Genomic DNA, 72089 nt, shown 5'->3' with positions numbered 1-72089 from the left:
TACATTGCTAGGTGGCACAGTTAAGTGCCTCTGCTGCGGAGGATGAGCTCAGCATTACAGAACATGAACAGTGGCGCCTAAAAGAAGCAAAAAGGCCTGAGCCTGATGAGGTTCAGGTCATGAGTCGAATGGATGCCTCCTTCAGCCGAAGAGCCACGGCGCTGGCAGAACTCCCCTCCATAGCCACAGTGAAGGAGCGCTTCCCGTATCTCATGGATTCCGCAAGGGTAAGTGTTATTTAAAAAAGGCTTTAGAGACCGCAGAGGGTTGTTCAAGGTGAAAGCTTACAATCCAGGTAAAACAGTTACATACTTCTAGAAACTTCGCTGCAATCGGTTCTTGGTTTGGTGAAATGATGTGAAATCAGGTACATAAGGTGAAATGATGAAAGAGACCCATTGTGCAGATTTGTTTGTGGCTTTTAGTAAATATACCCTTCAAAGTGAATTGCGACGCATTATGACCGCCTCTGCCATAGGAAATAGGGTGGTATAGGACATTTATCATTTCTTGGAATGTGCGGCTTTTATTTTCCATCATTTACTGAGAAAACTGTCTAGGCTGAATATTTCCTTAAAAGATCTTTCGTGTCATCTTTTAAGCACCCAATGCACCATCGTGTGAAGTTCATATGTTCCGAGTGTCAGTATTAGAAGGCAGGATCTTTATTTGCGGGCCAGCATTTTTTATTTATATTTGTTTTAAATACTTGTGGGTCATGTTGTGAAGCAGCACAGAGCCTTCATGATGGTAGCATTGAATGGCAGTGATATATGGCGAATTGTGGTGCGTGAAGCAATGGGCCCCTTGCTTTGTTACATTTTCCTTTAAAGCTTTAGGCATAGCCGGGTAAGATTTTATTCGAATAAACCATGCTGACATCATGTTAATAAATTATGACAAAAATGCTTTATGGGTGTTCACAAAGCTGCTTCCGTTGCAATATTTCTTGATTGTTGTCTTGAAAATTGTTGGCACAAACAGCACTCTAAGCTCCATGATTTTGATGAGTTCCTTCCGACAATTTCTCCACATGCTGCAATCAGTTGCTACAATCCACTAAGTGCCCGCTGCAGCACTTAAGAGGATGGGCAACTATTGGGTCAACCCTAGAATTAGGAATTTGAGTTTGGGTGGGAGTAATGTGAGGTGTAAACCAAAAAGTAGGGCGCTCTTTATTGATAACTCGGCTTACAGCAGAGGCAAATACTGTATTGTTGCTCTTACATATGCAGTCCTCATATGTATACAGGGTTCGCACAGGGCCTTGAAAACCCCTGAATCCGAAAGTGCTAGTTTCAAGGCATTGTCAACCCTTGAGTTTTGACTGACCCTTGAAAACCCTTGAATTCTGTGAAAAAGTATTATTCGTTTGGCTTCTTTTCACGAGAACCTCTGTGAGATTCCATCATATCATTTGTATATACCGAAAATTTTGCGTTCTACACAACTGGTAGAACCTCACAAGGCGTAAACATCGTCTTCGCCCTTTGCACGAAACTTTTTGCGCGTCTCGTCTGGCCACACTGGGCGACAGAGCTCGCGCGTCCCGCGCGTTGTTTCATTTTCAACTTTGAGACGTCAGCTCCGAGACGCTTTGGTGCGTGTGAGTTGTTTAGTTGAAAAACGCACCAGGATGCCCGGGAAGTGTACCTTTCAAGCGTCGTGGCTACGCAGTGAGAAATATCAACAGTGGATCGCTTCAGACAAGACGCATCCAAGCCGTGCAAGATGCAAGTTGTGTGAAAAGACGATTGATTTGCGCACCATGGGGGAGTCGGCACTACGAAGTCATGCGAAAAGCGCAAGCACTGTGCAAATCTTCACGACAGTGTTCAGAACGCAGTGCTGCACTATGTTCCGCGTCAGGATAGTCAGCCGTCGACCAGCTCAAGCGCATCATCAGCCCGTGCGAGGGACATCAATACTGCCTGTAGGAGACATGAGATGGTGACAGATGCTGAAATTTTGTGGGTTTTGAAGGTCATCACGGCGCACTACTCCTATAATTCATCTTCGCAAATCGGTGACCTGTTCCAGCGCATGTTCCCAGACAGCGAAGTAGCAAAAGCATTCGCGTGTGGTGAAAAAAAAATGTGCGTATGTGACCTGCCACGGCCTGAGGCCATACTTTCTCTCTGATCTGCAGAAGGACGTTCAACAATGCGAATGCTACGTTATTCTGTTTGATGAATCACTCAATGAGGGACTGCAACAGAAGCAGATGGATGTGCATGTGAGGTACATGAATGATACCCACAAGGTTGTCACGCGTTACTTTACGTCGGTGTTCTTGGGTCATTCTACGGCTGAGGATATAAAGCAGAAGTTACTTGATGCACTAAAGCCGCTGTCACTTCAGAAAATAATACAGACCTCTATGGATGTAAACTGGAAGTTTTTTGAGAGCTTCAGGCACCATATGATAGATAACAAACTACCAAGTGCAGTGCTTGAACTTGGGCACCTGTGGCTTACACATTGTTCACAATGCCTACAAGGCTGGACTGGCAGCTTCCAAATGGGATGTGGATACGTTTTTGTCGAGCCTGGCTTCCCTGTTCCACGATGCCCCTGCACGACGCAAGGATTTCACAGCCATAACCAACAAGAGCACGTTCCCACTTAGGTACGTGCCGCATCGATGGCTCGAGAACATTCCTGTTATAGAACGATCACTTTTGATCTGGGGTGATGTCGTGGAGTACTTCGAAGCCACAAAGAAGCGGAAAGCTACTGTGCCCAAGTGCCGCAGTTATCAGAACCTGCTGGAATTTTCACGCGACCTTTTGCTGCCTGCGAAGTTGAACTTCGCTCTTAGCATGACCATGAATTTCCAGCTCTTCCTGACTGAGTACCAGACGGACAGACCGATGACGTTTTATTTAGCCAGAGACCTCGAAGCGATCCCGTGGAAGCTTTTGGCAAGGTTCGCAAGTGCTCTGCGCTATCAGATTCAGCCTCAGTCACAGCTCTGTTGGGCATTGATCAAGATGATCCTAATAACCACGTGTTATCAGAAAAACTCGACATTGGACATGGTGCTGAAAAAAGTGTCAAGGCGAGCAAGGCGAGCAGCAAAGATATATTTCAGTTCAGGATGCAGTGTAAGCAGTTTCTTGTGAAAGCCACACAGAAACTGGTGGAGAAAAGTCCCCTGCAGTTTGTTGTTGTCAGGGCTTTGTCCTCTGTAGATCCTCGACAAATATGCAGCAAGCCGGACAAGAGTGTTTCAAGACTAAAATCTGTACTGGATTGTCTCATTGCTACCAACCGAATGAGTGAGCACAAGCGAGAGGTTGTGCTCGGCCAGTACACTTGGTTCATCCAAAGTCAAATGCACAAGATACGCACATTTGAGAGAGCCAGTGACAACCTGGATGTCTGGTATGAAGACGTCATCGGGCATGATCGGGCATTTGCTGACCTGTGGAATGTCATTCGGCAGCTACTTGTATTGAGCCACGGACAGGCAACTGTTGAGTGAGGGTTCAGTGTCAACAGGCAAATCGCTGTAGAAAACCTAAAGGACCTCTCTTACGTTTCACAGAGGGTCATCTGCGACGCTGTTAGGTGCCATGGCGGAATTTTGAATATACCAATTACGAGAGGCCTGAGAGCTGCGGTCACAGGTGCTAGGCAGCGATACGGTGAGCATCTAGACAGCCTCAAAGCCGAGCAGGAGGAAAAGGCAGAAAATGACAGGAAGTGAGCCAACAAGACAGTACTTAATGAGATGAAAGCAAAACGGCGATAGCTCGAAATTGCAGTTGAGTCGTTGATGGAAGCTGCGGATAGCTATGCTGAGAAGGCAGAAGCAGCCGGCAATGTAACCCTGATCATTAAATCGAACAGCCTTCGAAAAACTGCCAAAAACAAGAAAGAAGAGCTCGCTCGAACAGATGAAGAAATACGGTGTATCGAGAGACTTTGCTGTAAGCATACTGAATTTCGGCAGGGAAAACAGTAACACCTACTGTTTTCCCTGCCGAAATTCAGTTCCCTGCCCAGTGTTCTTTCAGATTGTACGTATTACGGTTATATAAACAAATTTCTAACTAACGAAGAAATTTCTTTTGTAATTCTCCTGGTATGCTTACATCGATCCCATACATATAGCTGACGTCTAAATAGGGGCAAAGGAAGTTGAAATCTTGCCGTGTGCAGATCCGGCAGGTCCTTGAAAACCCTAGAAAATTTTTGAAATTTCTGTGTACCAACCCAGGTATGTTTTCTGTCATCTGTCAGTTTTGTAGGGAATACCAAAGACTTCAGGGTGAAGACCCTCTATGTGGTACATCATCTGTATTAAAGAAGACCAGGGAGCTTGCTGTGTCACGAAGAATAAAATGCAAAGAGGACCTCCTCCAGAAAATAGAGGAAGCACCACCCCTCTCATGCGGGGAAACACGTCGGAACCGTAAGTATACTTCCTACTGTTCAATTGTTATATCGTATGCTGAGTGTCTTGTTTTTACCAGCAATATATTAAGTCAACTAAAAATGGCAAGTTGCAGTAGCACAGGTTTACTTTACATAACAGTCGTTCTGCCTTGAAGCTGGTAGGAATAATGACACTTGTGCAATTAACCCTCTAACAAACAAAAATAGTCTTTCTATTATTTTTTTTTGGGGGGGGGATGGGGGAACACCAAGACAGTTGAATTGAAAGCAATCACTGTACAAGCATTTTTTATATCTTTGGTTCGTTTTCCGTGAAACACCGTGTATACTCTTATTCTCCTAATATTCAGTGCGTTGCGCAACGTGTTCAAATGAATGCTGTTTGCTAACGGGCTGAAACTACGGTGACATATCTACCATAATTGACTCAGTCATTTACTAAAAGAAGCAATATTGTTATTTCTGTTATATATATTTATTATATATTATATATATATATATTTCTGTTATATATATAAGCTTATTGCCTTGGTTATGCCATTGTAACTTGTGGAATTTTACTAAAAAGTGACATGTGGCACAGACATAAGCTGCTGCCTGTGGCTTAGTTTTCTTCGCATTATTGCGACCTTCAATCATTCCGACCTTCACCTTCGACCTCCAATCCTTCGTTCCGAGAAGGTGTGGGTGAAGAACACAAGAGGAGAGTCTCAGATGTGGTGGCCAGGACAAATCCTCTGTCGCACCGGTTCTGTAACGTGTGAAGTTCGTGTCTCCGGAACAATTAGGCACGTACATGCGGACCACCTCCGAGTCAGGTACAGTGTAGACGAGAATGGTGCATCGGAGCTGTTGGACAATGTGTCGCTTAGTGACACCGAATTTGTTTCTATGTCAGACGGAAGTACATCTTCAAGTGAAGAGGGTACAAATTCAAGTGATGAAGTTTACGTTGACGATCAGGGTGGTGGTCGCCACGCGAGTGATCAGTTGAGTGGCAGTGAAACTGATGAGGGTAATACAACGAGAGAGTGCTCATCTCGTGAGCGCCAGAAACCGCTCTGCTTACTTACGACCGTTTGGGTTGCCCACGTCGAAATTAAGTGGGGAGGAGTGTCGTATTTTGTACTGCAAGTTGTTCCTTCACCCACCACTTGGGGGTGTTTTGTTGAGTACAAAAGGCAAGAAACCTTGAAATAAAGTAGTTGGTGTTTTGGCTTCCCGCCTGTCTTGTTCTGCCTGCATGATAAGCAGTGGCGTAGCCACGGGGGGGCTAGGGGGGGCTCCAGCCCCCCCTACCTGCCACTGACCGACCCACACAAGTCGTGCAAATCCGAGAACATAATATAAGGGGGGGGGGGTACCAGTGTGACGACCGCGAAAGTTCTTGCAGTTCATGGCGTCTATCTAAGAAGCACTCCTGAATGGCTTTCAGAGTATGAGCTTTTCAAAATACTTCCAATCTCGTGACACGACCTCATTGGTCATGACAGCCTATACATGTAATCGTACTGTGAACGTCTAAATCAACTATTTTCGTTCCTTTTTTAATCATCAGTTTGCAGTGTGCACAAGTATGTGTGTGTTGTCGACACAGAATCAGCGGGGGGGGGGGAGTTTTCGTATCGAGCCCCCCCTACCTTGGAGGTCTGGCTACGCCACTGATGATAAGATACGACATACACAAAGACAGATCTAATGCCGAGAAAGATTGTGGAGCGGAATGTACATACGTAGGTGACCCTGTATTTAAAAGATAGGCGGAAGATGATAGCAAGACTTTTTCTAACATCTTTCCCCGACAGTCAGTCCTTGTACTATCCCAGAGTGGGTTGTACGCGTTAAAATCGCCTCAAAGAATGAAATGGTTTTGAAGTTGGCTGCATAGATCTTCTATGTCGTTTTGCGTGATGGATGCTGTTGGCGGCAGATAAACGGAGCAGACAGTGACTACTCTGTCCAAACACACCTGCACTGCTACAGCCTCCAACTGTGTATTGAGGTAACTGCCTTGGCTGGAACAGACGCTCGTGTGACGATTGCCACACCTCCAAATGAACGATTCGTGTCATTTCGATCTTTTCGGAATATGTTGTGTCTACGTAAAGGAGTTGGAGAGGTTGTATTCAAGTAAGTTTCTTGTAGACAAAAGCATGCTGCATTGTAGGTATCGAAAAGATCATTTACGTCATCTAGGTTTGAAAACAAACCGCGGCAATTCCATTGGAGGAAGTGGTTCATAATGGCGGCAATTCCAAGAAGAAAAAAAAAAAAACGAAGCTCAATACTTGGTTATGCCGACTGAGTAGCCCTTGTTTCATTTAGGAGGTTGGACCCTTCGCAAGGGTGTCTTCTGTGGTTCGCCTGTCTTTACTCCTCTTCCTATGCCCTTTTCTCGTTTTCCTTTTGCGTGCATTTCAGGGAGTGCAAGGAATAAGTTCATGGCATACTGCTGATTACTTCCTAATAATAAATGTGTCAATATTCCTCTAGCTTGACCATCATCTGTTCTTCGATTGTATATTTAGGGATTGATATCATTCAGCAGGTGGGCCTAGGAAACAGCGTGACGGTACTTCAGTCTACACTGACGTCTATAGTGTGTCTACACAACTTCAAGAAAAATATAAAGACTCACCATGCAAATTTGCACGGTCTCTCATGACAGTCCTGTTCACAGACGAAGAAATAGAGCACAGGTCCCTCTCTAGGAGGCGAGCAAATAGCCACAAGGACAGACAAGCGAAGCCTGCACTAGACAGCCGGCGAGTTAATGCTGAGTTTGGTATGTTAGACCTATTGTGTGTTACGTAGAGCACTGCGTCGCATATGGTTACGTCCCATAACTGATGTGCACTAACACATCCAAAAGGTTTGTCACAGTCCGATGCCGCCCTCCCCTCGCCCGGAATGCTGCCACTGACCCGATGTGATGATGGATGGTGATGGTGAGTGTTCACCATGCGCATCTAGGCTCCATCGCCTGCAGAGGAGCAATCTGCTTGGCAGCTTTGTTCCCTTTTCTCCAGTTGTCTCCAGCCATTATCCCCAACAGTGCAGTGACGCTTACGCAGTGACAACAGTGCGCTTCTGGCGATACCAAGGGGCGCCCGCAGCGCCCCCAAGTGTTGTACCCGACACAATGCCTAATCCTTCTGACATCAGAGAGAATCCGTCCATGGGGGCTGCATGAGAAAGAACACCTCCATATATGTTCGCAGGAGAAAATGGGTTGGTTAGTTGTCCAAGGTAAGGTAGATTGGTTCGTTGTCCATAACGTTGTGTCACTGGGTGTGTGTCCACCTCAGGTAGTGCTTTATAGTGAGCAACGTATGGTCAACTTTCAAACCACTGCCAGTAGTACTTTTTGCCTTAGGTAAAGTATGTCACTGTTATGGAGGAGTGGAACTTTGGATACCTCCACGCGAGGGAGCCGCAAATATGCCACGCGAAATAGTGGTGTAGTCTGACTGTTATGCGACGAAACACATGAAAAGACCCTTTCAGGTCAATGGTGCTGCTGTAGTGGACTACATGATTTATCAATTGGTAGGCAATATGACGAATGCTGACTTTTTATTTCAGAGCACATGCATCTGGGTAGAGTTATAAAGCAGACATTATTAGATGCATTATATCATATATTTAGTGTTCACTAAAATATTATATATATATATATCGGGAAGCATCACGTGCCACGTGACCTTCTGACGCCATCCACTCAAACGTTGCCTGCCTGCGTACTGCTGATGATGGCCCAACAAGGCCGAAACAGCTGTCCAGTACTGGCATGGCGACATTCGACTTTTTGTACGCCTTCCAAACCTTCTGGAAAGTAGAGATCAGGTCCCCCCTCAAGTCCTCCGAGCCCATTTTCATGCTCTGGTAGACGAGAAGTTTTCTACGTTTACGGCAGCATATACCGATGGCGCATCCCGAACAACAAGTCCGCCTCAGCATTCGTCATACCATCCGAAGGCGTAGTGCACGGAAGACGCCTTTCACATCCGACCTCCTCCACAGCTGCGGAACTCTATGCCATCTTTTTCTTTCTACAACACATCGCTGATTTTACACCGCGGGAATGGGCAGTCTTGACAGACTCCAAATCTGCACTTCAAGCAATTGAAAATTCCGGCATACGAGGCCCATCCGCACCCCTAGTCACAGATGTGTTAATGGCTTACCACACTATCTACGCAGCAGGCCACAGGCTAGTTCTCCGGTGGGTTCCAGCCCATTGTGTTGTCGTGGGGAACGAGCAGGCCGACAGCGCCGCAGAAGCAGCACTCTCGTATCGGAAACGGACCAGTATTGTTCTGCTGAGAGGAGACCGCCGTTCAATTCTCCGACGCCTAGTGACACCCCTGGCTTCCCGCCAATGGACAACCGACATTCTTCCCCCCTCTATGTTGAGCAGCGTTGATCTAACACTCGCTTTCCGCATGCCACGAAACACCTCTCGTCAAGATGCTGCATTAATCCACCTAATGCTCCTCGATGTGGCCTTTACAGCTCAGTGGCGTTACCGCTTGAGACAAGTTGACTCTCACACCTGCTGCCACTGTGGTGTTCCTTGAGGATCTGGAGCATATTCTTCTTCATTGCTCCCACTACCAACCTTCCCGAACCACACTCTCCGAGCCTCTTCGTCAGCTGGACTCTCGCCCCTTCTCCCTATCGAAATTGCTTGGTCCCTGGCCTAATCCAGCCCAGCAACGCTCTGCGCTCAAAGCTCTTCTGACATTTCTGGACACCATCGGACTTCGATCGTTATTGTGAACGGGCTTGTTATTTTATTCCCCACATTTCCACCAGCAATGGGGTAGAGTATCGCCTGTGGCGATGAACCTCCCCACTCTCCAAAGCCAAAATAAAGTTGTTGTTGTTGCGACGTTTGAATTACAAACATATGCTATACGTGCTATGTGCGTATTAGCTCCTGCTAATTTTTTCCCCCTTATACACTTGACTGGCTTTGCACTGGTCTTTCAGAGATGTCTTAGGACACCCTGACGGGAGGCATCGCGTGCCACGTGACCTTCTGACGCCATCCGCTCAAACGTTGCCTGCCTGCGTACTGCTGATGATGGCCCAACAAGGCCGAAACAGCTGTCCAGTACTGGCATGGCGACGTTTGAATTACAAACATAACTTAATGTTTAATAATATGGTTGTAATTCAAACGTCGCCATGCCAGTACTGGACAGCTGTTTCGGCCTTGTTGGGCCATCATCAGCAGTACGCAGGCAGGCAACGTTTATATATATATATATATATTCACTTGCAGAATGTGTACTGTCTTGTCTTGTTTGTTTTACAGACAGTGAAAGGTATTAGGCTGGATTTTTGTCTTTCACCTGATCGGCATTACAATTGGCACAATTCCCGGCACCGTTGGCATTAATAAACACATTTCGCTTGTACGTTAGTGTATGACTGTGCTTTGCATGTCTACACTAGCATGTTGGAAGCGCAGATGCTTATGCAACCTCGCAGGAGAGGGTCATCGCGATTTAACGCGCACCCTCCGCCGTGCAAGTGGGAGGTTGATTTGGGGGTAAATCGGACCATGTCTTTTGTCGGTGTTTGGACAGGTCGGAGCCCGGACGATATCTGATGCTACTCAAGGTAATACATTTTTTGTAAGGGAGCTAAGATCCGACCCAAAGACACCCATGCCCGACAAGTTTGTAGACCGGTGAGGGCCCGATAACAATGCAAAGCACTGTTGTAGGCTTGGCATCGATGTCCTGACGTGACAGCAGCAATACATATGGTGCTTTGCGTATACTGGGTCTTCAATATCCATTATGCGCCCTGAGTGAAAAACACATTGCCTGACTTAGAAAGAATGATTGGAGTGGAACACACGAAACTTGGCGCTCTGCCCCAACGCATTGGGTGATCACCCTGTTACCCTCTCATGCCAAAACTCCCCCGTCAACTGTATATATGTTCCTGTACCATGTTCATATTTTTGTAACCTGAAGAAGTGCAGTCTCGTGCACGAAAGTCTCGTTACCATGTGTAAATAAATAAGTTGCTCCTACCGTTTAATATCACTCACCACCGGCAGCCTGACATCGCCTATTTTTCTGCCTTCGTATCTATTTCTCTGCCTCCGTACCTAACTTTATCACATAAAATATAGGTTCAACTTTCTTGTGCACGTGGATATAGGCTTTTGGGTCCCGGTGGACGAAGTAATTTTGCACCGCACTGCACCTACAGCTGCGAACTGTCCAAAACGCTATGTATGCATCCTGCCGCTCAAATTCTTCCCGCTGGTTATCACATAGTTGCTCACAACAATTTGTTTGGCATGCACGCCTGTGCACTGATGTGAGTTGTGATCAGCCACGAAGAACTGTGCAGCGGGACACTCTCAGGAAGTGCCTGTAATGCCGAGAAAGATATCGAACGCAGGCCTGCGTTAATGGACAAGACTTGTCTCTGCTGTCCTTTTTATGTTACGCACCTTTTTGCATGTCACACTGTCTTTTTAGCCCTTTAAAGGAGCTCGGAAAGCCCTTTAATCGCTACCATTTTTTTGAACCAAGCGATTCGTAAGCTTATTGAAACGCACCATGCGAAGTAATTCTATCAACAGGTGCACAAATATCGCAGAATTCGATTTTGAAAATCGCGACCGTGCGCAACGGTGGCAATGCACGGAACGAGCCGTCGAGCCGCTTGCGTCATTTTGACGTCAGAAACGTGAAGCCGCTGATTGGTTTCGAGGAACGTCGTCTGCTATTTTTCACTCGGAATCCCGCCGCAACGCTGGAAGAGGTTTATTTTTGCTTTTTCTTTGGTTTATCAGATACGTAACATGAAAAACGGTTAGGAGCAACTAATATTTATTCGAACAAGAACTTTCGTGCAAGAGACTGCACTTCTTCAGGTTACACAACTGTTGTGTTACACATCAGTTGTGTAACCTGAAGAAGTGCAGTCTCTTGCACGAAAGTTCTTGTTCGAATAAATATTAGTTGCTCCTAACCGTTTTTCATGTTACGTGTGTGATTCCCTCTTCGCGGGCTCCTTGACAGTGTTTTATTTTTTCCCCTTTTCGTTTATCAGATACAGTAAACGAAGATTGGTCTACAGACACTGGCCATCGTCATTGAACTCCCCGAGCAAAGTCAACCAAAAATCGGTCAACCTCCTAAAGCGACCTTCCGGAGTAGGTGGATTATGAAAATAAACTTCAGGTGCCAGTTGAACGCTGTTCTGTCCGTGTCTGTGTTTTGTATGATGTTCGTTATCGTGGTGACTGTTTGCTGTTGTGTTGTTGGTGGCAATACGTACAAACACAGTGCAGCACTAAGCGCTGCTTCAGTTCACGCCTCAAAATGATTGCTGCATCGCTATGATTACTAATTCCGTTCGCTATGTCACTATATCAATATTCGCTATATCACTAATTCGCATGATCACTAGTGCCCGTCACTTCGACTAGCAACTTTGTTAGCCACTCAGTTAATTCCTTATTCAGCTGGAGCAGTGTTCTTGCCCATACGTTGTCAGATATAATCCAGTGAAATCTATCGCAATGTGCCGTCGCCGGCACATCGTGGTATCAGGGGTTGAACATTCATTGCCTGAGTTACACCCCAACATAGCCAAGCAGTGTCATAAGACCACCATAGTTTATGGTCAACTTACCAATCAGATACCAATTTCGAGAACGGGGGTTTCACGACCAGGACTATCGAGGTCCTCCCTTATTCATCGCTTGACAGGGAGAAAGCAGGGGGAAAGAAAACGGAAAGAAAGAAAAGAAAACCAGTCAGCACGGACCCGGATAGAAGCGCGGTCGCCGCTTTCAACTTTTATTACGTCACGAATGACGTTTTTTTTCATTCTCCTCCTGGTTTGACCCGGAGGAGCGAATCGAGTGGGAACGCGCGCGGCGATGTTCAAGTGTCTTTTTTTCTACGAAAAACATCGCGTACAGAGAAAATTTTCGTGTTAATCATCAAGGTAAGTTACCTGCCTCCACAACGCGTTCGGAACGGAAGATTTTTTAGATGGCTTTCAGAGCTCCTTCAAGTGCTACAATTGTTGATTGGTACTGGTACATTTTGCAATTATTATTTTTCACCAATAGTCGTTAACGCCAGTCCTCCTCAGGTACTCGAGGATACGGCTGTAGAATATGAACCGCTGCGCCAATCTACAACGTTGCAAGCTCATTGGCCGAGACTGTGTGCGCGCTCCGATTGGTCCACATGTTTTGAAATGCATTTGTACGCGCGCATGTGCGTCCCGGTGACCGTTTCAACATAGCTTCGAAATCGCACGTCTCGGCCTGCACGGCGTCCTCTTGTGTTCCGTGTTTCAGTGGTGTCGACAGAATAGTTTGTCGAAATATGTTCGCGTGTTTATTCATGCGTCAATGTGATTCTACACGTGTGCTGCTAGGTCCGTTCGATTCACTTTGTGAACAAACGCTCCTTTTAACCCTTTCTGTTAAGAGTGTCTGGCAACTATGTGCGCGGCCTTGTGTGTTCTCTGTCTAACCATGGCGCGTTGCCGTGTAAGCATCGTACCTTCTACAAAATAAAGTCATTCTCTCGTTATGTCACCCCGTCATCCAGCCAGCCAGCCAGCCTTCACATATGGCGCAGTCGACTCAGAGCCTGTTCAAGAACCCATAAGCCCTTCACCTCAGCCTTCAGCTTTGAGCAACTGACTAAGCCATCGCCACAGCTAAGCCTAATTTCTCTTCTCGCCAATATGCCACTTATCAACTGGTCGGAAGCATCGCCCGGTGAGCTAGTGGGCTTTACTGCGGACTTCCTCCGCGAAGAACTTGTCCGGCGTCAATTAGACAAGTCCGGGTCGAAAAAAGACCTCATCAATCGCCTTCTAACCAACACCGCGCAAACAAGTGCTGCGTCACAGAGCATGCAAGACGCACAACAGACTCTACCCGACTCATCAGCCCCGACCTCTGCTGTACCTGGGTTGTCAGTTCCGGTGCAAGTGACTACTCTGCCTGATCTATCGGCATGTCATTTCAGGCTCACTTCACAGGGATAGTGGGCCACAAATCACCAAACGAAGTTCCCCACACATCGTTGTGTACATTGTTGCTGACATAAATTACTGCAGCAAATAATCAAATACAAACACACGGGTAAAGGGGACGGTTTGGCAAAATTGTGATGCATACGCTTGCGTGCCTGAAAAAAAAAAGTTTAAAAAAAATAATTGAAATGTGTGAGTAAGCGGCATGTGTGGTTGCAATACTGAAACACAGTACCCCATTGGTTAATTTTACAGCGTGCTCTCTTGCCTCTGTCAGGGAAAAATAGAAATAAAGATACACTATTGCAAAACGTTCCAGAACGTAAACGCGAATGTGCAGCAGCAATTTGAACATCAACGTCAGACTGCCGTAACGACGCAAGGGCAGTGATCGCAGACTCACGCGATAATGACGTTGAAGCGAACGATTTCGTTCGAAGTTATACACAGTGGTTCCCATTAGTAACGCTGAGAGACTCGTTAGCATAAGTGCACTAAGCAAGCTCACGATATCTAAGTGCAGCATGAGTGTGATCACAATAATAGCGGTCCTTCGAATTTCCATGCCAATGCGATGGCAGTTTATTGCAGAGGTGGTGCCACACGGTGTGAGAACACATGAGACTGACACAATCGCAATTGTGATTGTGCTATCGTGAGTTATCGTAATCGCGAGTTATTTTGCCAACCCCTGGTTATATATGACTATTTCCGACGAAGTGCTGTGAGTATTAAATGCAGGTGTCTGTGAACTTCAATAGTTAATTATCCGACAGTGGATGTTTGTTAAAGACTCCCTGGTACGAAGTATGTATAGGGTGATTTTTTATACACTTTCAGGTTTGAACTTTGAAACCTTGAAATGGACACGTTCCCTAAATATTCAGCCTCCCTAATTTCACTGAAATGTACCGAAACTGCACGGAAAGCGGCTGGGACACAGTGCAAAGAATACATCTACCTGCTTAGTCATAGCCTCACATCTGCTATTGGCCACATACACATCAGATTGCCACAGCAAAAAAAAATTATCTGACAAACAGGAGATACCGCAACGTCGACTTATAATAACTTCATGTCCTAGCTATCCTAGAAAAAGCTGTAATTGAAACGTTCATACTTTGATTTTAATGAATTTCACAAATTACAATTTTAAAACATCCAGTACAAGTTCGCCAGGACGTTTTACTTCCCTGCAATAACTTCTTTCAGATACCTATCATAGATGTTATATAACAATTCGGTTAAAGGTATAATATGCCAGCATGCTAGCAACGTATCCAGCTATCAGCATGCTGTAGAACAGGGCATGCATTACATCTCTAGCAACCCAGTACCAGCAACTGTAATTTTGTGTGTGTATCTCGAACACGATAAGCTTTTCCGATTACAAACTTTTAGCTGTATCTCAGTTACTGTTTTCAGTACGTTTCACTCTTATTTTTGCAAGCACAATTTTCAGTGGTTTCAAAGGCTACTGTTTGTAAATATTGTTAATATGAGATAGCAATCACGAAGCTGGGAACTGTGTTGCAGTCGTCTCCACACACAATAATATATTTTGTGGGAAAGACAAAAAGAAGGAGAAGAAAAAAGAGAGAGAGAACACTTTTAGTACTTCAGTGGCTGCTTGTTCCAAATCTTTTCATTATTTTTTATCTTTTATCTTATTTTTCTTTTTATGTGTACTTATTTATCTTTTTCCTTCTTTTCTAAAAAAATCTACGATAGCTACCAAGATGCCGTTTTTGCAGTCTCGGCAAACAGCAATGGCGGGCAATTTGTCCAAGATATTTTGTAAATGTAGTTCAATTAGGCTTTGTCACATTTCATTTACCTATTTATTTCGTTTTAATTAACTTGGTTATTAATTTTGCAGGAAAGACAACTTTCTAGTTATGTCTTGGTAACAAGATAACAGCACTGCTTAAGTGGACATGATGCAAAAAGATACTACATATCGTGTGGAAGTATTCTAGAATGTGCTTATGATGCTGTATGACATGCTCACACAGCCTGCCTCAAGCTTGGTGGTATGAAAGGCTTCAGCTGACCTTGCCCATCAGGAATCTCATGTGACTCCCAATCTGCACACGCTATTCTATACAAGTGGTTTTTAGGAACCGAACATAAAAAAAAGATATCTGAAGCCTTCCGTACAGCTAGGCTAAGGAACCACTGTCACAGGACGCCATCCCTGAGATTGCTACCACATGAACTAGATTTTCTAGAATATTTTCGCACCTGTTATATGGTATGTATCTCTTGTTACCTGACATTCCCTCTAGCAGTGCTGATGCTACCCTTTTTTTCTTTTCTGTTTGATCCCGAGATCGCGGGTTCGAACCCGGCCGAGGACGCCAGCAACTTGGTGGCAGGGCACAAGTTGCTTAGACACGCCGTCTTCCGCGAGGGACGTTAAATACGGGGTGCCGTGTGATGAGCTTTCATCGCACGTTAAAGAACCCTCAGGTGGGCAAAAGCAATCCACAGACCGACCGCTGTGGCGTCGCTCATGATCTCAGTTGTCTCGCGACGTAAACACCCAATTATTATTAATCTTTTCTGTTTGCGTGTCGCAGATTTTATATTTACTGTGTTGATAGTGAGAAAAATTGAGCTGATAGTTGGCAGTTGTGTTTGTTCTCCCCTACTTGACATTGTGTATTTGTGTGGGTGCCGTTTCCGTCCCAACATCTGTATATCAACAAAATACAATCCTCTTCTATGCAGTCACAGTGTCCACTTCCTTTTTTGTCTGCCTTCTTGCTGCCACTGCATTTGCAGTGCTATTGCATGCTATTCAACTGTTGTCAGATTGGAGTCTTTTGTATTATTGTTAAACCGTAAGACTGAATTGGGTTCTTTAGACTGGTTTTAGGAGTAGGCCTTTGTGCTAAAACACATTCTCACTTGTTTACTGCTCGGCAGGATTCGTGGATTGTGATGATGATGATGATGATTAGTATTTTAATGGCGCAGCAGCAACGGAGGCCATAATGCGCCAGAACATTGTTAAAAATGTCACTAGTCAAAATTGGAATGATAAGGTTAAAACCAGTGCATAATACAAATTAGCTCAAGTACTGTGTTTTCAGAAAATATCGTTTAAATTACAAGGCGTTTAAAAAAACAGTGTCTCTAATAAAATTATAGACTCTACTAAACGGGAGCGTCATCACCCAGAAGTGGATTCGTGATTGTGGCTTTGAGAAATAAATTCAAGAACGAACGGCGCAAAATATTATCGGATAGTCAATGAGGCCAGGGAGCAATTCGCTCAATCAAGAAAGAGGGCAAGCAATGAGAAAGACACCTCTGTGGAAGAGCTTCAAAGAAAAACACTGAAGAGAACACCTCTAAGTTCCTGCATTTCAATAAGCAGTGATCTGATTTCATCTGGTTTTTAGTTACGTGCCTTTCGCTTATCGTTTACCAAAAAGAGATGGAGCAACTTTTAGGACTTACTGTGTCTGATTCTCACATTCTCTTGGTAGAGACCTTCAGCAGTTACTTTTTTTTTTCTTCAACAAATTAGTTGCGAAAGCTGCAGATGCGTTCAGTGGAATGTGCACATGCCTCAATAACGCACCTGGTAACATGGCACCTGTTTCCATGCATTTTTTATGCATAAACGTGCCACAGTAAAAGAAACCACGTTGTTTATAAGACCATAGGCACCCATCCATAAGCCGCTGACGTGTCAGCATGTTGACGAATGTTTGTTTTTCATTAAGATACATGATAGTCAACATAGCGAATATCTTTTGTTGTTCAAATAATGAATAGAGGGCTCAAGATGAACACTAGTTTTAATTCGTATGCATACAAATTATTGTTGTTTCTGTTTTGGAGTATCGGGTACCCTTATGCATCAGGACATTGGAATACCAGCTACCTCTGCTCCAGCTTTTAGAGATTGAGTTTTTGTAGTTGTGCTATCAAAAGCTTCTAAAAAATGAGGCCAGCATCACAGCCCACGAGCAATGGCTGATCAGGGAAGCAAAAAATCCAGACCCTGACGAGACACAAATAAAGGAACGAATGGACGCCACTTACAGCCTGCGAGCAGCAACAATGGCAGTGTGTTCAATTGCAACTGTGAAAGAGTACCCATACCTGCTGGATTGTGCAAGGGTACTTACAATTAAAGACAATATAGTACTAGGTCATGTAATGCAGGAACAGTATATTAGTGCATTTTAATACTTTTGTTTCACTGTTCGTTTTTGCTGCTTTCCAGTTCTGCCAGGAGTACAAGAGAATGTGTGGCAAAAACCCTTTACAAGAAGCATGTGGCATCCAAAAGGTCATTGATCTTGCTAAGGCACGCGCAGTAAAGTGTAGCAGTGGAGTCCTCCAGAGGATACAAGAAGTACCATACCTCGTTGCAGGGGACACTCGCGAAAAACGTGAACACAGTTTTTCTTTCTAATTTTTTTACTCTTCATTGTTTACTGCTGTGCCATGGACACGACCATCTCTATAATACACGACCATAACACTCGCCCGTTCGCCTATGGGACTTCCGTCCGCGCCTCGAGGAGCTGAAGTGCCGTATTTACGCGCGGAGCGCCCGCCAGGGGCGTCACTTGCGGGACCCAGAAGAGCGCCTGTTGTAGCTCAGCTGTGTGCAATATGAGTGGTCCTTGTGGTTAATTCTTCGTGCGAACATGTTTGAGTATTGTCGCAGGTTCTCTGTTCATGTAGAGCTAAAAGTTCTGAAACTAAATACTCAGAAATAGGATGTGCTCTGAAGAGGTGGCATGTAAAACTGTGAAACTCGCGCACTATGTGCCGTACATCGTACACATAAACTTGGCAGCAGCACCTTGTGTGTTGGGCCAGTTATCATGCGTTTATGATTGTCAGACGCAAGCGCGTTCAGACTTTACGTTTCACGTGAGAGGCGTTCCGTGTTAACATACAGGGCAGTTACAGAGATGGGTAGAAATCCAGCGAACCGGTAGAGATGTAGGAAGGGAGTTGCCTCAGGACAGAAGCCGCCGATATTTCGAACAGAGACTGTTCTTCTTCTGGGCAGTTACAGAGAATGGGTGAATAGGACCGTAAGAAGAAACTGTTCCTGGCAAAGAGATGACTGACACCTGTTGCGACGTCCAACAGAATTTTATTTATTTATTTGCTAATACTGCCGGCAGCCTGTTGACCGCCAAGGCAGGGATTACACACAAACTCAAACACAATAAAATCACTCAACAGGAATTCCAATATCAGATTGAGTTGCCTTTAAAAAAGAAGATACATTATCTAATTCCGTCACACTGGTAGGCAAGCAATTCCAATCCCGCACTGTGCGTGGAAAGAATTAAAAATTGAGAACGTTTTTCCTGGAACGAAGCTCCCGTATCAATTTACTGTGTTTTTGCCTTGTTGGCCGACTGGAATTGAATGTCAAATAGTCATCAAACTTTAACCCTGATCCGCCGTATATGATACTATGCAAAAATTTCAGTCGCCTGAGTTTCCTTCGAAGAGCCAGTGGGGGGAGTCGAGAAGTGTCGTACAGCTCTGTCACTGATGATTCCCTTACATACGCGTTGTAAATAAACCTTAAGCCCTTTTTCTGTACATTCTCTATGCGGTTTATGTCAATAGTCGTGTGGGGATCCCACACGATATCCGCGTACTCTAGCAATGGACGAACTAATGTTGTATAGGCAGTGAGCTTCGTTCGTGGAGTGCAATGTCTCATTGTCTTGCGTAGGTACCAGAGCTTACGAAGCGCTTTCGACACCATTGCTTCGATGTGAACAGACCAGTTCAAATTAGACGTGATAATGACTCCTAAATACTTGTATTCATGGACCTGTTTCAGTATTGCATTATTGATATTATACAAGAAATCGAGTGGTGTCTTCTTGGTAGTGATTCTCATTTGCACACATTTATCGATATTTAAAACCATTTGCCACTTCTTACACCAGGCAGATATCGTTTGCAATGAGTTATTCATGTTCGCTTGATCGCCCTCGACAAAAATTCTGGAGTACACTAGGCAGTCATCTGCAAAGAATCGGCACTGTATTGCTGTGTTATCTGTATGAAGATCATTTATAAAAATTAAAAAGAGTAACGGCCCTAGCACTGAACCCTGTGGGACGCCAGAAATCACAGGTAGCTGCGAGGAGTCACCGCTTGTAACACTCACAAACTGCTTCCGGTTGGTCAGATAGGAGTCCAACCAACGTAACATCCTGTCATTCTGAAGCAAGGTTTTCAGTTTGATTAACAGTTAGCGGTGTGAAACTCTATCAAAGGCCTTCGACCAGTCTAAGAACACCACGTCGACTTGACCATCGTCGTCGACAACGGTGGCAAAGTCATTAGTTATGTGCACAAGCTGAGTTATTGTTGAGAAACCCCGCCGAAAGCCGTGTTGCTCCTTTATAAAGAACGAGTTGGTCTCTAGGTCTCTAATTTGGTAACTCTTGGTCTCTAATTTGTTGTATAAGCAAGCACTCCAGTTTTAAATCAGCAGTTGATTGTTTGTTTTCCTACTTATTGGTCCCTTTTTATTTTACTTTTACACTTTTTTTTCTTCTTTTGCGGTTTGCCATTACAATGCTCTGCTAACCTTTATTATGCTGTTCGGATAGAAGCCACTCTGAGAATTTTTCTTGATGGTGGCTTTTCTGCGACGCTACCTTTTGGTGCCTTTTTTGTGTTCGTTTTGCACTTCTGGGAGATGCAAGGCTGTGTAAACTTCGTGATCACTAAACGCAGGTACCGTAGCCACGGTGCCACGTCTGAGAATTTTGCGCTTTGCGCCGATGCTAAAGTCTTCGGCCTTGAAATGCCGAGAACACGCAGGGTTCGAGCTAGCATGCAGGCGAAAAACGATTTTAGATGGAGAATTTTTCGCTGTTGTTGCAGACAATGGTCGCGGCTGATTACTTTTTTGTACGAATCATTTTCATCAAATTTAATGCAAGCCATTGCTCATCGGCACCAGTGAAGATGCTGTTCTCCTTTGCGAATCTGATTGTAGGGCCGAACACAAGAATCCTGAGTGATGCAGTCAAAAACTTCTAATATTAAAATTACCGTGATAATCTAACAAATAAATGCTATTTTTCCTTGCTGACTTGTTGTTACGTTCATCGTTATTTCTGTAATTCCAGATGACATCTTCATCACAGTATTTATGGTACTAGTTACGGCATTTAAATACTGTATATTTTATATTTAAATACTCCCATCGAAAAGTATTTATGAAGAGTATTTAAACACCCCTTTCAACAAAGTATTTTGTATTTACATTTAAATACTCAAAAAATGCATTTATGTCCACCCCTGGTCGGAGGCCACGGTTCATTATTCGTTTTTTTTTTTTTTCAGAGAGAGATGCGTAGAAGGTACTCAGCTATATTAGATAAAACTATTTATGGTACACACTGCCATCCAAAAAGTGCACCCTATATGAAGTGAAACAATCGCAATTCGCAATGAAGTTACTTGTGTCAAGACGCCGCGATATATTTCGAGCCACTTCTCCCGTAAGACAGCATTTGAGCGGCACTCGTGGTATGAAATACTTGTGTTCGACACTGCTTTCTTCGGCTTGCGAAGCGGGACGGTGAAGTACACCATCACGTCTGCACCATGCACAAACCATGCACTGGAGGCAAGCACTGTCCACCGCATGAAATATAGCAAAAACCAAACGCGAATGACGGCAGCAACGGTATTCACATAGCATGTGTCGTCTGCCGAGGGTCCCGTATTCAGCGCCACAAACGCGCGGCGGCCGCTTGGCGAAACTACATCAGTGGCACTGGGGCTAGGTGCGAGTGTGATGGTCGTGTATTATAGAGATGGTCGTGGCCATGGAGGTGTTTTCCCTACAAATTTACTATTTGCCTGCTGTTTCTGGCTTCCTTCCTTACCTGATATTAAAAACGAAGGAAATGCCTCGCATGTTATAGGCGAATGCTGGCACTCTATTCAAAACACAGATGTTTTGAATAGAGTGCCAGCATCCGCCTATGACATGCTCTGTGATGTGATGAGCCATTGGTGGATAGAAAACCACCATTCATTCACCTCTGCAGCTGATGTGGACACATATGCTGTACTGGATCGTAGCATATTCCTATCTTACAATATACCTGTTATGAGGTTTCTGAATCTGTAAGCGTGTGGAGCACAACCTCAAAATTGAACAGCATCCTGTTGTACCACCTTTACGAGGGAGATAAGCGGCAGTCAAACCAGTTCAAATGCGCTTTTGGAAGCAAGATGTTCACACTAAATTTTTTTACACCCTTACCAGTGTTAAAATGTTGTAATTTGCAAGGTACACCCAGTGAACACCCATCTTACCCCCCCCCCCCAAAAAAAAAAAACTTGTCTAAAGTTGTAGGTGTAAATAAGGCGTAGAAGGGAGGTACACCAACATAGGTCGAGGTGAGGGTGCAAAAAGAGTGTTCAGTGTACACCCTCCATGCCTTAGGATACTCATTCCAGTGATCATATCGAGCATAATTGGTGTTCCTAGGTTTACTTTCATAAGTACCATCCGTGTAAAAATGAGACATCTCGCAAAAGCATTGTAATAATTTTTCAGCAACAGAATTGGTTAAAAATGAGCTAAAAAGTCCAAAAAGAGTTAAATGACTAATGATTTCATTGTGGCAAGAATTTCGTCACTTTGTATTACAGCCCATGGACACACACATCCACGATCCTGTGATGTGTGCACACGCATACATGTCTGTGTAAGTGTACATCTTCTGAGACCTGTAGACGTGGAGAGATATCGTGAAATTTCTCAGTCATTTGTATTAGCGAAACATGGCACCAAAACTGTCCATTTGACAATACACATATTTTGCATTATTAGAGCACCTTCACACAACATAATATTATTAATGAAATAAATGCAATAATCAGATGCACTGTTAGAACAGAGTCATTCTCACTGAACAAACATCACTCAGGGTGGTAATGGGTTACATAATGCAGGACGAACATGCTAGCCACAAATCTTTTCGATGCTAAATTGTGACACGAAAAAAAGAAAAGAGAAAACGCTGGAGTCAAGCACCTTCCTGGTGGGAGGACGACATATTGAACCATTTACCGTAATTTTACGCATATAAGTGGCACCGCAGATAGCCACAGGACCCGTTTTTAGGAACATTTTGAAAATTTTCAGGCAGATAAGCCGCGGGCAGTACGACGAGACTAATTTGTGGGACAAAGGAGACCATAGAGAAGGCCATAAATCCTGTGGTCCATATTCCGGAGTGGCATGGTGTACAACAAAGGAGGTCACGGTCCTAGTGTTCTACCAAGATCGGATTGTGCCCTTGGTGCGTGCTTTTCATGGATCGACGGGTCAGTGGCCTTCCAGAAGACATGAATCACTGTCATCACTTTCGCTAAAGCTGCTTGGGAAAGGCACCAGGATGGTCAGCCTACTGGAATGTTGACGCGCCCCTGTTACGCATTGTTTGTGCATTGAAAGGCGGTGCTGTTCCAGAGACACTGTCAGCCCTTTCGTTAAAACTAGTGTATGGAGAAAACGCCAGGGAAAAATAGTCATCAGATAAGTCGCACCGGTGGATAAGCCGCAGAGAGCCCGTGAGAAAAAAAATCGTGTATAAGTGCGGCTAATACGCGTGAAACAACGATATGTGCATGAGCTTGCAAGAATGAGTCTGAAAGAGTCTAGTTATGTCATGCTCCGTATAGAGTTCAGCTTAAAACAATGCATGCCGTGGATTGATGACGTGTCGGTTTCCTTGCCGACGTAGAAATACTTGCTCAGCTTCCATATTTTCAAAATCTCGTACAACTGTGAATTGAGACGTATAGCGGACAACATACAGGTGAAAATGGTTGTCAAATTCCACTGTGTCAAGAACTGGTGCAACCCCGAGGATCATCCTATTCACGGCATAAATGTCACAGAGCAGTGCAAACACAGGCAGCTCACCATCGGTAATTTCATGAACAAGCACTGAACCTGATGTGTACTAAGCACCGTTAATTGTGGTGGAATTCACAAACAATGTCCTTACTGCTTATATACAGCTTCAAAACATCTGGAAGGTGCTCGAATAGACATTGCTTGTAGCCTGATGTCGCGAGCTTGTTTTCGGAGTTACTCTGTGCGAACAAATACATTTGAAAATATTGATGCCTTGTAGCCAAGCTCAGGGTTATACTTTTGAAGTTCTTGGTCTTGCGGGCAATGTCTTTAAAATATTGGTGTTTCGCCTCAAAACGCATGGCCCAAAGATTGACGAGTGGACCGTACTTATAGATGAATGAGGGCTAATGAATTAAATAGTGCATTTTGCTAGGGACTGACACATGTGGGAACAGGTCGTGGAGAATCCGCCATGAGAAAGTAAATAAGGCGCTGCAAATATGGGACGTGAGACACAGGGATCTTCCGGCTCATTATGAGGTCAACCACTTCTCTCAGCAAAACATAAAGCTTCCATACAGGTTCCTCAGAAGGTACTCGATCCCCAACGTAAAGAGTCAGATGTCTAAAAAAGCGGAAGATCTGAGTTGCACTTCCCTTAATGTTTCCTGTGCCATATACGAATTCTCTTGAGATTTGTTCTGGCTTGTTTTTCTTATCGTGTGGCGCGTATCCAAAATGAAGAAGCTATCTGTTTATGTCATCCAGGGAGAAGAAATCGGATGATATAAGGCTGGAAATTATGTGCTTCATAAGAAACGGGAGGATCCCTTCATGAATGTCATGCATGACGTCTGGTGGCAAATGGTGTGTTGGGTCGAATCCCGTGAATGTTAAAGCGCAATGATGCTTAACGCCATAGAGAGAAATTGTCGATGCACCAGCGTTCAGCATGTTCAGATGATGTTGGTAAGCCTGTAGAGTTCGGAGCACAAAATCTTGTTCAAGGTGTTTGAAGTAAATTTCATGGCGAACAGCCATACAAAATCTGCATATCCGCCCATTCGTGAAGCTGCACTTGAACCCACCCAGTCTGTGCTGGGACAAATTGCCCCCTGTAACAACAAATACACTTCCTCTGACTGCCTGTCCTTCTACATCGATGCCTTCACTTTCAAGACGGTCGATATCATTTAATAGTGAACGAAGTACCTTGTCACGCCCATATTTCCCCACATGCTTGTCTTTAACCAAAAGAGCCATGTATATACTTGAGAGAGACGATCTCAGCTTCTGTGGAATAATTAGAATAGAAAAGTAGACAGCCATCACTTTATGTGTTCCTCGTTTGCTTCCTAGTGGGTCGCACACCTCAAACTCGTCACTGTAGAGCTGTATACACAGCTTTGTTTTGTCCCCACGAAAGTATGAATGCTTTTGAAACGCTGTTCCATGAAACACCGAACTGAGGTAGTCCTGTTGTGTATTTGAGGTGCAGAAGTTTTCGCACAAGTCAGACCTCAACACATGCGTTAGCACGTCATAAACAGATACATAATGTAGCTCATCCGTTACACCTCTTTCATTTTGTCCCAAAACAATTGAACGTGGCTCCACAAATGGCAAAATTAGCTTCGAGTAAGATTCTCGAGCTTTCCTCGTTTTTAGTTGGCTCAAACCGTTATCCACAAGTGACGTCAATTTCTCATGCAGGGCTGCTGCTGGTCCCTCTTCCAACACACCTTGGATGTAAGAGATAATATCATTGAAATTTTCATTCACTGTTGAATCTGGAAGTCTTCTGCTCTCCTTCCACTTTAGTAGAAGTAACGCAAATTCTTTCACAGTGTCTGGTTCTGATACTGGAATGCCTTGCTGAGGCTCATCCAAACTACTGACACAGGGTTTGAAATGCTTGCTGAAGTATCGTCTGCTGACGCTGGCAGTGGGGCACTTGGCACTGCATCAGCTGCTTCACTGTTCCCTTTGAGTAAATCACTGTGTCGCAAAGTTACATGGCTTCGATAGGCAGCGTATCGTGGAAAGGTCCTCATGCAATGATTCAAGCCACAGACCCAGTTGTCTTCATGACCATGGCATGCACGGAAGTGTCGAAGTAGGCGTGTGAAAGTTAGCGTTTTCCAGTGACATCTTGGACAGAAGAAGTGGCGCATTCCAGGCATCTAGGGAATGCAGTATCAAAGCTTAACTTTAGAAATATGAAAAATACGAAATTCACAATTAAACTCACATGCACAGTAAACAATATCAGTTACATACATTTCACAACTACGGTTGGTCCGTCATATGAACATCGCTTGCACCCCTGTGGAACTTTTGACTCGAATGGTACGACGATGCGTAGTTGCGTAGTAGAACAGATACGCACGTCTATCACTCGCACTGCAGTATCACTGAGAACACCAAACAGGTTCGAACGAGTTTCTTGTTAACAAGCGCTGCTGTAAATACCCGCACCCGCTTATATCGGCGTTCAAATGTGACACTGTCGTCTGGATGCGTTATTCGGTTACAAATTTAATGTACTAATTCAGCACGATATTCATTGAAACAGAAAGACCACGTATACATCACTTTAGGGGAAACTGGACTATCCTTGACTTTGCTGACCAAGCGCGATGGAGGCTCCGCCTCCAAATGGCGCGCCAAAAGGAGGACTCCGGAGGCGGAGCGCTGCGGCCTCTGCTCTTGCCTAATAGATGGCGCATCGGTAGCGCTCGGCTCGGGATATGTGAGCCGCTGTCGTCTGCTTCTTCCGGTAGAGCTACGACCTTGAAGCCTCTGCTCTCGCGTAAAAGATGGCGCAACACTGGCGCTCGGTAAGGGCACGTGTGGTCGCCATAACTTTGAGCCTCGACCTTGAGGCTGGCCGGTAACCTAAATTCCGATGACGCGGCGATACCAAACCATAGTACGTAGTTTTGACGATTACGCTTCATGGATGTGTCATTACATTACGAAATTTTTGGCAAGTTCGACGTTTCGCTCCGCTCTTATGCGTGAACATTGCCTCAGCTCATGAAAAAGGAAAGAAATGTTGCTGATTTTGTTCTACTCCTCGCACTTAAATAAATCATTTAAAATAATTGTACTGTGTGTTTCTTTTTTCTTTTTGTAAGTAGTTACGCAAGTATACTGCGTAGTTTTTACGATTATGCTTCATGCATGTGTCATTACATTACCAAATTTTTGGCCAGTTCGACGTTTCGCTCCGCTCTTATGCGTGAACATTGTCTCAGCTCATGAAAAAGGAAATTGGTAGGGAATGGGAGTAGTTACGGAAGTACGTAAAAAGGAAAGAAATGTTGCTGCCTGTTCTACTCCTCACCCTGAACACTTGTCTTGTGGAAGTCATGCCTGGCGGCCTGAAACGAAAATGCATACTAGAAACGCCTTCATTCGCTGGACTCAAAAAGGCAATTGCGTCTTACGCCTCAACCTCATCCGCTGGTGACACGAGCAGGTACCAGGTGAGCTGCTCCTATGTAACGTATGGAAGTGTTCGTCTGATAAATTGCGTGTCATCTGTCCAGATAATCGATAAAGACTTCCAAGAGTACATAGAACTTTCAGAAACTGACGAGATTCCCCACATGTCTCGCATCCAAGTTTTTGAGAAGGCAGCAAATGGCCAAGACATCGTTTTCGTAACTGACGATACACCTGCGCAGCAGGTGTGACCGAATGATATATGTCCACTGTTCTTTCTTTGTGTGTGCTGTTTGGAAAATGAAACATGTGCTGTGAAATATAGACGCAGGAGCCGCATCAAGTTGAAATGCAATATGTGATCGCATCAGAAATCTCAACACGTGTGACGGGTTTGGGCACTAGCAATAATGCGTTTGTGGTAAAAACGTTTTATCACCCTCCCTTTTCTCGTGTGATTTAGACGTTAACCGTGTTTGGTGAAACGAGGCAGCAGCACTTTATGTGACGGTGTATTGTGTGTCAGTTTTTGCACTTTTGGCCATCCAATTGCAGGACCGCTGCGTCAGATGATGACGGGAATATGTTCTCTCTCCGAAATTTTGGTGCATTAGATAATGCTATCAGTATCGGGGAAGGCTTGAATTCATCAGTGCACAACAAGATAGTAGATCTTATCTACCATTCCATGAACAACTTCACCATGTGCGTTTCCTAAAAGAGCTTAGTGAGCACTTTGTGCAGTTGAAACTTATAAGAGCAAGGACGATTTAGAACACTCTTCCTTTTCTTTCAGTTACCCATCAAAGAAATTTTATTTCAAAGCTGTGAACCAGCTACTTCTGCGCTACCCTCAGCTTGCTGATGTCACTGGGACAGGATATGTATGTGTATTCCTTCCATAAGTTGGCATGTGGTCTTGTATACCTTATTAGTGTTAAATCATGATTCCTTCAATTCTAGTGCCAGTTTTGATAACAGTAAAATGTACCATTGATGGCGAAAAGCAATCTCTGCACCGTAATTTTGTGCAACGAATCCAGGTGTGAAACCTACTGAACAGATGTTTTCATGTATAGCAGACGATATTTCTTGAGGTGTCACGAGTGTTCCTCAAACAAGCAGAAGGGCCATTCCACGCCAATCTAGGGGTGCCACTCCTTCTCCCCCCTAGAATTTCATATTAACTTTTTTGTTGGTTCCTTAGGACTCCTAAAGCAACAAAACATTGGTCTTGAGGAGACGCCGAGCTCCTTAAAGATGTGGTGCTTGGCGAGAACTGTTTGTTGAACAGACATTATGGCAACATAAGGCACGGACCGCCTTAGCAAGCGTCTCATTCGATAGGAGAGAGTTGTTTTGGAGAATATCTGTGGCGTTGTACTTTAAGCACAAAAAGAAAATCCAGTGTTGAGGGTGTAAGCTGCAGTAAAGAATCAGGCAGTTTTGAAAATTTCACAAAATGCACATTTTTGTTCAAAAAATTCGGCGTGAGGAGGTCAGGATAGAAGTATGATCAAGGTGCAGTTCGATATATCATCTTCCCAGCAAGACGTAGAGAAAAAATCTCAGAGGTACTTTTTGATAAAACCAAATATTTTTTTAAGTACAGGTAACTTCGTAAACGGTTACGTATACGTACTGCGACACATCGTATCGAATGGACAACTGAGCGGGTAACTCGCAAAACACTAGATGGAAAGAGAATACTAAGCAGTCACATTATTGAACAGCAAATAACGATTGCAAATATGTGGTTCCCTCCTTCGAGACCTTATGGTTGTACTGTGAGCGCTCCTCAATCCGGCCATCTTGTGCTCAAACGAAACTTTTCGCCAGCTCGGGTGCGGTGCTGGTGTAAGTGAGAGATAAGGAAAGACATGAGACAAGGGTGCATTCAGGCTTTGTGGTGTTATGTGGGTGATTTTTGCTGTGTGGCATAGGACATCCGTTGCTTGAGCCGTTGACATCAGTAGAGTCACGACATGGACACTGATCAGGTACTGCATGAGCGAAACACACACTGATAATGCTTTCACCAGTTAAGTTCTTCGGGTTGTACAATTGCTACATTTTTTTCTATCTTTGCATGTGTGTGTTTTCAGCACTGGAAGCAGATTCGTTTACCTGTCTACTCCTCTTTCACATATATAAAACTTACTTAGTAGCTCGGATGTACGATGTGTTCGCTTTGCGCGCAAGCAGTTGAGATGTACGTATAAGAGAAAAATTTTGCCAGTCATGGGTGCTGTCACTCTCACTATCGAATAAGCATTTTCCGAGCATTTTTGTTGTGTACAAAGCTATGATACTGTGTTATTCAAGCCGTGTCTAACACCTTTTCCCTGCTCATCTTGCGTGCAGGGATAGTTACATCAAATAAACTTTTGCGGGCGTTAGAGGACAGATGCATTATTACTGCTCATCATGTGATCCTTTCCAGGAGATCCGGGCTTTTTCACCTTCTTCCTTTACCTAGATCTTGCCTTTCACAGTCCAACTGACTAAAAACTGGTAACTTGCCCCCTTGTGACCGCTGTTTCACTGGAGAAATCAGGTTACAAGCAACAATGTGAAAAGTCACAGGTCCTCCTGAACTGATGTTTAGGGATCATGTTTTGCACTAAGGTGTCTCCACATTGCTCATCGTCGCGGTTGCCTGCATCGCGCCCAAATAGAAGACGCCAGAGCGCCTAGGCTGCCGGAAGTTAACAACGCAGCCGCTCTCGCTCTTCTGCAAACAGAAAGGCCGGAACTTCTCCGAGCCCCCGAGGAAGTGGGAGATGTGCTCATTGACATCGACCCGGAAGAGCTCTGAACTACGTCATGCTTTGTGAATTGGACTGCAACAGTCTGTGCCTGGTGCACCAACCGAACTATTTTTCCTCGGAACACTTCTTGCTTATTTAAATTCCTTACACGCGTGCTGCGTCTGTGCCTTGTGTTTTAATGCATTTCTTGTTTGTTTAAGTTTTATCTACAGTATCTACTAGCATGCTTTCCCGGTTATTATATGAACTGTACATTGTTTTTGGGTGTGAAGAAATGTGAGGGAAAACGTGTGAACCATTATATCTAATCGCATGCACGACACGGTTATCTACGGGCTGTTCATTGCAGTGACGAAGGGTACGGATTCCAGTTAATATCGGTGACACGTGTTGGCACAGGGGGCGGTGCCTTACTGCTTAAGAACGATGCATTGTTAGGCAGAAGGCGCTAACTGTGTGTCCGTCGTCCTTGTGTTTTTAGCGCTTTTATTCCGCCATGCCTTACCAACAGGCCCAGTCCGAAGTCAGTGTCATTGCAGTGACGAAGGGTATGGATTCCAGTTAATATCGGTGACACGTGTTGGCACAGGGGGCGGTGCCTTACTGCTTAAGAACGATGCATTGTTAGGCAGAAGGCGCTAACTGTGTGTCCGTCGTCCTTGTGTTTTTAGCGCTTTTATTCCGCCATGCCTTACCAACAGGCCCAGTCCGAAGTTTTAAGGACGTTTTAAGGAGGCAGAAGGACTTTTTCCCTCGGATCGTCGACAGGAGCAGACTGCAGTCTGGCACGGAAAACTGCTTCTTCTTGTATCCGACATTCATGTTATCAAATGACTGTTAGTATAGTGTGTTAGTATGATCACAGTTTGGTTTACTTCCCCAGCAGACGGATTCCCACAGAACATGACACTATATCAGGGGAGTGGCAGCGCCATCTGGGGTCCTAGGTTTCAATCTTTTGGCTTTGAACTTGAGCTCCGACGCACGGAAAATGGGAAAAAGCAGTTCCCCCCCCCCCCTTGTTGACAAAACCAGTAAGCTTTAAACTGGAAATGTTACTGGCCTGACTGAAAATGCCACTGGTAAGACTTGAAAAGACTGGAGATCTGACTAGCAATGCTGGAAACCTGTTGACACTGGTCACTGGATATACTGGACTTTCACGGGGACACTGGAAACCAGTGCACACTGAATACGGGCAGTACTGGTGTTTCACTGGATACACTGGAAACCAGTGTATATTGGATACTCAACTTACTGGAGTTCCACTGGGTACACGGAAACCAGCTTACAGGGGTTACTGGCCACACTGGATTTTCACTGGACGAAGTGGAAGTGACACTGGCGATACTGTAATCCAGTGTATACTGACAATACAGGTCATGGACTCACTGGATTAGTGCCTTAGAGATCAGAGATGTGTTACTTTTACTCGTAATCTTCAAAAAGTCGTTCGTTACGTTACTCCTTATTCTTTAAAATGCATTACCTCTAAGTCTGGAAATACAATTCGAACAGGATTATGTGTTTTTGAAAACAAAATCTGCATACGAACCTAAAAACTGTCCGAAAATGCGAATATCTTTAACGCTGAATTCTCTGTCTTAGAAAAAGCAGTAAGTAATAAATCAGATACTATCCGGTTTGTCAGTACTAAAAGCTCTTAAAAATAATTAGCCCTAGAATACAGCCCTAGCATAATCCTAGTCCTAGAATACATTTTCGCGTCATCGCGGGTTGCAGGTAAGGCGCGGGTAAAGCCGCACTGACTCCGCGGATTACATGGGTACACGCGCAATACCGGCAGGCGCAAAGCCAGCCCATCGACTTGTGGTGCACAACCCAAATTCATTGGGAACATTTGGCCCAAAACACTTTCCAAGACGTACTTCGCTTGCCCCCATATTCAGACCCTCTGTATTGTGTGAGATGATGACAGCTTTGTCATCGCGTTGTATACTCTCTCTTAGACTATGTTTCCCGCATGGGGCTAATTTTGCTAACATTCGGCAGTAGTAATCACTGGACACAGACTATTCGGCAACGCTACAAGGCTTCTGGACACGGTTAAGGCTACGGTCCCACTCATCACCCGAAAAGTGTCATTTTCAGTCAAAGGTTACACGGATAAAAATGTTGGTGCGAAGTATCTTCCATGCCGTATTGAATGGAAGGGGGTTCGAATATCATCACATCACTCGTTAGACAGATCGGCGTCTGTATTTTTCTTTTCGTTGACGTCATGATGGACAGAGTGCGCAGCGGATGTGTGACCTTCACGGCGTACCAAAGATATCTGCAGGTGCGTCGTGTGTCGGCGCCTTTTGTTGTCGTTTGCGGCATTTCTTCCCATTGTTGTTTCCAGAGCCCTCCATGGAATCCAGCACGTCTCTCCCCGTTGCCATGGCCATCTTTTTTACTGCGCGCGATATTCCTTCGCCATCGGCCAAATTCCGCGCCAAGCGCTTCAACATTCTCTTGGCGATCGGTTTTATTTGCTGCCAGATGGGAACGATAAACTTGGATATGTTGCTCAACACACCGCCCCCTCCTTGGAAAAGGGGTCCCGTGTACACGGGAATTATTTTGGGGGAATTACGGTACATATTTGAAATGCAACGTTAGATTGGTTCCGCCTTTGGACCGCAATGGCAAACGTCTTCCCGTTTCGTCCGCGAGAACGATCGTCACTGAGGGAATTTCGAATTCAGACAGGTTAAAATACAGTATGTTATCTAACGTGTAGGTGACGACGTGCTTGTCTTTCTCGTAATAAAAGGGTAGTATTTTTAATATCGGTTTTTTCCCACTCCCCACGTACGTGGGTTCCACGATATCCGTGTAGACGATTATGTTATGAAACGGGGGTTCCAGGAGTACCTCAATGGAGCTCGTGGCATCCGCCTCCTCCCCCGTGAACACGGTACGCGATTCGAATCCCAAAAGCACGGCCAGGTACTCGGGAAAATCTTAGGGTGGAGGAGCCCTCGGAAAGCCGAATTTCCGTCGAAGCTGAAGCGTGCGCGTTCGCCTACGCGCTGGTTAATCGCATCCAGAAGTGCTTGCGGCGTCGCATAATAGCCGGGAGGCAGATGTATTTGCAAAGAACGAGGAATTTTCGTATTGATCGTGAAAGAAAATTGACCACGTCGCTGCTCGGAACCCAACTGTCGCGTTCTTTGTCGTAACCGAACCAGCGAACCAAGGAGAAGCTCTGACCGTTCACTTGCTTCTTTCTCAGCACTTTCGTTACTGGCCAAGGCTGATTGGCGTCTCGGGTTACAACGAGTACCCCCTCCGGGTAGAAAGATTCGTCCACTTCCTTACCCCGGTAATCTTCCAGGTGCACGACGGGAGGGGAGGTGTCTCTCAGGCGGGAGACGGTGAAAATCTGAGGCGACCAACTCCCTTCCGAGCTCTTATGAAAATCTTTTCTGTGTAGTAGGACCCTCACTTTATCCCCCACTTTGAGCTTCTTTTCGCGGAGGGTACGACGGGCTTCCCATTGATCTTATTGAACTTACTCTAATTCGTTTTCGGGTGTGACTTCGGACAGGCTGATGCCCAAAGTCCTGTGTTTGGTGTTGTTGTAGTCGCGCACGATCTTGGGAAGCGCGGAAATGAAGTGGTATTTTCCGGTTACTCTAAAATAGCGGAATATTCAGTCACGTACAGTGCGTATCACGCGTTCTGCCTGCGATGCTTTGATTACTGGAGAGAAGGTGGAATACATGTGGACCTTCTTTCGTGACAGATACTCCTTGACGGTCTTGTTATAGAATTCCCCTCCTCTGTCGCAAAAGGTGTGTGTAGGTGCGTTACCTCCCCGAAAAAGTCTTATCATGGCCCTTTTCATTTCGGCGGGGCACTTCGTCTTTAGCGGGAGGGTGCGCAGAAAGCGGGAGAGGGAATCTATTGCCACGAGAATGTAGCGGTAGCCACCGTTAAATCTCTTGTATTTTGAAAAGTCTGCGAGGTCCATTTGCCACACGTCCTTGATCTTGAGCGCGATGATGCGTCTCCTATTAAACTTTCTTCTGACCGGATGGTGAAGCGTGTAGGCATCCAGCTTTCTGAGAATGGCGAGAGCCTTCTTTTTGCTCAAGTGACGCGCTTTTCTATAGCGGTCCACACACCCCAAACCACCCGCTGGCTTTTCGTATCCCTCCATAAGTCGTCCACGCAATGGAGGCCTGCTGCTGCTGCTGTTGAGGCTCGCGAGATTTGGGCAGAGAAATCAGACGCAATAGTTTCGAGACTTTGGGGAACTAGGAAGGTTTCTGTTCCGTTCTACGTTGCAACAAATAATTGACGAGTTCGTAAACGGAGGAGTGCCTGATGGGCTTGCCCGACACAGAGACACAACCCTCGCGATCCCAGGAAAGAACCTTCTTTAATTCCGAGACGACCCTTTCCGCTTCCTCTTCATCCACCTCTGGAGAGAGGAGCGAATAGTCAAAGTCATTTGTAGCGTCGGACGCCTTGTTTTTATTGTCGTAGGGGTCGAATTCATACTGCTTGAGTATGCGATACAGTGCTTGCAGTATGAGTTTCACTTTGACGTCGTCACTCTCCTTCGAGGAAAGAATGTTTCCGATAGAGGAGGTTCAATTCTCTTGGCCATTGACGAAAAGGTTCAACACGGCGGAAAGTAGGAGAGGAACCACCGACGAAAGAACGCCCTGTCCTCGCTGCTTAGACAGATAGCGCTTCAAACGTTGCGGATTCTTGTGAATCTTTTTGTAGGCGAGCCGTCGTAAAAAGCGTTTGTGCTTCTTCAAACGCGCGAACGTGTCTGGAGCTAGAGTCACCTTTCCGTTCAATACATTGAGGCAAATTTCGGAGAGGTGTTTCATGTCGGACGAGGAAGAACGTCTCAAGACGGCGCGACGGCGCGGAGGGGGTAGAGTGGAGAGTACTTTGAGTAAAGTGAGGTGATGGCGGAGGTTCATTTCGTAGTGTAGATATATTGACGTTCTCCCGGAAAGCTGTTGCTACGCAACCTGTGATCCTCGTGCGTATAGTTGTGAAGATCCAGGAGTAAATAAGCGTGGGGCGATGACATTGCTTGTTTATATGCGTCCAGAAAATACTCCAATCTTTTTCTGCCAAATAGCTGTTGGCCGAAATGTTCCATCTGGTGCACGCTGCGCACGGTGCGCCACAGGACGACATAACTGGCGTTGAACGTTTGAACGAGTAAGAAGATCGACGCGTTGGCGTGGTGAGAACCCTGAATGAAAAGATCGGTCACCTCCTTCAAGGAAGCGGCGTCGGTCATGTGATCGTCAACGACGATCAGCGTAGCGTGCGACGTGTCGCACTCTCGTGGTAGCTCCTTGGTAAATTTTATTGAGTCTCCAAATTCGTCCTGCATGCTCGGCGAAGCATATTTCTGCACGTAGAATATTTGTGACGGAGGCTTGTCCACCACGTCATTCAGGTTCCTTAGCACGTTCGCAATGAACGTAGATTTGCCGCACATGGAGGGGCCGCTTAAGAGACAGCGAAAAGGATGACAGAAACGAAAAGGTTCCAGGGAAGACATGTTGCCTGTGTACACGTTGCACGAAGAAAAAGAAGAGACTGAGACTCGAAGAGAAATGCATCGCTTTTATTTACACGTCATCGTCCTCTACATCGGAACTGCGTTCCCAATACAGATTATCCAGGCTAAAGTCGGACTTCTTTTTCGCCAGTCTGTCCGCCGCTAAGATGCGGTCGAGCGTCTTCATCTTGTCCTGACACATTTCTTGACGCGCTTGCAACCATTCCAGGCGGTGGACTTGAAAGGCTTCCTCTACGATGCTGCGAATAAATTCGCGAAGTTCTTCGTTTTTTGTCTTTCCTCGCCGATGAGAAACGCAGGAGAATAAACCACACATGGCGTTTTCCACGTATCGGCTAGAATGATGACGCGAGCGCGATGTGCGCTGCCTTTATACAGATAAACACGCGGGCAAAGAAAGGAGAGTGAAACCGAAACTCAGAAGCCACCCGTCACCGCTAGGAGCGCGCGCGCGCAGCAGAGAGCCGAAACCGAAAACACCCGCGGGCGGGCGGTGCAGAGGGCGCTAGGAGCCCGCGCGCGTATGCGTAGCTGCCTCAGCGCGTCGCCTCAGTCAGTTGCTCGCTGGCTGTCGCGGAGAGCAGACGTGTGCTCGGTTGCTCCGCAGTCCCCGCGCTCGCTCAGTTTCTGGCTGGCTGTCGCGGAGAGCAGACGTGTGCTTGGTTGCTCCGCCGTCCCCGCACCCGCTCAGTTTCTGCCTTGCTGATGAGCAGTCGTAGCGGGGGAAAAGGTGAGTGATTTGCCGCGCTCCTTTTCTCGCATGTTCGCCGTGCCTTCCGTGTTTAGCGGTGACCAACGAGTGATTTGTCAATGTTTGACCGCACTCGTGTTAAGCCCTTTTCGCGCATGTTTAGACTTGTTTAGCGGAGAGCAAGCCTCTTTCTCCGTGTTGACGCACGTTTAGCGGTTCCCGCCTTGTGTTAGGTGTATAGTGTTGAGGCGCTGTGGTTTGGCCTAAGCGATCACTCCCCCTAAGCCTTTTCCCCGATGTGTACTGTTTTCTGTGTGTGTACTGTGTGTTGAACCTTTTCTCTCGCATGCGTAGACTTGTTCAGCAGTGTTGGCATTTTCTACCTGCCGCTAGTGTCCTGTTCTGTCTTTCTCGCATAGAGCTATGATGGTGGCGCCATCTGGTGTGACGCCTTGCAACTACTTGGCCACCTGTCGTCGATCTCTGCAACTGCCCGTCGCCAACTACCAACATGGCGGGCGCTGGTCTCTCGGACGTTGCGGAGCGGTTTCTTCGCCGCTGCGCCGTTGACTTTCGAATAAATTGTTTCTCTCCACTTTAATTCTATCTTTTTATTTTATTTTCTACCTATTTTTTTATTTTTTATGGACACAGGGTGTCGGCAACGCACAGGGTGGTCTGGACATGAGTTAGATGCTCCTCAATTAGTGTGATGACTCATTTGATGATGGTGATTAATGTTAGGGGTCCCAATAAGCTCTAATTGCTAATTAAACGTGTCCAGAAGCCCTGTAGCGTTGCCGACTGTCTGTGTCCAGTGATTACTACTTTGGCAAAGATGTCAGCAGTTGCCATAGACTAACAGAGGAGAAGAAGAATTCCAAGGAACTACCGAGACGCCACCATAGAATGGTGGGATAGCAAAGTCAAAGAAGCCACCAAAGCAAGAAAAAGGGCAAGTGAAGAGTACCGTCACTCTATATCTCGGAGAGTGGTCATGGAGGAGGTAACCACTACAGGGACATTAAGCAAAGAGCAAGTGAAATGATACAAAGCAAACAAAACATGTTCTATGCCTAACAACTGCAGACTATTCGAGAAAGTGTAAAAAACTGTCCACGAAAATTTTGGAAGCACATAAGAGGCGGTGAAAAACAGGAGAAAGCAGGAACAGTCTATTACATCCAGTAGGCGGAAGGCCATTAAGCGTCAAAGAGACCCGACACCTGGTGACACAGCACCTGACAGCCATATTCACTGATGCTGATGCCAAATTAGAAGGACCATAAGCGAGCAATAGCCATACCCATGAGCAACAGATGCCGAAGTCCACCGAAAGATGGCAGCCCATTACCACAGAAGAACTACAGAGAGCAACGAAAATGATCCCCACAAACACGGCAACAGGATTAGATGGTCGGCGAGTGTCATGGAAACACACACAGACAAAAAAACGGACTGGAAGAGTTGAGATGCTATTTAAATAAAATGATGAAGGAGAAGAACTTCCCAGATGCATGGAAGACAAGCTCAGTATCATTAGTATATGAGGGAAAAGGAAAGTGACCTCGCTGCATATAGACCAATCACGGTAACATCTGTCGTATACAGGATATTTATGAGAATAATCGGGACCACAATGAAGGAACTTCTGGAAGGAAGAGGCTTATTAGGGAACCTGCACCTTGTATTCAAATCTGGCTGGCAAATTCGAAATGACCTGCTCATCTTAAACCCAGTGCGTCCAAATGGTAGAGAGGGAGCAAAGGGACCTGTGAGCATGTTTTCTTCACATTGAAAAAGCCTATGATAATGTAGTACATGCAGTTCTGTGGCAGACAGAGAGCTGCAGATCGAAAATGATATGGTTGACCTTCTTCAAAATATATACTCAGAAAACAAGATCACTGGCTGCTGAGAAGGCATAAAACCCCCAAGAAATTAGTTACCAAAAGAACTTTGACAGGGGTCTCGCCTTTCTCCGCTCCCGTTCATGCCATATACCATGCCATGCCATGCCATGCTGGGAGCAAGTCTCGATGACAACGACAATACGAACCATTCCCCTGCCATTCTCCCTAAACCAGGAGAACGAATCAACAGAGACTGTGGCTCAGGAGGACTGTCTTGCAGGCTTAGCTTGTGTGGGTCCTCGGGAGATGCCCCCTCTATTGTCCTGTTTGTTAGGATCCATTGGGATTTCAGGGGCCACAGGAGCGGTGCTAGAAGGCCCCGACTGACTTTTGTTCCCAGTGGTACCAGAGCTAAATGCCGAAATGAAGTCTCTGCTGCGGGGGACACCAAGGGATAGGAAACCCTTCTGTACACTATTTCTGGACGGCAACACGGACCATGGCAGCGCACATCCAGAGGGACCGGGCCCTCCGAGACGCCCAAGCTTCAGTCATCTTGTCAGTCAGCCCTCTCGTGGTCCTCCTTGAGCGCTGCTCAGACCTGAAGCCTATGGCACTGGATGACACCCCCAGTGGTCAAATGGAGAGACCTGTCATTGCCGACCACCTAGCGGTGACCATCTCCCACCTTGGCCGCCTCTTCACCTGCCTGGGGAACAAGCAGCGTCACAACGTCCTGGTGTGCATTGTTCCAGACATGCGCTCCACTGGGTCCAAGGACCTCCAACCACAGGACGAGGGAACATCGCAGTTATTTGGGCATCGTTTCTTGGACAAACTGCGCACCCAGAATGAAACTTTCCGGGTGTTGAAGGAGGCCCGACAATTGATGCAGGAGCCGGCAACGAAACGCCCCAGACGAGCAGCCAGCGGCCCCAGTACGTTCAGGCACCAGCCCATACCCTTTCCACTGAGACCCTTCCTGGAGGGCTTCCAGGGAAGTGCGCTATAAGGCCCAACAGGTAAGTCCTGTAATTGAGTCACTCTTGACGGCAGGCAGGATCAGCCATTGTGTTCACGCTTGCACACATCTCTCGAGACGCGTCGGGCCTCGAGACAATGGGGTATCACCTTGAGTCCTTGCAGGTGTTGCCGTATCGCTCACACCCAAGCAACAATCAGCTACCGTGTCTTTCAGTTCTGATGATGATTCGTGTTTTAATGGCGCAGCGGTGACTACGACCATAATGCGCCAAGACCATGATAAAAAGCATTAACAGTTTAAGAGATAATGATCTGGTGATTAATTAAAATGTATAAAGATTTGGTTAAAACTAATGCATTACCAATCAAATGGTATAAGAGAAAGCTGTAAAACTAGAGAGCATTTAAAAGACCAATGTTTTGGAAGAATTTAAGAACCTGTTCAAATGGCACGAAAGCTTCATCCCCTAGTAAAAGGGAAGGATGGAGAGGTAAATTGTATGTGTAAAACTCGTGGAAATGACGATGTCGGTGGGTTTCATACAATGGACATGTGATGAGAATGTGAAGGACGGAACTATATACGCCACACCGTGTGCAGAACGGGGGGTCCTCCCTACGGAGGAGGTGACCGTGCGTCAAAAGGGTGTGGCCAATCCGGAGCCTGGTGGAAACAACTTCATGGAGGCGATTGCTAAAAACAGGGGTTGGTTTCCCTACGGCTGGTTTAACTAGATGGAGTTTGTTGTCATGTTGTATCCCAATGTTGTATCCCAATGCTGCTGCCACTTGCTGTTTATGCTTCTGAGAAGTGCTGGGCGGAGGTCATGGGTACATCAAAATGGCTGATTTCTAATGAAAGGGCAGCTGTGGCAGCTGTGGCAGCGAGTTCGTTTCCGGGTATACCAACATGACTGGGTACCCAGCAGAAGGTTAAAGAAAGGCGTCACTCTACTGGCAAGGCACTGTGCCCTGCGCACAAGCAGATTTTTTGACATCCCCATGTTGCCTATTGCTTTCAGACAACTTAGAGAATCCGTGTAGATGACTGATGACTTGATATTATATTGTACGATGTAGTTCAATGCAGTTATGATACCATATACCTCAGCACTAAAAATGGAGAGTACGTGAGGTAGACGATTTGAAAGTGTACATCCGTCGGTTATCATTGCGCATGATACGGCGGTGTCTGTTTTTGAGCCATCTGTATAAAAAGCACTGTGTTTGCCAAGACTTTCCTTTAGGGACTCGAACTCCTGCTGGAGTACCACGGGCGGGGTGTCCTGCTTCTTCCACTTAGTCAAGGTATAATTAAAACGCGGAGGAGACTGCCATGGTGGAATACGCGAGGTAGCCCGTGCTACCGTGGAATCACAATGGCGGAAGTTATAAACCTCACATCCTTGAAGGTGATGATGATGATTCGTGTTTTAATGGCGCAGCGGTAACTACGACCATAATGCGCCAAGACCATGATAAACATCCTTGAAGGACCCTCATGCTGAATGGAGGGACAACGGTGTGCTTATTAAGAAATAGCTGTTTGTAGCATGTGCCTTCGACATAGGAGATGGCTGGGTTATGGGTGTATCCTTTTACCCTAAAAAAGTATTCAACGGACAGGTAAAACCGCCTCCTTTCTAGCGACCATTCGTTGCTTTCAACAAAAAAGGCTTTCTACTGGTGATGTTCGGAAAGCTCCAAGTGTCAGACGCAAGCCTAAATGATGCACTGGATCTAGGACCTTAAGCACGGATTGCCGGGCTGAACCATAAACTACACACCCGTAATCAAGTTTGGACCGTATTGTTGAGGTATAAACTCTGTAAAGGGTCTGACGGTCCGCACCCCATGATCTATGGGACAAAATTTTTAAGAGGTTCATGGATTTTGTGCATTTCACTTTTAAGTATTTGATGTGGGCAAGAAATGTAAGCTTCGTGTCAAAGATGACTCCCAGGAACTTGTGTTGGTCTTTTACCTGGAGGTCACACCCATTTAGCTTAAGTGAGAGCGGGGCAAATAATCCACGTACCCTCGAAAAAAGAACACAGATAGTTTTCTCGGTTGAGAAACTGAACCCATTTCGAGTCGCCCATCTACTCAGCTTGTTTATGGCAACCTGCAGCTGCCTCTCACACACTGTCAAATTCGTCAAGGAGCAACACATTTGGATGTCGTCTACGTATAAAGAATATGTTATGGAAGGAGGGATAACTTGTGTGACAGAATTTACTTTCACAAGGAACAGGGTGACACTAAGAACGGAGCCCTGTGGGACTCCATTTTCTTGCATGAACGAACGAGAGAGAAGTTCGCCAAGCCGGACTCTAAATGATCTTTTCTGCAAAAAGTCAGCAATACATCTCAAAAGACGACCGCGTATTCCAAGAGAATAAAGATCTTGCAGGATACCATACCGCCACGTGGTATCGTATGCTTTTTCAAGATCAAAGAAAACGGATGCACAGTGACGCCTTCTGACAAAAGTTTCCCGTATGGTTGTTTCCAAACGAATGAGATGATCGGTTGTTGAGCATCCCATTCGAAATCCACACTGAAATTGCGACAAGCAGTTATTCTCTTCCAGATAGTGTACAAGACGGTTGTTAACAATTCGTTCAAATGTCTTTCCAATGCAGCTCGTGAGGGCAATCGGCCTGTAACTACTTGGCGTTGAGGAATCCTTCCCAGGTTTCAGGATTGGGATGATGGTAGCAGTCTTCCAAGCAGTTGGCATTGTGTTCCTGGACCAAACTTTGTTAAAGAACTCGAGTAGACAAATTTTAGACTGTTCTGATAAGTGTTGTAGCATTGAGTAGGTTACCCTGTCTGGTCCTGGGGATGTGATGTTTCGAAATGATAAAGATCTGAGAAGCTCCACCATCGTAAAGGGCTGGTTATACATAAGCTCTTCACCACCATTCATTGGAACTACTCGTTTCTCTGCGTTGGATTTGATTGTTCTGAATTCCCTGGAATAATATGATGAGCTTGAGACATTTTCAAAGTGCTCTCCGAGAGCATTGGCTTGTTCTTCTAGGCTGTTATTTGATTGGCCATTAATACATAAAAGAGGGATGCTGTAACCGATATGCTGTCCCTTGATCTTTCGGATCCTATCCCAAACAATTTTGGATGGGGTATGACCGGTTAAAGATGACACGAAACCGCGCCAAGATGACCACTTTGCTTGTTTGCGTGTCCATCTTGCTTTGGCCCTCGCTTTCTTAAAAAGCAGGAGGTTATTTGCGGTTGGATATCTTCGGAATACCCCCAAGCACGGTTTTGAAGTTTGCGTGTCTTCTCACATTCGGCCGTCCACCAAGGCTTTGGGCGCTTGGGCAGGCGGCCAGAAGACTGTGGAATACTTTCCGTTGCTGCTTGTATGATGACATTTGTGATGAGGTCGTTAGCATCCTCAATTGCTATATGATTCAATGGGATCAAAGTAAGGCCGCACTTCTCAGTAAAAGAACCCCAGTCAGCGTCCTGGAGTCTCCATCTGGGAGGACGTATTGTAAGTGTATTAAGCCCTGAAAGATATTTCAAGATCACTGGGAAGTGGTCGCTTCCAAGAGGGTTTGCCTCAACTCTCCATTCCACATCCTGCAAAAGCGATGGGCTGCAGAAGGACAGGTCCAAAGCAGAGAAAGTCTGAGTTGAGGTATGTAAATAAGTTGATGATCCTGTGTTTAGGAGGCAAATCATGGATGATGAAAGAATTGCTTCGAGCATCTGCCCCCTGCAGTCAACCCTTACGCTGCCCCAAAGAGGATTATGGGCATTAAAATCGCCCAAAAGGAGAAAAGGCTGTGGCAACTGGCTGCATAAATTTTCTATGTCTGTTTGCGTGATGGTTGTTGCTGGTGGCAAGTAAATGGAGCAGACTGTCACCATTTTATCGAGACAGACCTGCACAGCCACAGCCTCCAATTCTGTCACTAACTGTACTTGTTTGGTTGGAAAGCATGTTCGTGTAACGATGGCTACACCGCCGGATGCACGAGCTGCGTCAGTTCGATCTTTTCTGAAGATGTTATGTCTGCGAAGAGGGTTCGGAGTGTTTGCGTTTAGATAAGTCTCCTGCAGACAGAAACATGCCGCGTTGTAGCGGTCAAAAAGATCGTTCACGTCATGTAGATTTGACAGCATGCCACGGTAGTTCCACTGAATAAAACTTTCCATTATAATCAATGAAATAAAGATGGCGAGCGCAGTACAGAGAAGGAGGGAGACGTGGAAAACTTTGCTGAGTAACTTGGGAAACAGGAATTGCATTTAAGGGGCTTGAACTCTTCGCAGTTGTTGTTTCTGCTGTTCATTTGCTTTTGCGCCCCTTCCCCTGCCCTTCTCTCTCCTTTCTTTCCCTGACATATCAGGGAGGCTTGATGTTGATTTCTGTGACATCCTGTCATCATCATCAACCTCCATGTTTTGAGGTCCTTTCTGGGAGGGGGCTTTTAAAGTCCCATCCCAAACAGACGGTATACCGCCGGCCGTACGAACGGCCGTGGGTGTGTTTTTCTGGCCAGTTGAACGGCTGGCCTCCGTAACAGCAGGAGGCATCTGAGTGTCTCCAGCCTCCTGTTGGGGAGTGTAGGGTGGGAACTCAGAGACCTGCGAGCAGGTCTGAGTTTCCACAGATTTCCTTGGTGGTGCCACTCCCCTGCGCACCACTTCGGAGAAAGATCCTTTCATTTGAAATTCGTATTGTGTCTTTGCAGCTCTGTAAGGAATGTTTTGTACAGTTTTGATCTTTATGATTTCTTTTTCTTCTTTCCAGCGTGGGCACGATCGAGAGTACACCGGGTGGTTGCCCTGGCAGTTGGCACAACGGTACTCATTGCTGCAAGTCTCTGGCAAATGGTCTTTGCCAGAGCATTTTGGGCAGGTGGAGTGTCCGCGACAAACAAGCGAACTGTGCCCAAAATGCTGGCACTTGAAACAACGTCTTGGGTTTGGAATGTATGGTCTGACATTGCAACTGAGGTAACCAGCCTTTATATTAGAAGGTAACGCATGTAGCTGAAAAGAAAGAATAATGTGCTTGGTTGGGATTTCCTTACCATCCCTCCTCATAATGATCCGTTTTGCAGAGACCACGCCCTGCTCACTCAGTCCATCTTCAATCTCAGATTCTGTGCATTCCAGGAGTTCATCTTCTGATATTACACCTTTGGTTATGTTCAGTGTGCGGTGTACGTCAACACTTACAGGTATGTTCCCGATGTTTGACAGTGTCTGTAGTGCTGTGTTTTGATGTTTGTTCTGTACTTCGACCTGGATACCCCCACCATTCAGTTTTCTAGCATTGTAAGATTTACCGATTACTTTTTCGAGTTCCTTCGCCACAACAAAAGGAGAAATTTTCGCAAGTGGCTTTCCCTCTTCCTTAGACTGAATTATTAGGAACTTCGGAAACCAGGGGTCTGGAGACATGTCAAGCAGATTCGGTTCAGGTCTCTCGGTGCGGCTCCGTTTTAGGCGCCGATCAGCTTTTTAGAGTGGTAGTTATCCATATAAGAAGATATTATTGTTCAGTGCAGCAGGCGTGTCGCCCACCATGGAGCCCAACTTAGGGAACGTGCCCCGCACGCTAACACCTACCTCTGCACTATACCCTAGTGCAGCTTCTGGAGAGTGAAAGACTGCCCAAGGTTGACCCTTGTCGCCAAAGAAGGTGAAAAAAGGAAAGGGAGAGAAGGAAGGAGACCAAGGAAGAGAAAGTAATGAAATGGGAGATGGCGACTAGCTGAATAATCCTGGCCGGGTCTTCCAGGACCACCCGACTATGGGAAGCAGGGGCCAAAGCGGTGTGTTGCTTTCCCGGAGGGGCCCCGAAGGGTCCAAAAACAACCTCTGGGTCCACTCAACCACCAGGATCCCCCTTTCCCCAGACACGGGACAGCCACGCACAGCTATACGTGGGGGTCTCCCTCCTGCGGCGACCCAACCGTGGGTGCAGGAGGGGGCTAGTGCGGCTGCTGCCGGGCGATGGGGGCGCCAAGTTCCCGACGCCGGGTGTCTTTCAGTTCCACGAGGGGAACGGTCCAGGAACTACAGCAGAAAGGGGCAATTTCACCCCTTCCCTTAGACAAAGCTCGTTTGAGATCACGGTTCTTTCTTGCTCGCAACAAAGATTTGCAATTGAGACCTCAACCTCGAAAATCTGAACCATTTCACTGTCCACAAACATTTCAAAATGGAGGACTGGGACGCGGTGAGGGGCCTACTTTTCCATGAAGATTTTCTCGTTCGAATATATCTCAAGGATGCATACCTATGCATTCCGATCAACAGGTCCGATCGTCCGTGGCTGTGCTTTCTCTTTCACGGAACCTGCTACCAATGGTGATGGTTATTTGGAGTTTAATTTTGCATTGACAACAAAGATTATAATGCGCCATAAACTGAGGTATGGTTGAGACAGTGGTGATGTTATGGTTATTTAAGAGTAAACACGATTACTAATAAAACATGAGTGTATACGTGTAAGACTACAAAAGGCTAATAACGCCAGCGTCTCTCAGGAAATCAAAGACACTTGTAAAAGGGACAAGAGCCTCGTCACCAAGCAATAGGGCTGGGTGAAGAGGTAAGAAGTGTTTATAAAATTCCTTGAAGTGATGTTTGCGATGTATTTCATGATGTGTGCATGTGGTGAGTATGTGTACAACAGACAGGAGCTGACCACAGTGCGCACACTGAGGTGGCTCCTCTCCCCGAAGTAAGAACCCATGTGTAAGGTACGTATGCCCTGTACGTAACCTTGCTCGTAAAGTGCACAACAGGCGGTTTTCCAGCCGGTCTCCTGTATCCTGAATGTCAGGTTTAACCAAGTGGAGCTTGTTATTTGTCTGTGTGTTCCAAAAGGCTTGCCACAATCTGTGCAGCGATTTCTTGAGTGCCGATCTCATGTCTTGCACGGGCATCTCAAAAGGTGTGATGTCATTTTGGAGAGCCGCTGCAGCTGCTTGATCTGCCAACTCATTGCCTTTGATGCCTACGTTGCTGGGAACCCAGCATAGGATGAGGGAGTACCCCTTTGTTCTTATCAAACTGGCTAAAGATCTTGCTCGCTGCACAAGTAAGTTCTTTGTTGTGTGCTGACTACAAATTGCGTTAATGGAACTCTAGGAGTCTGCATATATAACACAGGACTTTACGGAATCTTGAAGGATGTAGTTGAGAGCCAAGATAATGGCGTAAACCTTGGCAGTAAACATTGATGCAAATGTTTTTATACGATGAGACCTTGTGTGCGCGCCACAAATCATGGCACAAGTCACTCTTGCACTAGACTTGGACCCATCTGTGTAAATCTCATTATGGTTATCAAAGCTGTCTTTCAAGTGTGGAAACTCTTGTTGAAGTACTGATGAGGCACTGTCTTGTTTCTTGTATTTTGCAAAAGAGATGTCAGGCCTTGGAGGTGGTTCCCAGGGTGGGAGCTTTCTGCTACACTCTACAACTTGTAGGCCACAGGACGAGAAACCGTGGCAATCAAACTATGATGCAATTCGCAAAGAGAATGGAGGGACGACAGAGGGCTTGTTAATAAACAGCTGTTTAAAGCGTGTGTGCTTGACGCAAGTCGAGGCAGGATTTTGAGGTAGACTACATACTCTAAGTGCGTACGACGTACCGAGGTAAGAACGCCGTCTTTTCAAGGAGCATTCCTTCGATTCAACATACAGACTCTGTACTGGAGACGTTCGGATGCGCCAGGCACGAGCCTGAGCCCCTGGTGATGGACAGGGTCCAGGGCTTTCAACATCGACTCGCGAGCAGAGCCGTAGACAAAGGACCCATAATCAAGTTTTGAGCGAGTACATGCAGTATACACTTGGTGCAGTGTTTCCTGGTCTGCACCCCAAGATCTGTGAGAAATGATTTTTAGAATGTTTAATGACTTGACACACTTTATCTTTAGGTTTTGGACATGCGCCTTGAAGGTCAGCTTCGAGTCGAAAGTGATGCCAATAAATTTGCCTTCTGGTTGAACAAGGATATCTTGTCGGTTAAGCTGCAGCGTAGGTGGTGAAAACAGTCCTCTAATCCTAGAGAAATGGACACACACAGTTTTCTCAGCTGAAAATTTAAATCCATTTAATGAAGACCACTTGGCCATATTATTGATGGCCACCTGCATCTGTCGTTCGCATATTGACAGGTTCGTAAAACAACAAGATATTTGAATGTCATCCACGTACGAGGATAAAGATATGGAGTGTGGGATGACATTGGTCACAGAGTTGATTTTCACAATAAATAAGACAACACTGACAACGGATCCCTGCGGAACACCATTCTCTTGTACGAAGGGGCCGGATAGAGTGGTTCCCAGTCACACTCTCAAGGATCTGTGCTGGAGGAGGTTTGAAATGCATCTAAGGAGTCTACCCTGCACGCCAAAAGAGTAAAGATCCTGCAGAATACCGTGTCGCCACGCGATGTCATACGCTTTCTCTAAATCAAAGAAAACGGATAAGCAATGTTGTCTTCTGACGAAGGCTTCACGGATACTGGTTTCTAGCCGAACAAGGTTATCCATAGTGGAGCACCCCATTCGAAAACCACATTGAAATTCAGAAAGGCAATTATTTTCTTCGAGATGATGAACCAGCCGGTTATTGACCATTCGCACAAACGTCTTCCCAATACAACTCGTAAGGGTAATAGGTCTATAACTGGCTGGGTTCGATTCTTCCTTTCTTGGCTTGAGAAGGGGAATGACAGTCGCAGTCTTCCATAATAATGGTAATGTTCCCTCTGCCCAAATGCGGTTTAAACCCGGCGTCGAGAACTTGGCGCCCCCATCGCCCGGCAGCAGCCGCAGTAGCACCCTCCTGCACTAACGGTTGGGTCGCCGCAGGAGGGAGACCCCCACGTATAGCTGTGCGTGGCTTTCCCGTGTCTGGGGAAAGGGGGATCCTGGCGGTTGAGCAGGTCCGGAGGTTGTTTTGGACCCTTATGGGCCCCTCTGCTGAAGCAACACACCGCTTTGGGCCCTGCCTCCCATAGACGGGTGGTCCTGGAAGGCCCGGCCAGGACTATTCAGCCAAGTCGCCATCTCCATTTACATTTCCTTTTTCTCTCTCTGCTCCTGCCCACTTCTTCCTCTTTTCACCTTCTTTGGCGGCAAGGGTCAACCTTGGGCAGTACTTCTTCCTTAAGGAACTGCACTCGGGTATAGTGTAGACGCAGTGTTAACGTGTGGGACACGTTCCCTCGTTGGGCTCCATGGTGGGTGACACACTTCTGCACCGAATCACTACCTCCACTTTATGGATAACACACACTCAAAAAAACCTGATCGGGCCACAAAAGGCACCGCACCGAAGTTCAAACATTACAGTTCTTCAACTAAACTGCAGAACCATGGTTCCCGAAAATCCTCATTCTTCAGGCTGAAGATCAATCAAAACCCCTAGCTAGCGTATCTCCCTTCCTCGTTGCGAAAATTTTTGAACAAGTCATTGGCAAAGTATACAACGCAAAAAGATCGAGAACTGGTGACATCCACATTGAGTTACAGAGCAGGCAGCAGAGCTCAGCACTGTTGTCGCTAAAGCAAATTGGCGATATTCGAGTTTCAGTGACTGCACACCGCACACTCAACACAGTCCGAGACGTTATATCTAGTGAGGATGTAATATAGTGACGACGACAAAGTTACGGAACTGTTCACGCGCTGCGCGTCCTGTTGTGTTCGCATTCTTGCTGTAAGCTTCCGTTGGAAGCGGATGGTTTTCTTCGGGCTCTCTGGTTTGGAATAAATCTTTGGATGGTTCATCTGCTGGCTCTCGATGATGTAACACTGGCGACGAGAAATCCAACCCACGGCAGGCTCCATTCTGCACGATGTCTCTGCGGCTACACGAATTCAGCGAAGGTGCTGACTGGTCGTCATGGATCGAACGCCTGGCGTTCTACTTCGAAGCCAATGAAATCACCCAACCCACGAAGAAACGGGCGTTTCTTCTAAGCCAATGTGGTGAGCGGACATATCAGACCATACGAGCCCTTGTCCACCCTCGACTTCCAGCCGAAGTGGATTATGCCGAACTTGTGCAAATTCTGAGTGGACACTTCGACCCTAAGCCTACCGAACTTCTGGGACGCTGCAAGTTCCACAAACGGGATCAACTTCCCTCGGAATCTATTTCACAGTACGTGACGGAGCTTCGAAGTATTGCGAAGGAATGCAACTTCGGAACACCAGCAGCGACGAATTTGCAAACCACTGCAGAGTCAGGCGATGCAGTAGCCCGGCCGGCCGACCCCGTTCCAGCTTCGGACACGTCGCTACCGCTCAACGTAATGTTGAGAGACAGGCTGATTTGCGGAGTTCGAGACTCAGCGCTTCAACAGCGTCTACTCACAGAACGGAACATTACCTTCGAACGCGCTCTGGACCTAGCCTTGGCTGCGGAATCCGCTTTAAACCAGCAGGCCCACATCAAAGGAATGGGGGACTCTCAGCAAATTAACGCAATGGCCAAGAAGGTTCCCAATAAGAAGCGGAAGAAGGATCGGCAACATTCTCAGCCATGTTTTCGCTGCGATGGACAGCATCATCCATCGGGTTGTCGATTCAGGGACGCCGTTTGCCACTTCTGCAAAAAGAAAGGGCACATCGAAAAGGCCTGTAGGTCCAAGAAGTCACAGATGAAGGATCGGACAACAAATCAGTTGCAGCCAGAGCACGAAGACGTTACAGTACCGTCAGTCTACACGCTGCATAACGTACGCTCCGAAGTAGCTCCGAAGATAACCATGGCTTTGAGGCTCAATGACGTACCACACGTAATGGAGGTAGACTCAGGCGCCGCCTTTTCGATTATTGGCGACGACACATACAGGAACTTATGGCGTACTCGACGTCCAAAGCTTCAGCCAGAACCAACAACTTTGTCAACTTGGTCGGGCCAACCGTTGACACTTCTGGGGAAGATTTCGGTTACCGTTCAGATGGACGACAGCACGCATGTTCTACCCCTACGAGTAGTGAAGGGAGCTGGCTCATCTCTCTTAGGGCGCGACTGGTTCCAGTACCTCGGAATCTCCGTCAAGGTCAACCAGATGCGCATGGCTGAGACAGTCGATACGGTACTGGCACAGTATTCGGACGTCTTCGATCCGGCTTTCAACGGACACAGTGGCACTCCAGTGCACATCACCATGAAACAGGAGGCTTCACCAAAGTTCTTGAAAGCTCGGCCTGTACCTTTTGCACTCCGGGACGCGGTGTTTAAGGAACTCGAGAAGCTCGAAACACAAGGTATCTTGGAACCTGTGCAAGCTTCAAGATGGGCTACGCCAATTGTGATCGTTAGAAAAAAGGATAATACACTCCGGATTTGCGGGGATTACCGAACGACAGTAAACGCAAGCGTGGAATTGGCGTCGTACCCGCTGCCAACGATAGACCAGCTTCTGTCAACGTTACGAGGAGGAAAGTTTTTTTCAAGAGTGGACCTGACTCAAGCATATCAACAGCTTCGTGTAGACGACGCCACGGCGGAAGCACTAACAATCACTACACTCAAGGGACTGTTCAAGGTGAAACGTCTACCGTTCGGAGTTTCCGTCTCCCCGCTGGTTTTTCAGCAATTCATGGATCAACTCCTCATGGGGCTTGACGGCGTGGTCGTCTATCTTGATGATATTTTGATTTCCGCCGCAACCATGGAAGAACACAGCGGACGTCTCACAGCCGTACTACAGAGGCTCAGGCAAGCTGGGCTAAAAGCAAAACGGGCGAAATGCATCTTTGGCGTGCAAGAGCTTGAGTTTTTGGGACACATCGTCAACGCAGAAGGCGTTCGACCTTCTCACAGCAAAATACAGGCTATCGCCGATGCTCCACCACCCACAAACAAAGCGCAGCTGCAGTCCTTCCTGGGCATGCTGGCATTCTACTGTAAATTCATCAAAGACCGAGCTACGATTGCAGAGAGTCTGCATAGGCTTTTGGATGCGGAAGCCCCTTGGCGTTGGGAAGAAAAACATCAGAGGGCATTCGACGAGCTGAAAGGAAGGTTGCTGTCCGCTCCTGTCCTCCAGCACTATGACGAGAAGAAACCCCTGTTCCTGTCCTGTGACGCCTCGCCGTACGGACTCGGCGCAGTCCTGGCACAGCCTGACGATCACGGAAACGAAGCTCCAATTGCATTCGCTTCGCGCACACTGGGGAAAGCTGAGCGCAACTACGCACAGCTGGATAAAGAGGGCTTAGCCATCGTGTTTGCAGTGACACACTTCCACCAGTATATCGCAGGGAGAGAAGTAATCATCTACAGCGACCACAAACCCCTACTGGGCATCATGGGCGCGGACCGCCCGATTCCTGCAGTTTTATCTCCACGTATGACAAGATGGTGCCTGTTGCTCGGGGCGTACAGCTATAAACTACATTACAGGCCGGGAAAACGCCATCAAAACGCCGACGCCCTCAGCAGACTGCCTCTACCTGTAGAAGAGGATGAACCGGCGGGACCTGGAGATGTGCTCATGATCGAGGCAGTTTCCATTCCCCCTCTCACGCCTTCGGCTATTGCGCAGTCAACTGCACAGGATACAACCCTCTCAAGAGTGTATCAAGGGGTACAGTCGGGTTACGTCTCAGATTGGACCGGGAAAGATTTTCTGCCCTTCAACGTAAGAAGGAACGAACTTTCTACCCACAAAGGTTGCTTACTTTGGGGTTCGCGAGTGGTTATTCCCCCAGCGCTACAGTCGCAAGCTCTCACCCTGCTCCACGCTGGCCACAGAGGAATGACAGCCATGAAGCACGCTGCAAGAAGTTATTTCTGGTGGCCACAACTCGACACCGCCATCGAGAACGCCGTAAGCAGCTGCCACACGTGTCAGCGCTATGCCAAGTCTCTGCCCAGACAACCACCACCTGTGTGGTCTCGTCCTCGCGTCGCTTGGTCTGTCCTCCACATGGATCTCGCAGGACCGATTCACGGCCAATCCTACCTTGTTGTAGTTGACGCCGTCACGAAGTGGCTCGAGGTGCGACCCGTGTCCACCGCAACAAGCTCCACCCTCATCGACGCACTACGTGCCATCTTTGCCACTTTCGGACTTCCGCAACTCGTGGTCAGCGATAATGGTACCGCCTTCGTTTCCAGCGAGATGAAGTCGTTCTTCAGCCGCAATGGTATACGCCACGTAACCAGCGCCCCATATCATCCCGCTACAAACGGCCAGGCGGAGAGGATGGTTCAGGAGCTAAAGCGGGCCCTGAAGAAACACACCCAAGGAAGTATTCAGTGTCGTCTGTCGAGATTTCTCCTGAACCAGCACACCACAGCGCATGCGGTAACCAAGGAGACGCCAGCTAAACAAATGTTTGGAAGGGAATTGAGGACTGCCCTGGACGCAATTCACCCGCACTACGAGGACTCGCCCCCCGACACCCAAGCCCAGCTTGACGACCACTTCAAGGTCGGCCAGACCGCGTGGTTCAGGACTTTCACCAATAATGGAAAGTGGTGTCAAGTGAAGGTCTGCAGGAAGGTCGGCAAACGTTCCTACGAGGGCCTCACACAGGATGGACGACTGCTTCGTCGGCATGTGGATCACATGCGCAGGTCCTTTTCGCCGGTTGACAGCCCACCACGTCTCACGTCAAGCTTCCGGTTCCCCACTGGTGACATAAATTCGCCACCTGCAAGGCTACCGGTGCCGCCAAACGACTCGCCTTGCCCCACAGACGTGGTCCCCGTCACTTCCCAAGCTCGTTCAAGACATATTCCTCAATGGCTTTCCACAGCGGCGGAGCACCCGCCTCACGACGACGCTCCACTACCGGCAGCACCTAGGGACATCATATCTGGGCCTACATCATCTCGTGGTAGACCACTCAAGAAACCTGTGCGTTTCGGACATTCAGTTTCAGACTAAGGGGGGGAAAAGTGTAATATAGTGACGACGACAAAGTTACGGAACTGTTCACGCGCTGCGCGTCCTGTTGTGTTCGCATTCTTGCTGTAAGCTTCCGTTGGAAGCGGATGGTTTTCTTCGGGCTCTCTGGTTTGGAATAAATCTTTGGATGGTTCATCTGCTGGCTCTCGATGATGTAACAGAGGAGCTACTGCAGTGCTCCGAAACAGAGATCGAGGAGGGCTTAAGAAACCAAGGGGTGATCAATGTCAAACGCATATCAATCCGCAGGGACAACAAGGAAATACCAACTAGGCACATCATTCTGTCTTTCCAATTGCACACGCTCCCCACAGAAATAAAGGCTGGGTATGTAAACTGTCACGTCCGACCTTACATACCCAACCCGCGTCGATGTTTCAAATGCCAGAGATTTGGCCACCACTCCCAAGTGTGCCGTGGACACCTGATATGCCCCAAGTGCGCGGGCGACGGTAATGACCATACACCACTGCGAAGGCAACCACCCCTCTTATTCAAGAAGCTGTCCGCGATTTAGCGATGAAAAAGAAATCTTGAGAATTAAGACTGTACAGCGGCTGACATACAAAGCAGCGAAAACACAACTGGAGTTTCAGAAAAAAGGATCTTTCTCTGAAGCGGTGCGCCGGGGAGTGGCATCGCTCAGAGTACCTGTGGGAACCCAAACTTGTGGGCCTCCACTCCACACTCCCCAAACACAAGAAAAGTCTGCGGAGAGTTCGCCTCCGCCGGCTCCCGCCACAATCTCTACGGAGGTTGATGGCGCACTTTCAGTTTGGGATGGGCTCACTGGGAGCTCATCCCAGACTGCCACACACTCAATGGAGCTTGGCGACGATGACTCCATGTCGCAGAAATCGTCGTCAAGTCTTCCAAGTACGCTGGACCAGAGAACTCCTTCCCAAGGGAAGGAGCAAAGAGAAAAGCACGGAGGTCGCGGTAGAGGCAAATTGAAGGAGAAACAGAGGCTTCCTCCGCCAAGGGTCACACCCCCTTAAAACACAATGTGCAGAGTCCCTTTGCTCTTTCCAATTTCCATTCTAATTATGGGACAGGTATTCCTTCAGTGGAACTGTCGAGCCCTCTACAGTAACATTGATGATGTACAGGATCTTTTTGAAAAGTACACAGCTGTCTGTTTCTGCCTATAAGAAACATACCTACACGAAGAAAGCTTAAACTCTTTCCGCCGACATAATATTTTCAGGAAGGACCGCACAGACAGCGCACGTGCATCCGGTGGTGTGGCTGAAGTCCTTCCACAGTGCATACCTGCAAAACACTTTCCACTCGTTACAGACTTGGAGGCAGTAGCAGTCGAAGTGTGCCTCGACAGGACTTTCACGGTATGTTCACTGTACCTGCCCCCATCAGTGGTAATAGAGCAAAGAGATTTCGAAGACTTATGCAATCAACTCCCCCAGCCGTTTATGCTTTTAGGCGACCTGAATGCCCACTTCCCCACAATCCTTTGTGGGGAAGTTCAAGAGTAGATGCACAGGAGAAAATGTTGGAAAGAGTCCTTCTTTCGGGGTCACTCTGTCTTGTGAATACTGGGTTACCTACCTATGTGAACTCCGCAACACAAAAGTTTTCTTCCATAGACATTTCACTATGCAGCCCATCCATTTTACAGTTTCTTGACTGGACAGTTGAACAGAATCCTCTGGGGAGTGATCACTTCCCAGTAGTGCTAAAATATCGTACTCCAGTCAACACTCTGAGAACACGCCCTCCCAGATGGAAATTTCAACCAGCCGACTGGAATCAGTTCTCTGAAAAATGTGACCTCCCTGTGATTCCCATTGATACAGTCATGATCACGATCGAGGAAGCTAACAATCTTCTTAGCAACATCATCCTTGATGCAGCGATACGATTTATTCCCCAGACTTCTGGTCGTCTCCCAAAGCGATCTAAACCCTGGTGAAATAATGAATGCGAGGAAACTTGCAAACTTCAAAATCGGGCGTGGGGTACATTTCGGAGGTACCCCACAACACAAAATCTCTTACTGTTTAAAAAGGCAAGAGCAAAGGCCAGATGGACGCGAAAACAAGCTAAGCGGTCCTCTTGGCGCAACTTTGTTTCTTCTCTGTCCTGTAATACCCCATCCAAAGTGGTGTGGGACAGACTCCGCAAAATCAGAGGGGAACATCTCAGTTGTTTAGTTCCTCTTTTAGAAGTCAATGGCCAGGCATGCCAACGCCTAGAAGAACAGGCTAATGTCCTCGGTGAACACTTCGAAAGCATTTCAAGTTCTTCCCACTATACAAGTGAATTTCTTAAAACTAAACAAAGAGCTGAAAAACAAAAACTTCCGATACATGATGGCGATGGTTCTGTGTATAACCAACCATTCACCATGGTAGAACTATCACGCTCGTTATTAGCTGCGAAAGCAACCGCTCCAGGCCCAGATCGAGTTACATACCCCATGCTCGACCAGCTGTCTGACTTATCAAAAAAATATTTACTCAAGTTTTTCAACCATGTTTGGATACAGGGCACATTACCATCTGCATGGAAAAAAGCCACTGTGATACCCCTCCTAAAACCAGGGAAGGAAGCTTCAAATCCAGCAAGTTACCGTCCTATCGCTCTTACGAGCTGCATAGGTAAAACCTTTGAGCGAATGCTAAACAACCGACTGATTCACCTCCTAGAAACAAATAAGTGTATATCTGAATTCCAATGCGGATTTCGAATGGGGTGTTCCACAGTGGATCACCTCATTCGTCTAGAAACAACTATTCGTGAAGCTTTTGTCCGAAGGCAATACTGTTTGTCAGTTGTTTTTTTTTATATGGAAAAAGCGTATGACACCGCATGGCGATACGGTATCCTGCAGGACCTCTATTCCATTGGTGTAAGGGGTCGCCTTTTTAAATGCATCGCCGATTTCCTTCAGGACAGAGCATTTAGAGTTTAGCTGGGAACTACTTTATCCCGTTCACTTGTGCAGGAGAATGGTGTCCCGCAGGGATCCGTTCTCAGTGTCTTGATTAAGATTAACTTTAACTAACATTATTCTTGGTTAAGATTAACTCTATAGCCAGTGTCATCCCACCTTCCATATCATACTCGTTGTATGTTAATGACATCCAAATATCATGTTGTTCGGCAAGCTTGTCAAGATGCGAACGACAGATGCAGCTGCGTATAAATAAAACGGCCAAATGGTGTTCACTGAACGGTTTTAAATTATCTGCTGAGAAAACAATCTGTGTCAACTTTGTGAGGATGAGAGGAGCATTTCCACCGCCCACTCTCAAACTTAATGAGCAAGATATACTTGTAAAATCGGAAAGCAAATTTCTTGGTGTCATATTCGACTCTAAGCTCTCCTTCAAGTCTCATATTCAAAACTTGATGGTGAAGTGCCTCAAGTCAATAAATTTAGTGAAAATTCTCTCTCACAGATCCTGGGGTGCTGACCAGCAAACACTCCGCCGTGTGTATACATCTTGCATTCGCTCAAAGATAGATTACGGGTCCGTCGTCTATGAATCCGCCCGTCAGTCTTTGTTGAAACCCTTAGATACTATTCATCACCAGGGGCTCAGGCTCGTTCTCGGTGCTTTCCGAACCTCACCGGTCGAAAGCCTGTACGTCGAATCTCATGAATGTTCCTTAAAAAGACGGCGCTTTTACCTTGCAGCATCATACGCACTGACAATAAGAACTTTTCCGCAACATCCAGCACTCACTTGTGTCAGAAGTACACGGTTTAAGCAACTCTTTAAAAACAGACCCTCGATAGTGCCTCCTTTTTCTATGCGCATTGAGGGGGATGTTTTGGATCACGAATTTTCTTGCTATAATGCCCTAGTTTTGGAGTGTGGTAAAAGGCTCCCACCTTGGGAACCACCTCCAAGGTCCGATACTACATTGACAAAGTACAGGAAACTGCTACATGAACACTACAACAGGAATTCGAACACTTGAAAGAAAGTTTTGGAAACCATGTTAAAATTTATACTGATGGGTCAAAGTCTAGCGCAGGAGTGACTTGTGCCATGATTTCTTGAACATGCACAAGGTAGGTAAGGTATGCCATTATCCTGGCACTGAACTACATTCTTCAAGGCTGCATAAAATCAGCCATCATATACAGTGATTCTTTGAGCTCCATTAATGCTATTTGTGGCAGACAGAAACAAAAGAATTTCCTTGTGCAACGCGCACAGTCCTTGGCCAGAACTGCACGGAAGAGGGGTTATTCTGTTATCTTGTGCTGGGTGCCGAGCCACACTGGTATATTGGGTAATGAATTAGCAGACCAGGCTGCTGCAGCTGCAACTTCCAGTGACATTACCCCATTCGAAATCCCTATCCAAGATATCAGGTCAGCACTCAAGAAATCGCTTTACACTAAATGGCAGAGCTTCTGGGATACACAGACATGCAACAAACTCCACTTGATCAAATCTAACATTCAGAATCATGGAGAGTACCTGGAAAATCGTCTGTGTAGTCTGTTACAATCAAGATTAAGGATAGGTCATACATACATTACACACAAGTTCTTACTTCACAGAGAGGAGCCGCCTCAATGCACGCATTGTGGTGAGCTTCTTTCTGTTCTGCACCTACTCATCACATGTTCACATCACGAAACTCATCGTCAGCATCATTTTAAGGAGTTTTATACATATTTTTTTACTTCTTCACCCAGCGCTATTGCTCAGTGATGAGGCTATCATCCCTTTTAGTAGAGTTTTCAGTTTTTTAAAAGACATTGGAATTGTGAATCTCTTGTAGTTTTAATCTTGCATTTTATTAGTTGTTTCTCTCTGTTTTTTAAACATCGCACCTATTTTTAACTTGTCACCTTTTAATCACAGCCTTGGCGCATTATGACATGTGTTGTCGCTGCGCCACAAAACCCCCAATCATCATCATCATCATCATCATCATCAAATGCGGCTAAAGGAAAGGAGCAACAATTTTTTTGAGTCATCAGACAAGTGGCACAGCATAGAGTAGGTTATTCTGTCTGGGTCCGGGGCAGTGGCTTTAGCAGCGAATAGAGTTATTTTGACTCTCCAGAAAGCTGCACTTGGGTATCATGCAGAGATATCTGGTACTGCGTGGTGTGCGGTCGCCTGGTTTCGGCTCCGTGGTGGGCGGCAGGACGTCTGCACCGAATGTCATTCGTTATTTCCTATGGACACAACCACCTTAAGAAAACCCGATCGGCGCCCGAAGAGGAGCCGCACCGAAGAACGAACATTGAATTTCTCTTACCTAAGTTGTCCGGAACCTTGGTTTGCCAAGTTCCTGATTCTTCACTCAGATGACGAGACTAAACAACTACCTAAAGTATCTCCTTTTCTTGTTGCTAGGGCACTCGAACACGTAATAGGAAAGTCGTTTCAGGCCAAGAAACTCAGGAGACATTCGGGTAGAGGTCAATAATAAACAACAAAGTACAGCACTGCAATCTCTAAAGAACATCGGGGAGATACCTGTTTCAGTTACAACCCACCGAACACTGAACACCGTTAAGGGAGTCATTTCCGAAGAAGAGTTAATCGAGTGCTGCGAAACTGAAATCGAAGAGGGCTTGAAAGAGCAAGGCGTCGTCTCTGCCAAACGGATAATTATGCGGAGAGATGGCAAAGGAGATCCCGACAAAGCACATCATCCTGTCGTTTAAGCTGCACACACTTCCTTCTACCATCAAAGCCGGTTATGTCAATTGCCATGTCAGACCATTTATTCCTAATCCTCGTCGCTGTTAAAATGCCAGCGGTTTGGGCACAGCTCCCACGTCTGTCGAGGACAGTTGGTGTGTCCCAGATGTGCTGGCAAAGAGCATATTCCTGAATCATGTACAAAAGACTTCCACTGTGCTAACTGTGAGGGGGGGCACCCTGTCTATTCTCGGTCCTGCCCACGGTGGAAAGAAGAGAAAGCAATATTGGAAATAAAAACAGAACAGAACTTAAACTACAAAGCTGCACGAGCACAGCTCGAGTTCAGGAAGAAAGAAAGTTTTTCCGACGTGGTGCGTAGGGGAGTGGCGCCACCGAGGAAGTCCGTGGAGACACAGACCTGTTTTTCGGGTTCTGAGTCCCCACTCTACACTCCCCAACCTGAGAAGGCTGGAGACATTCCGGTATCTTCTGCCGTGACGGAGGCCAGCCGTTCAACTGGCCACAAAGAAACTGCCACGGCCTCCTCTAAGGTCGATGGCACACAGTCAGTTTGGGACGGGGCCGTAAAAGCCCCTTTCCAAAAACGCACCCAAACTATGGAGGTCGACAATGACGACTGCATGTCGCAGAAGTCATCGTCGAGCTTTCCCAGCATTCCTTCACAAGGGAAGGGAAAACGAGAAAATGGACGAGGAAGGGGTTTCAAAGGGAATGAACAACAGAAACAACCCCCGCGAAGGGTCCAACCCCCCTAAATGATACAAGTATTTTCTAGTCGGTGTCACCAAGTGCTGCGCTTTCTTTTCTTCCTTTTTAGTGTGACCGTTATGAACCACTTCCTCCAGTGGAACTGCCGTGGTTTACTTTTTAACTTAGACGACATTAACAATCTCTTCGACAAGTACAATGCAGCATGTTTCTGCCTCCAAGAAACATATTTAAGCACACACACACCAAATTCAATTCGTAGACACATTGTATTTCGAAGAGATCGAACAGACGCCACTCGCGCATCTGGCGGTGTGGCTATCGTCACACGAGGACTGTTCCGTCCAAAGAAGTCCACTTGGTTACAGACTTGGAAGCCGTAGCCGTGCAGATGTGTCTGGACAGAATTGTCACCATCTGCTCGGTCTATTTGCCACCATCAGGAAGTTTTGCACAGAGAGATATAGAACACTTAATCAGCCAACTTCCAACTCCACTTATACTCCTAGGCGACTTTAATGTCCACAATCTGCTTTGGGGCAGTGCAAGAACCGACAGCCGAGGGAAAATGTTTGAAAGGGTTTTGTTGTCAACTCCCATCTGTGTTTTAAATACAGGAGCACCGACGTACGTCCACTGTTCAAGTCAGTCTTTCTCGGTCTTAGATTTATCACTTTGTAGTCCATCTCTATATCAAGATATACAATGGAGCGTGGAAGAAACCCCACTTGGGAGTGATCACTTTCCAGTGGTCCTGAAATATATGTGTGCAGTCAATAGTCTGACAGCATGCCCCCCTAGATGGAAGCTCCAACTTGCTGACTGGAATGCTTTCTCTAAAAAAATGTGACCTGAAGTTAATCCCTGTGGAGAAGATGACGATTGAAGAGGCAAACAATGTAATTACCAACGTCATCCTCGATGCAGCAACACAATCCATTCCCCAGACTTCCGGTCGTCTACCGAAACGACCGAAGCCATGGTGGAACAGCGAGTGCAAGGAAACTCGTAAACTTCAAAATCGTGCGTGGGGTACATTTCGGAGGTACCCCACATCACAAAATCTTCTTTTGTTTAAAAAGGCGAGAGCCAAGGCCAGATGGACGCGGAAACAAGCAAAGCGATCATCTTGGCGCAACTTCGCAGTACCCAATCCAAAGCGGTGCGGGACAGACTTCGCAAAATCAGAGGAGAACACCGTAGTTATACAATCCCTCTTTTAGAAGTCAACGGGCAGGTGTGCGGAAGCCTACAAGAACAGGCGGATGCGCTCGGACAACATTTTGAACGCATATCTGATTCATCCCATTACAGTCCCGAATTTCTTAGAGTAAAAACAAACGCTGAGAAACGAAAAATTCCAATGACTGGTGGTGATGAGTACGTATACAATCAGCCGTTCACAATGGTGGAGCTTCAGCGACCTGCCCAAGGTTGACCCTTGCCGCCAAAGAAGGTGAAAAGAGGAAGGGAGCGAGGAGGAGAGAAGATAAAGAGAAAGCAATGAAAAGTGAGATGGCTACTAGCTGAATAGTCCTGGTCGGGCCTTCCAGGACCACCCGTCTATGGGAAGCAGGGGCCAAAGCAGTGTGTTGTTTTCCCGGAGGGGCCCCGAAGGGTCCAAACCAACCTCAGAGTCCACTCAACTGCCAGGATCCCCCTTTCCCCAGACACGGGAAAGCCACGCACAGCTGTACGTGGGGGTCTCCCTCCTGCGGCGACCTAACCGTGAATGCAGGAGGGGTGTACTGCGGCTGCTGCCAGGTGATGGGGGCGCCAATTTCCGACGCCGGGCCTGCTACGAATGGAACGCACTTCCTTTTCGCTTAAGCTCCGCGCCACGAGTGTTCACCAAACTGATGAACGTGGTCGTGGCCTCGTTAAGACCGCGCGGAGTACGTCCACTAATTTACCTGGACGACATTTTGCTCATGGATCAGTCTCCTTGACATCTGATCGGTACCACGAGCATTGTGGTAAATTTGTTGCATACCCTGGGTTTCATTGTGAATCAATGCAAGTCCCACCTCATACCAACTAGGAAGATACTGATTCTGGGGTTCGAAGTTCCAACAACCCCAGATCCCACACTTGGCCTGCACCTAGAAAAGACTCACACCATCAACCAGGAGCTCGAAGCCCTTCTCCAGGTCGTCCGAGGCGTGCGAGACAATTAGCGAAACTAATTGGACTATTGAGTGCAACATCTCTAGCAATCCTGGAAGCTCCTCTCCATCTCTGGTCGCTCCAATCTTTCCTTCACTGTACCTTGAAGCGGGATTCGTACGAGAGTACAATTATGCTCAACTTGGAGGCCACCAAGGACCTGCGGTGGTGGAGCAAGACATCCTTGTCGTGTCTCACTCACCTATTGCACAAGAAAGCCGTCGTGCAAATCATTCAATCAGAAAGCTCATTGACTGGTTGGGGTGCCAGCTCCGAGGGTTGTGGAGTGGGCTAACAATGGATCAGCGATCAAGCTCAGCTCCACAAAGATGAGTTAGAACTGGTAGTTGTAGCGCATGCCTCTCCTTGCACCTGCACTGTGTTGCAGAGGTTTTTCCCGCAGTGGTGTTTGTCTACTCACGTTTGTAGTACATCGTGCGTACAAGGGCCATTTGTGCTTAGGAAATAAACATGTTTTACTCATATTCGAAAGCAATAGTTTCAGTGCTCTTCACCATTCTAAGTCCCGGTAGTGGGCGGGCAGTGGGAGGAGGGGCTACCGCGTTCTCTGGGCTGCATGCATTCTTCACGCAATGCCTCAAAAGACGCACGCGGTCAAAGCTTGATCACTCGGGTGATCCGTGGGGAGCTTGCTGCAACGTTAATCGGGTGGGCAAGTTGTGCGTTTTTCTGAGTCTTTTCGGGGACTGGCGTTCGTCCCGGTAACGAACGCATATCTTGTTACAATGCTTCATCAACCATGGCTATGCGGGTCTCCAGATAGAATATTCACAAATGGTGACGAAGTAAAACTATTAGAAATTAAGTGCCCATATTCCAAGCGAAATGACATTATTGTGGACTAGAAAGAAAAAAATATCATTTGTGAACTATCTGTGCTTTGATGATGATGATGATTCGGGTTTTTATGGCGCATGAGCAACTAAGGCTTATCTGTGCTTTGATGATGATGATAATGATGATGATTGGAGTTTTAATGGCGCATTAACTACATAGGTCATAATGCGCCAACACCGTGATTAAAATAAGACTAGTAAGAAGTAGGTGCAGTACTTAAAAAGGAAGAGAAGTAACATCTAAAATACAAGACTAAAACTACACAAAACTTACAATTCCAGTGTCTCTTAAAAAATTAAAAATTCTGCTGAAGGGGATAATAGCCTCATCGCCAAGCAAGAGCGCTGGATGAAGAGGCAAAAAATGTGTATAAAACTCTGTAAAATGATGCTGACGATGGATTTCGTGGTGTGGGCAGGTGATAAGAATGTGGATGACAGAGAGGAGTTCACCACAGTTTTCACACAATGGCGGCTCCTCTCCACGGAGTAAAAATTTGTGCGTGAGGAAGGTGTGGCCTATCCGCAACCTTGTTCTCAGAACACTCAAGAGACGATTTTCCTGGCGTTCTCCATAACTTTGGATGTGTTGTTTAACTAAGTGTAGCTTGTTGTGTGTCTGTGTGTTCCAGAAACTCTGCCATTTTGTATACAGTGATTTCCTAAGTGCTGCCCTAATATCTTGCATCGGTATCTCGAAAGGACTGACGTCTTTTGAAGCTGCCGCAGCAGCAGCGCGGTCAACAACCTCATTGCCTTGTATGCCTGTGTGGCTAGGCACCCAGCATAAAATAACTGAATATCCCCTCTTTTGTGCCACACTCACTAAGGACTGTGCACGCTGAATCAGAAAATTCTTTCGTTTGCGTATGCTGCAAATAGCATTAACAGAACTTAAAGAATCTGTATATATAACTGCCGACTTGATGCAGCCTTGAAGAATGTGGGTAAGTGCAAGGATGATGGCATAAATCTCTGCGGTAAAGATAGATGCTATATTGTTTAGACGATGTGACCTAACACATGTGCCAGAAGTCATGGCACAGGTCACACCTGCACTAGACTTTGATCCGTCCGTGTAAATTTCTGTGTGAGTCCCAAAACTTTCCCTTAGGTGTTCAAATTCTTGCTGTAGTACTTGTGTAGAGGTGTTGTGTTTGTTGTATTTAGTCAAAGTGGTATCATACCTTGGAGGTGGTTCCCAAGGTGGGACCATTTTACCATATTCTGAAACTTGGCAATTATAGGAAGAAAAATTGTGATCCTCAATATCCTGTTCAATTCTCATTGAAAGAGGGGGGACCACTGAAGGCCTGTTAATAAACAGCTGTTTGAAACGTGTTCTTTTAACACAAGTCAGTGCAGGATGTTGTGCATAACTCCTTATTCTTAGAGCATAGGACCCCACAAGATAAAACCGTCTTCTAGTCAAGGAATATTCATGTGATTCCACATACAGACTTTCGACTGGCGACGTTCGGAACGCACCAAGGATAAGCCTGAGCCCTTGGTGATGAACAGGATCTAGAGCTTTTAATACAGATTGGCGGGCTGAGCCGTAGACGATAGACCCATAATCTATCTTAGAGCGGATGCAGGCACTATATACACGGCGGAGTGTCTCCTCGTCTGCACCCCAAGATCTGTGAGAGAGGATTTTCAGTAGATTCAGCGACTTCACACATTTTGCCTTCAGGTTTTGAATATGGGGCTTAAAAGTGAGCTTTGAATCGAACGTAATGCCAAGAAATTTGCATTCTGATTTCACGACAATATCTTGTTCATTAAGGTGCAGCGAAGGAGACGGAAACACTCCTCTGATTCTCGAAAAATGAACGCAGATTGTTTTTTCAGGAGAGAATTTAAACCCATTATGTGAGGACCATTTTGCCATTTTATTTATACAGAGTTGCATCTGTCGTTCACATCTGGGTAAGCTCGCTGAACAACAAGATATCTGGATGTCATCCACATACAAGGAAAAAGATATAGAGGGTGGGATGACACTGGCTATAGAGTTGATTGTGATAAGGAATAATGTGACGCTCAGAACAGAGCCCTGCGGGACACCATTCTCTTGCACGAACAAACGGGATAAGGTAGTTCCCAGCTGAACTCTGAATGTTCTCTGTTGTAGGAAATCAGCAATACATTTAAAGAGACGACCCCGTATACCGAACGAATGGAGATCCTGTAGGATGCCGTATCGCCATGCAGTGTCGTACGCTTTCTCCAAGTCAAAGAAAACTGACAAGCAGTGTTGCCTCCTGACAAAAGCTTCACGGATGGTTGTTTCTAGACGAACGAGGTGGTCCATGGTGGAGCACCCCATTCGAAACCCACACTGAAATTCTGATAGGCATTTATTCATTTCAAGAAAATAAACCAGTCGGTTATTCACCATTCGCTCGAATGTTTTTCCTATGCAGCTTGTCAGCGCGATGGGACGATAACTGGCAGGACAAGAGGCTTCCTTTCCGGGTTTCAGGACGGGGATTATGGTGGCAATTTTCCATGCAGAAGGTAGTGTCCCCTGTATCCAAACGAGGTTGAAGAACTGAAGTAAACATTTTTTTGATATGTCAGACAAGTTCTGTAGCATTGAGTATGCAACACGGTCTGGGCCAGGAGCAGTCGCTTTTGCTGAAAACAAGGAACGTGACAATTCCACCATGGTGAAAGCCTGGTTATATCCCAAACAGTCTCCGCCATTTACTGCAATCTTCTGTTTTTCGGATCTTCGTTTAATTTTTAGAAATTCACAGCTATAATGGGAGGAACTTGAAATGCTTTGGAAGTGTTCCCCAAGTGCATTAGCCTGTTCTTCTAAATTTTTGCATACATGACCGTTAACTTCTAAAAGAGGGACTGAATGACTGATATGCTCTCCTCTGATTTTACGAAGTCTGTCCCATACGATTTTGGATGGGGTATTACAAGATAGAGAAGATACAAAAGTTCGCCAAGAGGATCGTTTAGCCTGTTTTCGTGTCCACCTGGCCTTTGCTCTTGCCTTTTTGAAAAGTAAAAGATTATCTGAGGTGGGGTATCTCCGAAATGTACCCCATGCACGATTTTGAAGTTTGCGAGTTTCGTCGCATTCATTATTCCACCAGGGTTTAGGTCGCTTTGGGAGGCGACCAGATGTCTGGGGAATGGATACTGTTGCTGCATCAAGTATGATGTTGCTGATAAGATAATTAGCTTCTTCTATTGTTACACTATCAATAGGAATTAAAGATAGGTCACTTCTTTCTGAAAACTGCCTCCAGTCGGCCAGTTGGAGTTTCCATCTAGGAGGGCGTGTTGTCAGAGTGTTCACTGGCGTAAGATATTTTAACACCACTGGGAAGTGATCACTCCCAAGCGGATTTTGTTTCACAGTCCATTCTATCTCCTGAAACAAGGATGGACTGCAAAAAGACAGGTCTAAGGTTGAGAGAGACTGACTTGAAGAATGTATGTATGTAGGTGCCCCTGTGTTTAAAAGGCAGGTGGATGTTGATAATAAGAAATTCTCTAACATTTTCCATCGAGTGTCAGTTCTCGTACTGCCCCAAAGTGGATTGTGAGCATTAAAGTCACCTAGAAGTATAAAAGGACTTGGAAGTTGGCTGCATAAATATTCTAATTCTTTTTGTGTAGTAGTGTCTGACGGTGGCAGATAGATTGAGCAGATGGTGACAATTCTGTCTAGACACATCTGCACGGCTACAGCTTCCAAGTCTGTAACTAGGTGTACTGCTTTGGTTGGGAGAGATCCTCGTGTGACGATCGCAACACCACCAGATGCTCGGGTGGCGTCAGTTCGATCTTTTCGAAAGATATTGTGTCTTCGCAGTGGATTTTGTGTTTGTGTATTCAGATATGTTTCTTGAAGACAAAAGCATGATGTGTTATACTTCTCGAAAAGATCGTTGATGTCATCTAGATTAGAGAGTAATCCTCGGCAATTCCATTGGAGGATCGTGTGTTGCATAATGATTGCAGTAAGAAGAAAGACGCCTGTCAAGAACTTTTGCCGACTAGGAAGAGCTTCCATTACCTATTTTTTTTGTTGGGGGTGTGACCCGCGGCCTTGTGGTTTTCTTTCGTGCAGCCGCAAGCTCCTTGTCAGATATGTCAGGGAGCGACCCGCTCCCTGACAGACTACATCTATTCTTTTTGGGGGCTTGGGAGCTCGTGCTCGCAAAGGAGCGCTCAGAGCTCGTCTCGTCCTCGCAATCCATGGATGTCACCTCCGTGGACTGTGAGGACAGGAGTGGCGCCGGTGTTAGCGACGCCACAGGAATTTCGGGAGTTGGAGGTGGATCTGCACCTCCTTGGATCTGACTTGCGTTGGTCTGGGTGAATATTGACTGCTCGGTCTGGGTGTACTGTGTGACTAGTTTTACTTTCTGTTTTACAGCTGTGGCGAAAGATTTATCGAAAAAAATGGGAGCTACTTTTTTCCTGGCTTCTGGGTAACTGAGGTTATGCGTGACTTTAACATGTAGGACTTCTTTTTCGCATTTCCATTTTGCACAGGATCTCGAGTAAGATGGGTGGTTAGAAGAGCAGTTGACACAACAGTCTGGGCCTTTGCATTCTTTTGTTTCATGGTCAGACTTCCCACACCGTGCGCAACAGGCAGAGCCACGGCAGGAGTCGGCAGCATGACCAAATCTGTTACAACGGAAGCAGCGCAACGGGTTTGGGATGTATGGGCGAACTTCAGCTGACAGATACCCTACTTTTAGCTTTTGAGGCAGAGTCGGGCGATCAAAGGTAAGAATAATATTACGGGTTGTAATGTATTCATTGTTCTTTCTTATTTTTATTTTTCGTACATCTATGACATCCTGGTCTTTCAGGTTTAGAAGAATTTCCTCAACGGGCACGTCGATGAGTTCAGATACGGCAATGACGCCTCGACTGGTGTTCAGTGTTTTGTGTAAGGAAGCTGATATTCTTTTTCCCAACATTTCATGTGTGTTCAGAATGGTCTCACAGTCTGCTTCAGATGTGCACTTTATTAACAAGTCGCCTGATCGCATGCGCTTGATCTCAGGTATATGCTTAGACAGAGATGCCACCGCCTTCTCAATGAAGAACGGCGACATTTTACCCAACGGGACTACCTTTTCTTTGTCATTTCCTGTCGCTGAAAGAACGGCGTACTTTGCTGTAAAGTTCGTAGACATTGTTTCGAATACTTCGGTCCGGGGACGTTTGCCGCCCCCGAGCGTAGAGGAGGAAGAATTTTTTACCATGTACGGTTTTAAGAAATGGACGCTCCTACGAGTCGCTCACGTTTCACGTCCATACGCGTGAGAAGGTCCCGGAGTTTTAAGGAAAACCCATCGGCCGGGGCTTGACCAAGACCCCGACCGCCACCGTTCAAGGTTTCTGACCCTTCACCTTGCATCCCCTCGGCACGGTACGGTTAACACCTTGGGACTGGGGGCTGGGGTCCGTGGTGGCGCCACTCACCAAACATCAGCGTAAGCTGATGCCCCCTGCGGGGATCTGTGCTTTGACTGGAACAAACTGAAGCTCAGATAGTCCAGCTGATACTACCCGCAGATACAAGTTCTGATTAAAGGGACCACGAAAAGATGATGAACACATCTGCAAGTGTTATTACCGAGTTCTTGCGTGTCAATACATGTGCTATGCGTAAAATGATCCCAATGCTAAGAAAATTAGTTGAGATATCTAAAAGAGAAAACGAGCGCAAGCGGCGACTCCTGCGACACAACCGCTCTTCGGCGCAAGGTGGAAACGGCGCGTGATGTCATGACAGCCAGAACTTCCCATTGGCGGACAACGTTATAATTGACAACTGTGTAACACACGAATAGTTCTGAAGAGAATTGACTAACTTTTCAATGAAACTTTCTTTTTTATCGAGTGCAGTGTAAAGCACGCTTAAATGATGACATGCAAATCTCCAGGAGATGTCGCCTGTGAGCCGTGCTCCCTCCGTTGCCATAGAAACGGCGCCGCTTTTGTGTCATCCAAAAGTAGCGTGCGCATCGTACTAGTTTCAATTCTCCGTCGTTTCACCTTGTGTCACCTGCATTCTGTTCGCCTTCGGAACTGTTGCGCTGACTAGATCATCTAAGAGTTCTGTCTTCTCACGGCATACGACATGCCAAGCTCGTGTGCGGTCCAGCACTGTGGGAGGAAGCGGACGCGAGGATGTGACTTCAACCTGCACAAACTACCAACCGCACAGCCTGTCAGAAGTTTGTGGCTGAAGGCACTTGGATTGAAGGACGATATCGGTGATCGGGCGCTGTTTGTTTGCTCAAGACACTTTCTTCCTGAAGCATACGATCGCAATTTGTCAGTGTTACGAGAAGTGAATTCGAATACGCGGTACGCGCGCCTACGGGAGGAGGCTGTGCCAACGCAGTATCTTCATTACAACGGTGTGCCACCAGCGAAACGCAGCAGATCCAACGTGAGTATACTGTGTGTACACAACGGGGACCCTGTAGAGTAAATGGTGAGAGGTGTGCGCGCGTGCAAATCCGTGAATCCTTCCATGCGGATACACGCCAAGATCGCAAGTACTTCTCGCATGCCGTAGGCATCCGCGCCTCCTCAGTATATCCAGTCCTAGCAAGTCGGGGATGCTTCCCGATAATGGGTGCGGATGCCGGAAGCGGATACTGGAAACTTTGTCCAAGCACATCTCTAGAAATGTTAAAACAAGAAATTAATCTCGCTCGTGAATGCCTTACCACACTTTTTAATGTGAACATTAATTTTAATTTTCCAGTCAGGATGCACTGCTGCGTCAGTAATTCTTGAGGCCAACCTGGCTACACCCCATCAGAGCAGCACACATGCACGTGACAGCGGCACACAGTGTGAGCAGGTGCTGATGCTCAATGAAGAGACTCAGACAAAACCAAAGGTGTCAACCGTGGGCACACAGACTCGGCCACAACAGTGCTCTACATGTAAGTAATTATAAATAATATTCTCATGATATGGGACCAAACGACATGGAACACAAAGGGCGGACAACAAAATCTCAGTCTGTCGGTCCCATATGATGAGTCTATACAAGCTTGCCTGCACCTTCTCCCTCCTTTCTATAACTAATATGTTTCCAATTGTACAGTAGTGATACACCAGTTACAGATGCCTATATGTTGCCTACTCCTGCAGCTACACAGTGTGCTATGGAAAGCTTCAGGAAAATTACAAGCGACAGCAGCACACAGACAGAGGGCCCATCTGCAGTGGAGCTAGAGCAGGAACCCGCAGTTGGCACAGATGAGCCATATCCGAGGATACCATCCCCAATATTTTGTTCAAGTCCACAGCATGAGGAGGACTATCACAGTGAACTCCACAGCAGCATCAGTACTGTTGGAGACAATATGAATGATGACGACTACTCTCCTACATTAGATGAGAGTTTCATAAGGTACCACAAGCAGTATGTCATGGACATATGCTAAACACAAGTTATGTTCTAGGCAAACTGATGACATGGGTGGACAACATCCGGCAGAAGAAAAGAAGTACATTGTGTTCCATGAGCAACTTATGGAGTTGTTCACTGTGTGCAAGGAGTGCTATTCGCCATGCAAGCCCCCAACCTGTAGAATGATGGGAACACCTCTCAGTGTGGAGACCGAATGTGCTAGAGGCCACTTCACCACGTGGCAGTCTCAGCCAGTTTTGTCTGGCAAGCCTGCGGGAAACCTTCTTCTTACTGCTGCAATCCTTTTCTCGGGTTAGTTGCTCTCTAGTCACAAACAGACACTGAAGATTTTGTTTGTATTTTTATGTTAGCACCTATTTTGCAGTTTAGTGCCTCAAAACGCCTCTCTGCTGAAAGCTTGGCTTTCTTATCATTTTGTAACGATGTTTCAGGCAAGTTAGTCCACCACTTCCAACTGGGGCCTAATTTTTTCATGTTTCGTCTGAGACAGGATCGTTCAACTTTCGTAAACTTGATGAAGTTACTTCTTTACACATGATGATAGTCACGTGACGTAATCTTCTGTCATTTGTTTGAACCGCATCGAAGTTAACTGGCCTGCCAACATACAGATATTCTTTTTCAGCCATCCCACCCCGCCAAGGGAAGGACAAAGTGGTATTATGCAGGCAAAAAATATTTTGCCCTTTGTGCAGAAACCTCATAGAAACACGTCCTTGCTTGAACATAAAGTTGTGAACGGTACATTTTCAGGATGCATCAGGACCCTGTGCTCAATTTTTTAAATTGGGACGATCTCAGAACTACAGTGTTCGATGCCATCCCCCCCAATAGTTCTGACGAGTGTCCTACACCATGGACAACTGTAACAAATTGTTCAAATATTTACTTCGAGAGAATTTTTACCCCGCCATTCGATCAAATAAATAATCATGATCCATATGTTACCCACACACTTACATACTTACAGAACAGCAAGCTAATTCAAAATTCAAACATGCCCGACGGTAGGATAGATTACTTTTGGATATGCGACTGCACGCAGACAGCACACATGTAATTGTCATGGTGTGCATGGAAGGTTTTCACGTGGTGCATAACAATAACACAGTAACAATAGGTACCCTGCTGGCCTAATAATGCAGGAATACAAACAAAATTGTTAGCGTCTTAGTGCAAATCCTACTGATCTTATAACTGAACAATTCGCGCAACGACAATAGCTTTTGTGATATGAATTTATGGTGCCTGTAAGTGCGTATTTAGGTGCCTAGTAAATCCGCGTTTTTAGTACTTATAAACCCAGGCTCTAATCATAACCTTTCTCAGGTTCTAGCATAGCATCCACACTGAGAATGCTCGAACTCATGGGGGTACAAGTAATTTGTGAAAGGACCTTCTACAATTATCAGCGTGGGTACCTGCTTCCAGCAATTGAAAGGGTGAGCTGACATGTATTTTTCATGCACTTTGCAAAAACATATCGTTGCTGTGTTGTCATAGCTTGGGTGAAAAGTGTGCCGAGCACATGATTTTTGTATTTTCATTCTCCTAGCCATCCTGGCCTACCTACCTAGCCTACCTACCATTTTGATCAAGATCCGTTTTGATATTTATAATCCCTGTCATAATGTGAATGTTGCAATAGCAGGTTTGCTTTCCCCTGTGTTGCAGATTTACAAGCTGCGCCAAAACGAATTGTTTGATGCTCTGTCTGGTGCAACCGTGGATTTGGCAGGGGACGGCAGATGCGACTCCCCCGGTTTTTCTTCTAAGTACATGAGCTACAACCTGCACGTTGCACAGCTCAATAAAATTCTGCACACTGAACAAGTGCAAGTTGGAGAGGTACGGGCCATTCTTTGCATAGTATGGTAAAAGCCTGTGACAGGGGCTGAGGCAAAATTTTCCAGTGTGTTACATGTGGCTATGCTGTTCTTCCCTGTGAGCAGACTGATGACGTCAAGTCAAGCGTGCTGATGGAAAAGCAGGGGCTTATCCAAGGACTAAAAGCCATCAGGGACAAAGGGGTCATCATCAAGTCCCTGACAACAGGTCGCCACCCTGCCATAAAAAAACACATGGCGACACAGGAGCCCAGTATCCAACACTACTTTGATGTATGGCACATATCGAAAGGTAACATAAGTGTCCACCTTTTCAGTCTTCTGCTGTGTGCATCACACCATTCTGATCAAATGCCACTGCAGGAATAAAAAAGAAACTTGCTGCAGCAAGCAAGAAGTCTGGGTGCAGCGAGCTAGGTCTCTGGGTGGAATCCACCACGAACCACCTCTACTGGTGTGCGGCTGTTGGGGAAGGCAATGGCACCCTAATCAAGGACATGTGGGCCAGTATGGCCAATCACATAGTGAATGTGCATGCTGGTCATGGGAGCCTCTACCCATATTGTCTGCATGGTGACCTGGATGAACGTGCTTGGTTGGTGCCTGGTGAGAACGTGATTACGTACATCTACCGCGTGTCCGATGAAAATCTCCGCAGCCCATTGTACGAATACATCAATAAATGGAAAACTGAGGCAATCATTGTGGTACTTGAGTAAGAAACAGGCTCTACTTGGTGTAGAACCTGTTTCTAACTGCCACAATGATCGCCTCAGTTTTCCGTTTATCGATCTA

General features: G+C 46.4%; 2 protein-coding genes across 2 annotated transcripts in view; both read left to right on the top strand.

Moving 5' to 3' along the window:
* The window catches only part of LOC135389345 (uncharacterized), an 11914-nt gene extending 4317 nt beyond the window's left edge, over positions 1–7597 (top strand). Inside the window, exons 4-8 of the mRNA XM_064619403.1 lie at positions 12–227; positions 4249–4420; positions 6953–6976; positions 7073–7189; positions 7434–7597. Of these exons, the coding sequence (XP_064475473.1) occupies positions 12–227; positions 4249–4420; positions 6953–6976; positions 7073–7189; positions 7434–7597 (693 nt within the window). The remainder of the gene's footprint in view (positions 1–11; positions 228–4248; positions 4421–6952; positions 6977–7072; positions 7190–7433) is intronic.
* A 40935-nt stretch (positions 7598–48532) lies between these two features.
* Positions 48533–52585, top strand: LOC135389344 (uncharacterized protein K02A2.6-like). Its single transcript, XM_064619402.1, has one exon. The coding sequence runs from the start codon at positions 48533–48535 to the stop codon at positions 52583–52585; it is 4053 nt and encodes a 1350-aa protein (XP_064475472.1).
* Positions 52586–72089: the final 19504 nt, after the last annotated feature.

The sequence above is a fragment of the Ornithodoros turicata genome, chromosome 3, assembly GCF_037126465.1.
Source record: "Ornithodoros turicata isolate Travis chromosome 3, ASM3712646v1, whole genome shotgun sequence".
Taxonomy (NCBI): Eukaryota; Metazoa; Arthropoda; class Arachnida; order Ixodida; family Argasidae; genus Ornithodoros; species Ornithodoros turicata.
This window is presented reverse-complemented; position numbering and strand designations above follow the sequence as displayed.

Excerpts from the sequence above, each read along its gene's own strand:
- LOC135389344 (XM_064619402.1), top strand. The coding sequence starts at position 48,533 with ATGTCTCTGCGGCTACACGAATTCAGCGAAGGTGCTGACTGGTCGTCA.